Genomic DNA, 72,089 nt, shown 5'->3' with positions numbered 1-72,089 from the left:
GAAATGCTCCAACAGGACGATCGTTCAACATATCTTGTACATTTTAGTATAATTTAAGCATATATCTTGTACTACCTACTATATACATTTTATAAGGATGAATGGATTATTGACATTGGTGTTCCCATTCAGGGAAAGAATAACAATAAAAAAGCAAAAATTAACAAAAAAATTGCGCAGAATGTATGAAGAAATCACAGTTTTTCGTATGCAAGAATAAGCATATAATAGTATAATTCCTGAAAAAGGAAGTTTTCTTATAAGGAATGAATTAGTGGCACTATTTGCCCTTAAAAAGGAAAAAAGAAATATAAACTGAAAAAGTAAAAATAATGAAATTTTCTATGGAACGATGAATTAGTGTTTTTGGTATTACAGTTTAAGAAGAGAGAAAACAAAAAACAATGAAATTTTTTGCATAAAATTTACATAGAAATTGCGCCATTTTTATTATATATAAGAACAAGTGTATAATAGTGCAATTTTATGAAAGGAAGTTTCCTAAGGAAAAATAGACTAATGATATTGTTATTATTGTTAAAGAACAAAGAAAATGAAATAAAAACTAAAAAATCAAAATAACAAAGTTTTTCTAAGAAAAAATGAATCTGTGGAATTGGTATTACCCTTCTAGAAGAAAGAAAAAGAAATAATAAAAAAATAATGAGAAAATTGCACAAATTTTACAAAGAAAATGCTCTTTTCATAATATGCGAGAATAGGCTTATAACATTAAAATTTCCGGGAAAAATCAAAGAAAGAATTAAAGAAGAAAGAAATAAAAATTGAAACTAAAATTAAATAAGAATAGCGAAGTTTTCACATTTTATTGCAATTTACACTCATTTATAAGTAATTTTTTATATACATTTACACTCACCCAACATCCCAAAAATATCCACATAAAAACAAACCGACAAAAAAACAAAAATTAAAAACACATACAAATGTCAAGAATTAATGCGAACTATATATCATATCGGTGGTTTCTCCGTGTCTCACACATACGCGCGCACAAACAAAACACACACAGGCATACAAGAAACTAACACGCACAAAAAGGAAAAAGAGAGGTGCAGCATGGATGCATGGCACCGCATGCACCAAAGCAATTCGCGCATGCATGCATGTTAGGCGTAAAGGAGAATCGACTGAACCAAAAGTAAAAAATCAGTCGACTGTGATATAGCTAAACTGCACAAGAAAGGCGCAAGGATCCAAAGCACCACTACCAAGGCACCCATGCTCCCCGACACCCTCCCTTCTTCCTGCGTTCACAGCTAGCTGTTCACGAGCGTTCACTCCTCTACTCACTCCGTCCGTGAATAAATGTATATTTAGCTTTTGTCCTAAGTCAAAGTTTTGAAACTTTGACCAACTTTATAGAAAAAAATAACAATATTTATGGCACTAAATTAGTATCACTAGATTTGTTTTGAAATGTATTTTTATAATATATCAATCTGATGTCATATATACTACTATTCTTTTCTAAAAAAATTGATCAAAATTATAAAACTTTGACTTAAAATAAATGGTAGAAGTACACTTATTCGCGAACGGAGGGAGTATATCTGACTCACTCCCCTCTTCCTTGTTCCCCACACGCTAGCGTGAGCTCCAAATGGCAGCGTGAGCTCAGCCCAGCTCGCTTCAGTCTCGCCGAGCTTGCCTGGGTGATGGCGTGGTAGGTGGCGAGCGGGCGGGGCTTCTCGTCTCGTCCACCGAGGGCGTGCGCCGGCCGTTGGCAGTTTGTTTGCACGCGCCAATGCCCGCACGGCGGCGGCTTCTCGTGCTCCTGCACCTCCTCTTCCTCCTCCCTGCTTCCTCCGCCTCCCTCCATCGTCGCCGCGAAGGCAGCCATCACCAGTGGCACGGCGGGAGGAGGGCGCTGCACGAGCCATTGTTCCCTCTCAAGAGCGCGCCGGCGCTGCCTCCGCCGCCCCCCACGCCCTTTTTCCCGTTCCTGCCCGACACGGCGCCTCCTCAGCCGCCTACGGTGGCCAACCCCGCGCGCCGCCGGTGTCGGCGATGTGCATGCCGGCGGCGACCCATCGTCCTCCTTGTTGTTGCCGCCGCCCTCCCCCTGCTCGCCGGAGCTCTACCTCTCTACCTCACTCAGCTCTCGCCTCTCGCTCTTGAGGAAGAAGAAGACTAAAGAAAGAGATGGACACACGGACACAGGAGAATTTTCCTGGCGCACGTACGCCACCTCCGCCCGCACGGCGTCCTTCTTTTTTTCTGAGCACGAACTCAAATACCCGGCCATCGATACACAGAGGATCGGCAAGTGTTTATACCCACACACGCACGAACGCATGCCGCGCCCACTCGCCCACACCCCACGCCCCTCGCTGTACCTGGCCCGCGCTCCCGTCGCGCCTGCACACAGACGACGCGGCCACTTCAACAGCCCTGGACTCCATCGCTAGCTAGAAACTATCCACACGCACGCACGCGCGGTCACACACGCACACACACGACTCATCCAGCCTGCGCTCGAACGCACACTGGCTACAGCCGTGGCTTTATTTGGCTAACATTCACCCCCTAAGCCACGGCTCAGAGGAGTCCGCCGTCTTCAACGCCGGTGTCCGCCATCAGCGCGCGCTCTACCGCCGGCTCCCTCCGCGGCTGGGGCAGTCGCGCTTGAAGTGCCCGCGCTCGTCGCACTTGTAGCAGCGCCCGCGCCGGTTCTCGCCACTGCTCGACGCCACGCTCTTGTCGTCATCGTCGTCCCAAGCTCCACCGCGTAGCCGATCCCATGCAGCCCACTGAGCCGCCGTCATGAGCAGCTGCCGGTCCGCCTGCTCACCGCTGTCCTGCCGTCGACGCCGAACTCGCTCGTCGAACGCGCGCAGCCGCCCGAGCGCTTCGTCGAACGCCATCGTCGTCACGTCGTGGAACTGCTCGATGCCGGCAACGACGGGGAAGAGCCGATCCGGCACTGTATCCAGCAGCTTCTTGACGAGTGCCGCGTCGCCCAGCGTCTCCCCGAGGTTGGCATACCTCGCCGCCATCGCCGCTAGCCTCCCGCCGTACACGTCGAGCTCCTCGCCGTTCGCCATCTTTAGGCGGTCGAATTCGCCGCGCAGCGTCGCCAGCCTCGCCGCGCGGACCCGATCGGGACCGACGAACCTCACCTTCAAGGAGTCCCATACCTCCCTAGCGGTGAGCTTCGTCGACACCTGCAACAACACGTCCACCGGTAGCGTCTTGATCGCCCAGACGGTGTAGTTGTCCACCGTGAGCATCGGCATCGCAATCGACGCCGATCCGCCCGCGCCTCCGCCATGAGGGACGAGCGCCATGGTCGCCGGTGATCGCCCGAACCGAAGCTCTGTATACCAATTGTTGTTGCCGCCGGCCTCCCCCTGCTCGCCGGAGCTCTACCTCTCTACCTCACTCAGCTCTCGCCTCTCGCTCTCGAGGAAGAAGAAGACTAGACAAGGAGATGGACAAAGGGACACAGGAGAATTTTCCTGGCGCACGTACGCCACTGCTGCCCGCACGGCGTCCTTCTTCTTTTCTGAGCACGAACTCAAATACCCGGCCATCGATACACAGAGGATCGGTAAGTGTTTATACCCACACACACACGAATGCATGTCGCGCCCACTCGCCCACGCCCCACGCCCCTCGCTGTACCTGGTCCGCGCTCCCGTCGTGCCCGCACGCAGACGACGCCGCCACTTCAACAGCCCTGGGCACGGTCACACCTCCGGCTCCATCGCTAGCTAGAAACTACCCATGCGCACGCACGCGCGGTCACACACGCACACACACGACTCATCCAGCATACGCACTGGCCATGACCGTGGCTTTATTTGCCTAACCCTCCTCGTTGCCGAACCCCACGGCGCCGGCCAACATGACCTTCCTGTCTCTACCGGTGCCCCGAAGCGCACCGGCGCCGCCCCGCCCATTCCTGTCCTCCCACCGCCTCCTCACCATCATCCTCCTCGTCGCCGCCGTGGCCTCCGCCATGCTGGCCGCCGCGCTCGTCTACCTCCTCGCCCGCCACCGCCGCGGCCGACCAGAGCCTGAACCCGAAGTGTATGAAAAGCCTGCCTTGCCTAAGCCTTCGCCGGCCAAGCCCGCAATCCACGACGACGAGCAACACCCCCTACGGGTAAATACAGGAAAATGGTAGGGGCCTAATTGCACACTGACCAACTCGTTCACTTGGCATCCACTTGGCTGCACATGATTGGTCTAGGACTAAACTTGCTCCTGTGGTGCAAGTTCAAGGACTGCCGAGTCCACTTTTGCAAGTATAAGGACTAAACTATCACATGCTATGCAAGTACAAGAACCGGGGGTGCTATTACCTCTTTCATTTCCGGTCCCTCCTAATCCCACGTGACTGACCGGCCAGCCGGTCGTCGTGTGTTGTGATCGATTAGTTGGAAAACAGGTTATGGTGGTTGACACCCCTCAAAATTAGAAGATTATGGTGGTTGACCAATACTAGTTTGCTAGAGAACTGACAAGCCTGAGAGATGGATGGTTTATATCCCTCAATGCATTTTTTTTACAGGAAAAAGGGAAATGTGCTCATGCACACGTACGGTTCATCTTTCCTCTATGCGGACCTCCTTAATAATTAATTAATTAGTTCCACTATGCATTTGGCTGATTGTTTGTTGTCATTATTACTCACATATAGAGATGTTCGATGGATACGTCTAGCTTATTCGCATCAATGCACGCCCGCTAGCTTTATGTCATAATTTACTACTCCCTCCGTTCTTAAATATTTGTCTTTCTACCCATCTCAAATGGACTGCAACATACGGATGTATGTAGACATGTTTTAAATTGTAGGTTCACTCATTTTGCTCCGTATGTAGTCATTTGTTGAAATCTCTAGAAAGACAATTATTTAGGAAAGGAGGGAGTACCTCGGACCTACCTGCGCGCCCACCGCTGTGGAACTGGAACACCTATGTATCGAAACTAGCTAGGCCAGCGTCGTCACTCTGCCTTCTCACCCTGGAACTGCAAGCCACTGCCATACTCTTCCTATCCATTCAGCCACGAAGGACATGCGCGCTTACACAGAGAGAGAACACACACACACACACAGTCTGGCGCCCATCAACGCCGAATGGCTCAGATGTCCAAAGCCCCATGAAAATACCGCGCCAAAATTTTGTTACCGCATGGTATTATTTTTCCTAGGGGTACGAGATATGCGGGTTACAGCAAAATACCGCACAAGTTCCTCTTGAAATTTCAGATATATTTTGAATTTAAACTTTTTGGAACTCGACATAGGTACGTATTTAACTTGTATTTTCACTTTCACCCGCAAAAGCTAATAAAAAGTGCACCGTAGCGATTTGAAATAGTAACCTACTGTTATTCAAGACACGGTCGTTCCACTACAACAAGGGTATTTATGTGTTGACACTAGGAACGATAAAAGTATGTTTTCATACTATTTTGTGGAAGTGGAAATGCGTAAACAAATCATGGAAACAAATATGGAAACATATACTACCTAAAACGAATACGAAGTGAATATGGTTCAGACGCGGATAACAAAACAGTATTTCGCAGGAACTAAAAAAACTCCGGAAACAGTTGAGAACAACACAAACAAAGAAGCAAACTATTTGAATTTATATGACTACAACGACTTCCGATGATCTCCTAAAACAACCGCACCACATCGAGGTGCATGAACAGTACTTCGAGAATGGGCGGGAGGCTAGTGAGCTGGCCTATTTGCGATACATCGGTGTGTACCACAGCCCCGACATTGTAGCTTCGTTGGGGCCTCCGGCTTTAGATGTTAGGCTTGGTGCGAAGTCTATTTGGTATTTGGCTCGAATTTTCAGGACCCCTTCAGCAAGTGGATAGGAGTAGCGACAAATGTTACCGACATGGTGGCTTCAGAATGACTGATGTACTACTTTGCAAGGTCTTTGTGAAATTAATAAAGCGGTTGCATGCATCGCCCAGATGGAGAGGCCGGGGGGAGGGGGGGAGTCATCCTGCCTTTCTAAAAAAGGTATTGTCTTGTATTTTGGGTGTTTTTAATTGAGTGTTGCAGTGAGGCACATAGTAGTCATCAAAAAATGGGAAGTATTGTATTTACGGAAAAAAATGCGTTTCCGTGGTTGTTCCGATGGAGAACGCCTTCCATTTCAGTTTCCATGTAATAGATTTCATTTATCTTTTCATTCCGCAATATTTTATCTCCTCTTTCTGCATTTCCTTCCTGTTTCCATTGTTCCGTGGGAATTCCGAAAAGTTTCTGCTCTATGTCATCGGTAGCAGATACTATGTGTTTAATTATATAATTATTTTGTATTCTCAATTTTCAAACAAAACTTATAACTTTCGGCCTTCTGATAATTTATTGCGTAGCTGCGAGGAACGCATTTAAGATGAGGTAACTAAATTTGTCACCCGGTAACCAAAACATTGGCCCTGACAAGCTTGATATATACAAATTTCCAAGGAAACTGAAAAGCCAAGATTAATTCTATCCGCAACATAGCGACACACTGAATTTCTTTTTGGCAGATATGTAATCGTACACACCAAGAGATCGTACATCTCCGGTGATAGTGGCATGCACTTGCAAGGTTGAAGCAGGAGTCGCACCCGAACAGAACACTAATGCGGCAAAGGGGGGTGAGTGAAGCTAGATGATTGTCCGTTCCCAAGGTAGACAAGGCACTCGACCTCCTATTTTTTGACGATCCCATTCCGGAGCATCAAGTCTCCTTGTGTAGAGGCAAGCATGACCAGAAGGAACTAGATGTGGGTTGACACACATCTGCTGCAGATGAAAATATGTCGAAGGCAACAGTTTCAACTTCAAGCCAAAGCAGTTTGTCAAAATTGGCAGGCTTGAGTCAGTTCTTGATTGTGGAGCAGTGGATGAGGCACCTCGTACGAAGCTGCAAAGTTAGTAAGACTTGTTTCTCTTAGTTTTCTAATCTTCTGATGTCTCCAATTCACATATGTATGTCCTTACACTGTCTCTCTTCTTTTCTCCTCTTCCTCTCTGATTGTGTGGTTGTCACCTATTTGTGTGCTAATATGTACATATAAAAAACAAAAGGTTAATGTATCAACACAGATGAGTTATCAATGTGGGCTTCCTACTTGCTTCAATGAGTTGGACTATATGTATAGGGGCGACATGGACTGCATTATTCACAAATACGTAACATATAGTTGGTGAAGTATATTCATTATCGAAGCGGGCCCCATCTGGGTCCTAGCGGGCCGGCCCCCGGCGTGGCCTCGTTGTCTGCGGCGCGGTGAGGAGGAGGAGCGGCTCGGATTTGGGGCGTCGGCGCCGATGGCGTGCCGGCAGCAGCGCGGAGGCGGGAGCTTTACGGGCCCGCGAGGGCTCGGCCGGGCTTGTGGGCCCACGGGCCAGGTGTGCTTCTGCTATTGCGTCCGGACGGCTACCGTCGCTGGCGGTGGAGGTGGGGCCCTCCCACGTGCCGACGGTGGTGATGCCCTAGTCCCGGCTCTGATCCTTCGCCGCACTGCCCTCATTCCGTGGTGCCGTGGTGAGACGGCGTGGGGGCCTCATGACCGCGTTGGCGCAGGGTGGTGGTTGGTTTGGTGGATGGATCCGGAGCGCCCGAGGTGCGGGTTGGGATCGGGGGAAACCCCTGTCGGCGTGGCCGACACCGGCGCGGTGGCGCTTGAGGGTGCCACCTGACCTTCCGGGAGAGCGTCGGGGGCTACCCTGCCTCTCGTCTCGTCATGTACCGGGGGAAACCCTTGGCAGCAGTGTCGTCATCGTCGCGATCCTTCTTGGAGGTGTTGATAGGTGCCGGCGCTTCGGTGTCTTGGAGCCTAGGGGTAGATTCCGGTGGGCGCAGCGATCGCAAGGCTTCTTTGTTTTTGTTGATCCGCCGTTGTCGGTATTTGTTTCTTTTGCTCTTTCTCTGTCGTTTTTTTGGCGTGTCTGTGCTGCTTCCGCCCCAGCACCTATTCCTGTATGGTTCGGTTGGTTGCTTTGTATACAAAGCGGGCAAACCCTTTTTGGGTATTATCGAAAACGATTCTGATCAGCCGGATGATTACAGCCCGCGCGTCATCTGCCTTCCTCAGTCGCCACGTGGCCCTGGTCCCAGCTCCCACGGCACTCGTCACCGTGCAGTCGTAATTTTTGCCTGAGCGGCCCCTGAGCGCCTGCTGCACAGCGTCCCAGGGCTTTGCGCCCGTGCTCCCCTAGTTCATGGCTTGATTGAACTACTGCATGTACTCCCGGCTTCCATGTACTCGATTCCAGGGTTTCACGAGCATATGTGTATTCTAGTCCAGTACTACCAGCTACAAGAAATACACTTGATATTAAGGCTGGCGTTGACTCAATGCATGAGGGCACAATGTATTTTATTTTATTTTTCATTTTTTTGCTACAACAAAATGGGGTTTACCTGCATAGAAAAATGATTAAAAGCATCCGATTGAACCACATGTAGCGTCGATGTTGCAAGTCAAACATGTTCCGTGGTAAGGCCGGACATCGACAGCTGTATCTTGATGCCATTTTTTATGTTGCAAAGCCGGACGAGGATGCTGTGATGCTAACCGACGGCGCTGCAAACCGGATGCGCAACACTGGAAACCTGGTAGAGGACGCTGCAACTGAAACCGACAATGTTGCAAACCAGATGCGCGGCACTGCAAGCCGGGATGAGGACGTTGCAACACCCACCGACTGCGCTACAAACCGGGTGCGTGACGTTGTAACCCTAGACGAGCGATGCAGCAACATCGGTTGACGACGCTGCAAGCCGAGGCAAGGACGCTGAAACGCCAACCACGCCGGGACAAGCGATGCTGCAATGCCAACGACACTGCAAACCGGACGCGTGGTGCTGCAAGCCGGGACGCGTGAGTGATGCTACAATGTAAGGGGACACCGCTACAAACTAGATGCGCCATGCCACAAAACTAATTGTCGTTTTTTTGATGCAAAACTAGGACCATCATGTATGAAGCACACCGATGCTGCAAACCCGCTGCCGATGTTTTTTTTTATTTGGCTATAAGGTAAACATGTTGAAAAGCCGGCCAGTGATGCTAAAAGCTGGGATGTGCAAAGCTGCAAGGCCAGAAGAAGTCACCGTTTTACCAGACGTGGGAAGATGTAAAGATGGACATGCCTGTTTTATTCTTTGTTGCCTGGAAGCCAGACCACTAGTAGAAAAAAGGTCTAATGTGAAGCACATTAGTCCCGGCTTGTAACTGAACACCAGCCATTAGTGCCGGTTCCAACGGCTAGGCGGGCAGCGCTCATTAGTACTGATTTGTGGCTATTCTTTAGTACCGGTTCATGTCACGAACCGGTACTAAAGAAGTTTTGGCAGGCTGGTGTCAGGCTACGGCCCCACCAGCACCTCTAGTACTAGTTCATGTCACGAACCGGGACTAGAAATGCACCTTTAGTCCCGGTTCGTCTGACAAAACGGTACTAAAGGTCTTCCTATATAAACCCCTTCGTCCACTCCGACCGCTCTGTTTTTCCCCTTTCCTCTCCTCTGTTTTCTTCGTCTACCTCTCTAGCTCACACTCCATTTTTGCCAAAATTTGTGAAGATTTGAAGACACCCCATCCATCCAACTGATCACAAAGGTTAGCAACTTTGTCCTTTCATCTCTTATTGCTAGATTAGCTCTTGCAATGCTCTATAAGTATAGTGATTTGTGGGTTTTATTTTGGGAGGAATTATATGTGGTAATATTTGATTTATATGCAATCCGAGGTCAAAATAACTCTTAGTTTGCATATGTAGGTGTGGTTTTACTTAGTGCCTTTCCGTCTCCATCCTAACCACCGTCGATCGCCCGCACCGTCCCGTCGCCGGCTCCACGTTGTGAGGGAGGGAGTCCTGGATTAGGGGGTATCCGAACAGCCGGACTATATACTTTGGCCGGACTGTTGGACCGTGAAGATACAAGACTCAAGACTTCGTCCCGTGTCCGGATGGGACTCTCCTTTGTGTGGAAGACAAGCTTGGCGATCCGGATGTTATATCTCCTTCTTTGTAACCGACTCTGTGTAAACCCTAGCCCCCTCCGGTGTCTATATAAACCGGAGGGTTTAGTCCGTAGAGGGACAATCATAATCATCACAGGCTAGCTTCTAGGGTTTAGCCTCTACGATCTCGTGGTAGATCAACTCTTGTAATACTCATATCATCAAGATCAATCAAGCAGGAAGTAGGGTTTTACCTCCATCGAGAGGGCCCGAACCTGGGTAAAACATCGTGTCCCCTGCCTCCTGTTACCATTAGCCTTAGACGCACAGATCGGGACCCCCTACCCGAGATCCGCCGGTTTTGACACCGACATTGGTGCTTTCATTGAGAGTTCCTCTGTGTCGTCGCTGCAAGGCTCGATGGCTCCTTCAATCATCAACAACAACGCGGTCCAGGGTGAGACTTTTCTCCCCGAACAGATCTTCGTGTTCGGCGGCTTCGCACTGCGGGCCAATTCGCTTGGCCATCTGGAGCAGATCAACAGCTACGCCCCTGGCCATCAAGTCAGGTTCGGAAACTTGAACTACACGGCCGATATCCGCGGAGACTTGATCTTCGGCAGATTCGGGCCTACGCCAGGAGCGCCAAACAGTCACGACGAGCACGGCTTAGACCTGCTATCGGACAATACTCGGGATATTGCACCTGCAGGAGCTCCGGACCTAAATCCGGGGCAGATCGCGTCGTCTGAGGACCGGTGGATGGACCCCGCCCCGGAGGCCGCGCACTCATCGGCGGTAGAGCCGAACACAGACTCCACCCCCAAGGAAGCCTGTGTCACCGGACTCCCGGACTCGTGTCCGGCTGTAGGTTCCAGACCGCGTGCCCCTGAGCCCGCCGAATCTGGTTGGGCTCCGGTAATGGAGTTAACCGCTGCAGATATCTTCCAGAACTCGCCCTTCGGCGACATGCTGAATTCATTAAGTTCTCTCTCTTTGTCAGGAGACTCTTGGCCGAACTATGTCCGGATCAAGGGGGAAGAAGGCGACGAAGGAATTCGTTGCCCACCCACCACCCACTTCATAGCCACTGTCGATGACGTAACAGACATGCTTGACTTCGACTCCGATGACACCGACGGTATGGACGTCGGCGCAGGGAACGATTCGGAACCACCGCCAACGGGGCGCTGGACAGCCACCTCCTCGTATGATATATATATATATGGTGGACACTCCAAAAGAAACCAATGGCAATGAGGCAATGGAGGATAACCCTTAAGGAAGAAATCAAAGCATGGGTGTCATCAGCGCCGTTCCAAGCCCCGTCACAGGAGTATCGGCACCGGAGACGAAAACAATCCGGATGGTGCCGAAGACGAATACAATCCTGATCAACCTGCCTTCGAGCAGGTCGGACAGGAAGACGGGCAGATTAGCCCAGAAGAAGAGGCGATGAACGGATACTCGAAGGAGGACAATTACATGCCTCCCTCCGAAGACGAGGTGAGCCTCGGCGACGATGAATTCGGCGTGCCTGAGGATCCCATAGAGCAGGTTCGCTTCCAGCGACGGCTTATGGCCACTGCAAGAAGCCTGAAAAAGAAGCAGCAGCAGCTCCAAGTTGACCAAGATTTGCTCACAAACAGATGGACCAAGGTCCTGGTAGCCGATGAATACGGACTCGACCGCCCCACTAAAAGGGTACACAAAGCACAATTTGCAACCTCAACCTGAGAAGGAGGTCCTAAAGCCCACACCCCGACGCCAATACATCACGGTCCGGGGCAATACACAGGAAACGCGAGGCAGCATCCATAAACCTCGACGCAACAGACATAAGCATCACGAAAATAATAATCACGCCCAAGACAAGGCAGTTGGTGCCGGATTCCGCGGCACCCAGTCCGGTCGGTGGAAAGAGAACAACTCAGGCCCATCCGGCCCGGGCAGCATACTCGACCAACCATGTCAAATTCATGGTACCCCTAGAATGGCGGCCAATCATACCAATAGAGAATGCCGGATCTTCAAAACAAAACGGCCGGTCGTGCGCGGGAAACAATGAAAAGAGGTCTCAAACAACGAGGAGCCCAGACCACCAAACATTGCGAGGTCAAAGGAAAATCCTCCGCAAACCAACAAGGGATCGAATGTGTACTCCTCGAGATGCCGACTCAACAATACAAGTCACCCCATGGTACCAAAATACGGCCAATCATCTCCAATCAACCATGGCAATTCAATTGAACTTACCACCGACCCAACAGTTGGTGGGTTCCACCTCACAGGAGCCCCTATGGGCATAAACAGCAGCTCAAATTTGCTGCGCCAAGACACAGTTCACCAGATAGGTATTGATCGCTCGAGGATCAAACCTACTAAAAACATCTTCTCAAAGATGTCGTTCCAGGTGCAAAGGCCAAGTCTTACAGGCCCACCACCCTGGAGGTCATCTTCGGATCACCAAACAAACACCATGCCGAAGAGTAAGTCTTCGGCATCGTCCCCTTATACAGTAACTATTATATACTGCCGGGACGAACCTTGTTGGCTCGACTCAACGTGGTACCATATCATGCCAAACCCACGTGACATGGTCACAATTATGGGCAAGGCCGAACTCCACCCCAAGAATGGAAATTATACCGCCACTAAGATAGCAAGTTGTCCCCTTCTATCGAACTTTGATTCGACAGCCAACCCCCCGGACACCAACAGAGCTACTTTACGGCATGCTAGCCCGGCTCGACCAGGCTCCGACCAGGCACCCGCGGTTCAACCACCCTATAACACGCAAACGCCTCTAAGCATTTTTCTTTTCAGGCTAACTTTTGCGCAGAACAGGACTGGCGACATGGAATCAGCTCGGACGCACAAGGCGGTAATACACAAGTATTCCCCAAGAAGATAGTCCGGATACACTTCGGATCCGCACACAGCTTCCTCCTGTCCGGCCACGACAGGTTCCGCCAGCATGCCTCTTTTCATAGCATAAACCGTACTCATACGCATAGACGTGTCACTTCACTACAACACGTAGAACTAAATGACACTTACCGGCCATCGTTCCTCATTGACGCTTTTTTCGTCATAACGGCACCCGCACATAGTGTCATGCCCCATTATGCCAGGGGCTTCATTGAACTCATAATATGGCAACAAAGTCCAGCCACCTTCTCGGTCGCTCGGCACCTCAAACTTATAGCACTATATGCATCAGCTCTGAATCATGTCTTGGGTCATTAGTTGGGTTTGCCCGGCTCCCATGTTTTGGTACCTTACGTTCCGCTCCATCGGCTAAGGTAGCACTGGGAGAACTACTGCGATTGTGTCCCGGTTCTTCCGGACGAGCACCTCAGTAGAGAAAGCCGAAAACTGACTGTCATGATACGGCGAGAGCTGGTCAGCTGTTCGAGAGGTTGTAAAATCTTTAAGGATTTATTCCGCATAATGCCATAATAAATGCAGAGTGCGAAGGATCGGCCTTTCGATTTGGCGCTGTTAGAGCCCCTCGTACGGTCTTCCGAACACCAGGGGCTGCGCCTACCATACTCGAATTCCTATGGCTAAGTGAGAGTGATAAAGCCCTATAGTCTGATTGCCTGGTTTGATGTGATGAACACCTCCTTCAAGGACCCAAATATGGGATAAAGAGTGTTCAGGTATGTCCCGAACACCCCCGTACTTTCTACGTGCGGGCAGAAGCCGATGACTGGACAACTCTCAGGATTTATATATACTAAACGGCCGCACAGGAAGAAAAAACTTTCATATAACAGGCAATAAATAACAATAGTGCCAGTATCCCGCATTACAAAGGGTAGCATGACTGCCTTCAGGGAAATATAGTGTCTTTGGTACACTGTTCTGCCACAAGGCGGGCTCCTTTCAGGACAGCATCATAATATAATTCGGGCTTGCGATGCTCCTTACCCTCTGGTGGTCCCTCAGTCATCAGCTTTTCAGCATCAAGCTTCCCCAAGTGCACCTTCGCCCAGGCAAATGACATGCGGGCACCTTCTATACAGACCGACCGCTTAATGACTTCGAGCCGAGGGCAAGCACCAACAATCCGTTTCACGAGTCCGAAGTAACTGCTTGGAATTGGCTCAGCGGGCCACATCCGGACAACTAAGTCCTTCATGGCTAGTTCGGCCGCCTGGTGCAGTTCGATCAGCTACTTCAGCTGATCGACAATGGGCACCAGATAATTCAGCGCCAAATACTGCGACCAGAAATGCTTCTCTGCAGAATTCTTCTCTTCAGCCCGGTAGAACTGAGCGGCATCAGATATGCTGCGTGGCAGGTCCGCAAACGCTCCTGGAGAAACAAGAATTCAGTTTGTCACTTAGAGTTTCTCCTATTAGTATACAAAAATCTCTTTGAGTAAAAAAAGACTTACCAGCCGCAATCCTCCTTGCCTCCTGAATGTCCTTCAGAGCACCTCGGGCTTCCTCCCGAGCATCATTTGCGGCTTTGAGAGCTTGGGCGAGTTCGGATTCTTTCCCTGCTAGACTCTGCTCCAAGGTCTCGCTTTTCTTCACACCCTCCGTGAGCTCTCGTTCAGCTTCAATGACCCTGGCCTCGTGCTTCTCGCGAAGAGCCTGCTCCGCGGCGGCCTTCTTGTCGACTTCGGCCACAGCCTTCTTCAGTGCCTCAATTTCGGCATTTTCTCCTAGAGCACACAATACAAATATTTTCATCAGGCACAACTACTCATTTGTGCTTAACTTGTCAAAAGGTTTCGACATACCTTGCTTGTCCTCCAACTGCTTCTTCACTCGGCCAAGTTCTTCTTCGGCCCGCCCCAGGCTCTGCTTTAGTCTGGAAACCTCCACAGTATGAGAGGCAGTCGTCGCTAAAGACGCCTGTTTTCAAACAAAGAGATGCATGTCATCAACCGAGTCCCTTGCGAAGCGGAATTTTGATCCCCTGTCCGGCTCTCTCTCTTTCACCGGACAGTGCATCAGGGGCTACCATTTATACTGTGACGATCTTCAAAGGTTTCTAAAAACATACCTCAAAGCCTTTTATAAGGCTAAGGCAGGATTCATTCAGTCCGCTCTCAGCGGACTGAAGCTTTTCAATCACCGCACCCATGAGGGTGCGATGTTCATCGACGATGAACACATTCTTTAGCGCTGTCGATAGGCCGCCCTGCAGCTCTGCTTGGACGGAGGTTGCTGGCGGAGCGGGCTTGCCTCCCTCCGTCAAGGGAGGCTGCCCGCCCGATCCTGGGGCTTTAAGGGTCTCCAGGACCGTGTCTGGCTGTGGGCCGAATCTAAGATCGCCCCCGCCATCGACGTTCATGGGAACCGTTGCTCCCGTGAATCCGGCCCTAGAGGTGTGCCCTCCCTAGTCTGGGTCCTGCTGGGACGACACCTCGATGTCACATCTAGGCTTCAGGGAAGGGGCCTCTGGAGGCGTCTCGCTCTCCAGGGCATCTGTGCTCAGCGAATCCTCCGATGAGGACTGTTCGGCGTGAGACCTCGCCGGACTGCACAAATTATGGCGACAGTTAAACTACTACACCCTAGTAATCCCGGGCGCGTAGGCGTGTTCGGTTTTCGTGTACTCACGATTTTACCAGGGGCTGGACCCTGGGATCCCACTCCGGGCTGCTATTGGCAGCCGTGGTGGACGCCTCCGGGAGGGAACTTTTTCCCCTCTTTGGCGATTCGGCCTCCAGGGATGAGGAAGCCGTCCTTTTCTTTTCTCCCCCCGTGGAGGACTCGTCTTCTTCCTCCTCCTCTTCGTCTTTGGAGGAAGGATGGGCGCTGGAGTCTTCGGATTTTGTGTCCGAAGCACCGCGGCGACGGAGGCCGCTCCGGGTCTCCTTGGCCTTCTTGGAGGCCTCTTTCTTCTGCGCCTCGTAAGGCGCTGGGACCAGCATCTTCGTCAGAAGAGGTCCTGCCGGTTCCTCCGGCAGCGGGGCCGGACAGTGTATCCGCCCCACCTTCTTCGTCCATTCCTGGGATAATTGCAGAAAGCATGATAAACCGTCTCCCTCAGGATATGCCAGCTAAACATGGATAGACAGAACTTAGCGATGACTTACCGGACTTGCGGAGCGGGCAAGTTGATACCCGCGGTCCTCGGCGGAGCTCGGCCACGGTTTACCAGACTTGAAGAGCACCTTCCAGATGTCCTTGTGTGAGGAGTCGTAGAGCTCCCGTAGGGTCTGTTGCTCGGCTGGGTCGTATTCCCACAGATTGCAGCCTCGGTGCTGGCAAGGGAGAACCAGGCGAACTAACATCACCTGGACCACATTGACGAGTTTGACATCCTTGTCTACCACGCTCTGGACGCGTGTTTGAAGCACCGATAGCTCGTCGGAGGAAGATCAGTTCAGGTCCTTCTTGGGCTAGGACTTAAGCCGCAGGGGGGGCTCCGGATCTGAATTCAGGAGCAGCGGCCCACTTTTTATCGCGCGGCTCGGTGATATAGAACCACTACTACTGCCACTCCTTGACGGAATCATTGAAGGTGCCCGTCGGCCATGTGACCTTGGGCATCTTGCTCACCATGGCGCCGCCGCACTCAGCATGCTCGCCGTTCACCACCTTGGGCTTCACATTGAAGATCTTCAGCCATAAGCCGAAGTGGGGCGAAATACGGAGAAAGGCCTCACACACGACGATAAACGTCGAGATGTTAAGGAAAGAATTAGGGGATAGATCATGAAAATCAATCCCGTAATAATACATGATGCCGCGAACAAATGGGTGAAGGGGAAACCCGAGCCTGCGGACAAAATGAGGAAGAAACACGAGCCTCTCGTGGGGCTCTAGATTCGCGACGATCTGTCCTGCCGTCGGAAGACGGTGGCCGATTTTCTTGGCCAGGTACCCGGCCTCTCGAAGCTTTTTGATATCCTTCTCCTGGACGGTAGAGGCCATCCATTTGCCTCTTGTTCTAGATCCGGACATCTTCGGAGAACCTCTCTCCGGTGGAGGAGACGAGTGCTTGGGTGCTAGGGCTCGAGCGAAGGGGAATGGACGAGCGGAAGGGAAAGGCGTGGGTAAAGAAGAAGAGACCTTATATCTTTATAGAGGCAGTGAAAACTTTTGCGCCTCCCTGCTTGCCTAGTGGAACCTGCTCGTTCCCCACTCGCTACGATTGGCGGTACGATTGGGCTACCCACGCCCGTATTGATGAAAGCCCCACGATAAGGGGAACACGATCTCTGCTTCGACAGGACATGCCCAGGAAACCACCTCGCAATTTGTGCGGTGGTTGGTTGTGGGAAGACGGTTCAATAATGACTCAACCATGGTGTCATGTCAAGTTATCTATAGATGTCAGCAGATTATATTTGTGGAATATCATTCTCTCCATGATGGCATGTGAAAATCGTCTTGCAGATTTGGACACGATTTAAGTGTTCGGTACTTACTTTGGAGTATTCGGAGATGGAACCCGCCTTGCAATGCCGAAGACAATCTACGCGTCGGACTCATCGTCATTGAAGCCTAGTTCAGGGGCTACTGAGGGAGTCCTAGATTAGTGGGTATCCGCACAGTCGGACTATATACTTTGGCCGAACTGTTGGACCGTGAAGATACAAGACTCAAGAATTCGTCCCGTGTCCGGATGGGACTCTCCTTTGCGTGGAAGACAAGCTTGGCTATCCGGATGTTAGATCTCCTTCTTTGTAACTGACTCTGTGTAAACCCTAGCCCCCTCCGGTGTCTATATAGACCGGAGGGTTTAGTCCGTAGAGGGACAATCATAATCATCACAGGCTAGCTTCTAGGGTTTAGCCTCTACGATCTCATGGTAGATCAACTCTTGTAATACTCATATCATCAAGATCAATCAAGCAGGAAGTAGGGTTTTACCTCCATCGAGAGGGCCCGAACCTGGGTAAAACATCGTGTCCCCTGCCTCCTGTTACCATTAGCCTTAGACGCACAGATCGGGACACCCTACCCGAGATCCGCGGTTTTGACACCGACAGTGAGCCTGTTGTTCTTATCTTTTTAATATCAAAAAATCACGTTTGTACGATTTAGATATAGTTACTTGTATAATTATCTAACCCGTACGTTGTTTGTTATACATAGTGCCATGGTTTTGATATCCGTCCCCGTCGGCCCTCATCCGGGTTATGATTCGGATGTGGTATATTTTATTTTATAACTATTTGTTGCATTTCGTGTTTATGACAAATTATGCCCATCAAGTTGACATAGACATTTTTATCTAGGATGTATGTGAACCGGAAATTCCAACCGACCCTATTGTCGAGAGGTTAAATTTAGTTGAAAAGGAAAACGAGTATTTGAAAGAAAAATTGAAAAGAATTGAGGGGGAGAAGATGGAATTGGAGTTGCAGGTTGCCGATGTCGTCGATGATCACAAGATCAAGATCGAGAAAATGCGCTCGAAGATTAGAAAGATTAGAAAATATGCCATCGATAGTGAGGCTTGGTATCATTATGCTGTTGGATCGATTGTTACCTTAGTTGCGATCTTGATCGCATTTGTTGTCACAGCTAAATGCTTTAGCTAGAGAGTTATTTGTATGTTGTTCTATGAGAATAAGTGTTGTATGCCTCTAATAAAGTTGGAGGGCACGTAAACAGCACATTTAATGCGTTTGTCCTACAACGTCAGTGATAAGCATATACACTGTAACTACTTTGCACCTCCTGTGTGCCATTATGGCAACCCCTTGGATATATAAAAGGAGGCCCAAGGTATACTGGAGGAGGATTTCAAACTTTTGGATCGGACACGCATAGCAGCTAGTCAAGGTTCAAGAACACTAAATATACACTCAAAGCAGGACTAGGGTTTTACGCTTCCTTGAGGCCCGAACCTGGGTAAAAATCCTTCGTGTTGATTGTTGGACCTGCTCTTTGTGCATTCCTCTTCCCCGCTAACCGTAGAAGGGATCCTCGTGATCCCATAGGTGTCATTTCCCCAACATAAACACCATAGATGCATGCTGGATAGTGGTCGATTGGTAGAGTAATAGTAGAAGATGCAGTTAGGAGTTGGTCTACTTGTCTCGGACATGATGCCTATATACATGAACGCTGCCTTGAATATCGTCATAACTATCTTCTTTTCAATCAATTGCCCAATAGTAATTTATACACCCATCGTATGCCATGTGCTTGAGAGAGAGACATCTAGTGAAAACTATGCGCCCCCCCCCCCCCCCGGTTCTACTTTAATCATATATATAAACCATACCTCGCAGCAATTTTATTTCTTCTATTTTGGTTTGCAATTTATTTTACTATATATTAGTATCAGAATTATCCTTGCAAATAACGAGTTCAAGGGGATTGACAATCCTCTTGCCCACGTTGGGTGCAAGTATTTTGCTTTTGTGTGTGCAGATGATGTTCACGAGGCTTTGTGTGATTTTCCTACTGTACTGATACATTGGTTCTCATTGAGGGAAAAACTTATCTCTATTGTGTTGCATCTCCTCTCCACTTCGGGGAAAATCTCAGTGCAGCTCACAAGTACCACGGAAACAGAATCTCAGTTTTGATGCTTGTTCCGCCTGGAAGACGACGTTCCATTTCGGTTTCCTTGTAATAAATTTCATTTCCATTTTCATTACACAAGATTATATTTCCTCTTCCCTATTTCCTCTCTATTTCCTTTTTCTTGCGGAAAATCCGAAAAGTTTCTGCTCTATTTTCATCGCGGAGAAACTTTTCTCCATGTGAGAATTTATTGTGGAGGGGCGAGAAACACGTTTACCGTGAGGTAACTAATTTAGCACCTGGCAATGAAAACATTGGCCTTGACAATCATGATATAAAAAAAATTCTAAGGAAACTGAGAAGCCATGATTAACACTATTGGCGAAATGGTGACACGCTGAAAATTTTGGCTGATGAGTAATCATACACAATAAAGATCGTACATCTCTAGTGATGGTGCTTTGCAATTGCAGGGTGAAAAGCAAGAGTATCACCAAAACAGAATGCTAAAGTGGTGAACGGTGGTGGGTGGAGCTAGCTGATTTTCTGTTCCCTAGGTATAGAAGGCACCCGACCTCTTCTTTTTTGACAATCGCCATCCACCGCATCAAGCCTCCTTGTGTAGGCAGCTAATTGAGTAATTTGATGCTGGTTGACACACAGCTGCTCCAGGTAACAGTGTGGCAATGGGGTCGTTTTCACCGCCAAGCCCGTGCAGTTTGTACAACTTGGTAGTCTTGAGTGCAGTTTGTACAACTTGGTAGTCTTGAGTGAATTCTCTATCATCAAGCAGTGGAAGAGGCACCTCCAATGAAGGGCCACAGTGAGTATGACCGGTTTCTGGCAGTTTTCTAATCATCTGATGCCTCCAATTCCCATATGTCTGTCTTTACATCTCATCTCTCTTCTTTTCTGGTCTTCCTCTATTATTATGTGGTTGTCACCTAGGTTAATGTATCAGGCCAGATGAGTGATCTATATGGGCTTCATACTTGCTCCGATGAAGATGGATTATATGTATATATATGGGAGAGGTGGACTGCGTTATTCACAAAAAAGTAACAGACGGTTGGTGAAGTATATTTATTATGTGTTGCTATAAGGGGGGCCTTAAAGGATTTGAAAATATGTACGTGAGGCTTGGCCAACAGCCGCTGAGACATTTTGGTGCGTGTGACATCCGGGAGCTCCTTTTTTTTAGCTAAACATCTGGGAGCTCCGAGGCAGCGCCTTTGGAGATCCTGCCGCTCACACTGGCACACTATTGGGTCTGCCCAATAACTCTCATGTTCGCTGGCTGGCACGTCGCTTCAGTTTTGATTCTCCCCTGCGTTAACTGCTGACTGGTCGTGGTTGACAGGCCAACAGTTCACTTAGGGAAAAAACCGAAAAAAAGAATAAAAAACGCAATAAAAATTGAATTCAAAAATGTACATGAAATTTCCAAAAAAGTAAGTAACAAAATTTGAAAATAAAGTTCATTGGATTTGAAAAAAAGTTCATAAAATTTGAAAAACGTTAATCGCATTTGAAAAAAAGTTCATCAGATTTGAAAAAATTTCATTGAATTTAAAAATAAATTTATCAGTTTTCAAAAAGTTCACCGAATTTGAAAGAATGTTCATTGATTTGAAAAAAGGTTTACAAATTTGAAAAAAAGTTCCTTGAATTTCAAAAAAGTGCATCAAATTTAAAAAACATCAATTTAAAAGAATAGATCACGTATTCGCAAACAATTCACTGAACCAGGATGAAGAAAAAAGGAAAGGAAAAAAGATAAAGGGAAAAAGAAAGAATAAAAGAAGGAGAAAGTTCATTTTTAGCAGATCCCGCTGGGGTGGCAGGGTTGTTGCACCATCGTAACTTGGTCTTGGTGGTCGCATTTTCGAATCAGGACGAACACGCTTTGTTTTATGCAGTTTGTAAAAGCAAGATGGACCGGGCGCATTTAGAAGCGCCTCCAGGCGCCCTTGCTGGCAAAGGGAGCTGAAGCGCCAAATAGGATCGCCCGCAAAATCGAACCTCACGAGGGCGCAACACCGATGAAATTGTAGCTGTCGAGGTGGGTGGTTCACATTCCAATGTATTTTCATGAGTCTATTTAGATCATATAACTTTATTAGCGCGTATGTTCTATTTTGGCTCTGCATCACAGTACTTCTTTTATGCTTCACGTTTCACCTCATCCTCCGCCACTGCCCATATGCCAAGGAATCCCGTGCATCGGAACCCTGCGGTAAGGACCACACATACAGAGCCGATGTGTAGCCGAGTAGCTGGTAATCTGTTGTAAGGAATTTGGTCGAAAAACTATCAGAAATCTTGGGTGGTAGACCACGAAATTTGAACATATAACTATTTGGAAAATGAACGCCTCCCATATGAGGATTAGTAAGATGGTTCGGCTTGACTCGATCAGAACCAAACAAAGCCAAGCCAAGCCGACTTGAGCATATGTTCTTCCAGCCTGTCATCTGTGACACAGAAGCCCCCCGTATTATTCTGCTCACAAGGTAGGTATTTGTTCTTTTCCTTCCGATCTAAGAACCAAACCCTCGAACGAAGCAAGCTCTGAAGGCTGCTGCGCTACGGCAAGGAGTGCCAGTCCATTAAGCTGAGCGTACTGTCGGCGTTATGCGTCTGCATGACTGCAACTTGACGTAATGGCCAAGTTCCTGATTCCTCCCAGTCCCTTCACCTCGTGACTTGTGAGTGGAATACAAGCTCCAAGAACAAAACCTCATCAAAAGACGAAGAATCAAATTAAAGCATGTCCCTCGCCGGATTTTTTGTTGGTTCGAAAAAGAATCAAAGATGGAGAGAAAGAGTGACATTGTCTGCTAAACTAGGACCAGTCTGGCTTACTACTTTTTCTTTAACAAAGACCCAGGCTTCCCTACCTCATGTGTCCTTCACAGTTAGTGTAAAATATGTTCTTATATTATGGGACGGAGGGAGTACTTATATTGTAGTGGATATGAAGCTTAGCTCAGTTCACTGAATAGCTCGAGCTAGCTCTTTTGGCTGGACCGTGAGCTCAGCATGTCCTTAACTTTATGAGTATGATGGATGAGTTCAGATATCAAAATGCAACAGAAATATTAGATCAAAAGTTACCAACATGTATCCATAAATACATCATAAATACGTAAAACATAACTTCAATGACCCTTCGGTCTGGCGTAATATACCACAAGCCATTATTTTTTTATTAAAGGCCGGCATGTGGTAGTCTCCCCATCTCCTTCATCCAGATACCTATGATGCTTTTTGTTTGTCCTAAGCAATGGCGTTGGTGCTCTCTTCCTCTCTTGTCGGTGTTCCCTTCGCCAAAAATTTTATTACTAGACAATAGTGTTTATTATAGTCTATTATTGGACCGTCATCCATACTGCTTGAATATAGCTCAAGGGCTGATCCCCAATTGATTGCACCCATAGACCAAGGAATCATGTGGATACGCACTCAGCTGCAAGGACTAAGGACACGTACAGAGCCGGTGTGTAACCTTGTTTTTCCACCCTCACCTAAGGAATTAGTAGAAACACTAATAGAACCTTTAGTGGTACACAACGAAATTTGAAGGAAACTACTTGAAATTTGAACGAGCTCCCCATATGAGGCTTGCTAAGAAAACAAGCTGAAACCTACTACTCCCTCTGTTCCAAATTACTCGTCGCTAAAATGGATGTATCTTGATCCAAAATACATCTAGATACATCCATACATGCGACAAGTAATTCGGAACGGAGGAAGTACAAAGGAAGTTCTTTCAAACTCGATCGATAAAAACAAAACCAAGCTACCAAGCCAATCCGGCTTGATCGAGCATCTGTCTTTCCAGCCTGTAAATGTGTGACATACCAACCACGTCATGTGCAGATCACAAGGTAGGTATTTGTTTTTCTTTCGAAGGTAGAGATACTTGCCTTGAGCATGTGAAGTGGGATAAGTTCCTCCTTAGTCCTTACCACGCACACAGATTGCATACAGAAACATTGCGCCGCCAGTTGGCCTACAGCCCTTGCAAAACCGATTTCAGTTGAGCTACTAGACACGAAGCAGCCGGCCGGCGGAGGGAGGAGCTAGCAATGGCGGAGCTGGCCGCAGGCGCGGTGAGCTCGCTACTGGGCGTCATCCGCAACGAGGCGCAACTGCTGGGCCGCGTCGGGCACGATGTGCAGTTCATCCGGGAGGAGATGGAGAGCATGCAGAGCTTCTTGACGCACCTGTCAAGGAAGGAGCCCACCGACGGCGAGCACGACGAGCAGATCCGCACCTGGATGAACCAGGTCAGGCTGCTCGCCCAGGACAGCAACAACTGCATCGACATGTACCTGTACCGCGGTAACCCCGAGCTCCATCTTGCGAGGGGCGGCCTCCGGCGCTACGTCGCGTGGCTTCCCTGGTTCCTGCACAAAATGGTGGCGCAGCATCGCGCGGCCATCCAGCTACGTGTGCTCAGGGAACGAGCACGCGACATTGGGGAGCGGCGTTTGAGGTACGGTGACACCATCTGGATTTTACCCTAGATTCGTAATGCACTGGCCCTATTTGAATGTAAATTGTTTTTAAAGCGTTCTTAGAATACCACAGTTTCTGCACTTGCATACCATTGTCTAAAATACTCTAAGGTGTTTGAATATAAGAAATAATTTAGTGTTCTAATTTGTTAGATTCCCGAAATTGAAGTTTTTGTCATTATTTAAAAAATCAACTCTTCTGCATTATTTGCAACATCTTTTTTTTTTCGAAAAGGAGCTTATCACCGGCCTATGCAACATTGTGATGCACACAACTACTCCCTCCATTCCAAAATATAGTGCGCCCATCCTTCCCGAGGTTCAACTTTGACCATAAATTTAACCAACGAGACCAACTGCAGCGGGAGAAAAAAATTATATAATTGAAAACTTCTTTTGAATACAAATTCATTGGTATAACTTTTGCTCCCGCCGCAATCGGTCTTGCTGGTTAAATTCATGGTCAAAGTTGAAGCACGGGAATAGAGGAAGCACTATATTTTAAAACGGAGGGAGTATTATAAAACTAATTATAAATTAGAGTGCATAACAAATTTAACCACTATTGGACCATTATTAGATATGAAAAGCAAAACATCTAGGATTGTGTCGACTTCTTACATAGCAACACCTTTAAGAAGAGATAAAGGTCCTTGCGCCATCATCGCGACATAGAGACGGCATGGACAAGGATTCTTCATCATGCTTGCCAAGACCAGTCACTGAAGACGTTCACCATAGCAACTAGATAACGTCATCAACAAGGCAATGGCACAAGTTCGCTGCAGCTGAGCTCGAACAATATAGGCTAGGACCATTTTCACGCTAGATATGCAATGGTGTTCCACCCGGCATCTTGAAGTGATCGTTTGATAGTTGCATCCGTTAGTGCTATATATGACAGGCCAAAAGGCACTAGCAGATTGGCTGGATCTCTTCCCACCTTTGACCACCACCACGGCTAACACTGGGCGCACATGTCTCGGCGCGGAACCTGCCACTATCACTTCACATCGCTGCGGGTCACACTGTAGCATCCACCTTACAATCGGGGATGTTGCCCCGGTGCTAGATCCCGAGGCAACACCACTGGTGTGCCCATTACTCTTCGGTGCAAGACACTACCGCCTGCGCCACCAACCTTCAAGTGCGATGGGCCATTGCACTCCCACGAAACAAAATTTTTGTTTTCACCATAAGCGAGGGCCCGCAGCACTAGAGATGACTATCACCAGTGTACGCGCAGATATGCCAATGCGTTGCATGCTCCTTGATTTACTTCTTGTCATCATTGAGGGGCGACACTCCAGCTTCGATGAGCAGCTGAGGCCGCCACGCTCCTTGATTTTCTTATTGTCATCATTGGGGGGGGGGGGGGGGGGGGGGCGCCCTGGCCGCGATGTCCAGAGGAGGCCACCACCATGTGAAGTCCTCATAAGATCTAGTCATCACCGCTCATGCTGTTGTGATGAATGGAGGCCATCGTCGCTGCTAGTTTTGCCGCCTCTCGCAGAGACTAACATGGACACTATGCCGCAGCGCCCACCAGCGTGTGGCCATACGCCGCCGCCGGCACATCTATGGTGTTTCATATCTCTAGTATGGGTGCCGCGGACATGACCATGTGTGTCCGCCTGTGTGGCATCATGGCGTGAATGCTCGCTATCGTCTCCATAGCTTCTGCATGCTACATGTTCCCTACAGTGCTGCAGCTGGATGGGCTGACTCGTGGCAAGGAGGGGAAAGCTTTCCATCCAGATAGGATGTGTTCGTGGCCATCAAATCTTGAAGGATGGAGGAAGGGCGCTTAAGATCATCGATCTGGATATTCCGGATCGGGAGCTTTCTCTTGGGGTTTTCCGAACCAACCTTGATGTTGGGGTATCGCAAACACAACTTTAGCTCAGTGACTAGCAATGTGGTTGTGTAGGCTAACGACCGGGTTCAATTCCTAAAATTGACGTGTGATGAACAGGGGTTTCCCCCCTTTTACTAGGGATCGCGCTTGGTGCGTGATGAGACCAGTCATTGTACTCACTTTAAAAATCTTTGAGGGCCATGTTGGTGTGTGGTGAACATACACGTCAAGATAAAAATCTTGCTAGCCATACTAAAAAGGTATGTGCATCCCTAGTTGTGTGGAGGCAGGGGCAAGAGGAATTCTCTCCCATTTTTTTTGCTAAAATATTTGGCTACCAAGCTGTTTTTTTTACTGTGGGTGTCAAAATTAAGTTTATTGAACAGGGAATTACCAGATCGTCTCTAGACGAATGTAACAACTGGAATTTGAATTAGAAAATTATTTTTGAAGATAATATAAGTACGAACCGACATATTGACACACTGGTAGTTAGCGTAGGCTTGCTTTAACTATTCCATGGGATTCAGGGATTTGATTCCCAACCTGAAGGCTTTCCATTTTTTTCACTTACTAAGAAGCAGTGAAAATAAGAAAAGAAAAAGAAATTGCAATTTTTCAAAAAAGGACTCCATCCCACGATCTGACTGAGAATTTTGTACTCAAGAAAAATCACACTACAAGGTGTTATACATACAGTAAGTAACTTCATATGGTCCATACATGAAAATAATGATACCAACGCAAGCTCATGCTAAAAGAAACACCAACAAAGTCTAAGCTCTAACAAGAAATACTACTCTTGTGTAACGCCCGCACAAATAGTACATAGTTAAATATGCCAGTGCAACAAATATGTTAGTGTACTCTATGACAGATTGTGAAAATTTTGTTTCAGTTTTCCCAATCAAAAATATTATGTCCAAAAAATATAGTATGTTAAATGCTGCATGTAGCAAACACTCCTCGATTTTGCAAATACAAAAATTCATTGACTATAGTATATCATAGCGGAAACCCGCAGGGGCACACACCTGCCCAGCCGTGTCGGCCACCATATTGCCTCGTGATCCACAAAGTCATTGGATCCCGCACGAGGGCCCAACAAATTTTAAGTTTTAGTTTCTGAAACTTACGGTTCTGTCTATCACATGTAAGATTTTGTTGGCAGCTCGTACTAAGTTTTAGAAGTTGAAACTTAACAGAATTTGAAAAGCTCTTCAAAACATATTCAAAATGGATCTCATATGAAAGCCCTCGTCATCAAAAACAAGAATATGCAAAAGAAACTTAATTCGGACTTTTGGTTGGAAAGATATGAAAGATTGAAAATCGAAACATAAAGAAAAAGAGGCTGGGTAGCCCCACCACGGCGTCATAATATTCCCTCCCTATATCTAAAGCATTTTCTTCGCATGGATTTTTTTGGTCACACCTTTCACGAATGTGATCTCATGATGAAAATTTGCATACTCTTACAACATTTATCAAAGTTACCACAAACAAATGCAGAATTGTTTGAATTTGTTTCCAAAACTATTCACTTTTACTATTCATCCGAGCTCATTTGAGCTCGAGCTCAGAAGGATACTTTCATTTTAGATACTGTTATTTATAGAAACTATGAATACAAAGGGGTGTATTGAACCCGGGTTTAACAACACATTTCCTTGTGAAGAACATGTTACATATTTAACAGTATAGAGTTGTACCATGAGTCTGCAAGTCTACAATGATTACTAATAAGAAAGAACAGAGGAGCAGTTGGTAATGGTTGTGCAATTCCAGCCCACTTTCTCCTCATCCAGATTCTCGACAAAATAAACTGCCACAACATTTTCATAGTTTTGATGAGATAAATCAAACAAAAAGTCTCCAGATTGCCTACAGTTTTTTATTCCACATATGACAAAACTTTTCCTTCTGTTCGTAAGTAACTATATACTGCATGTTACAGGTATGGCGTTGAGGTCCCAACGAAAGGGGCGGGAGCGGAGCAGTCACCTACAGGGGCTGGGCTCATGCCGGTGGCAACATCATCATCATTGGCACATTTGACCCCATCATCTGCTGCTTCCGGAGATGAAGAAGAAGACAACGACAATCAGCTTATGATGGGAATGGCAGCGACTAAGCATTCTGCTCCAATAGGGGCAATTTACCAGCCTCGTACACCGGAGGACAATGTTAGGGTGAAGTTGGCCGAATGGATAAAATATGTTGCACAAGGCAACACTTCTAAGGAGAAATCAATAGCATCTGTTGCCATTGTGGCACCGGATAAGGAAGAAACCCTCGCTCTTGCAATGGAAGCTTCGGCTATCTGGGATAAACATGCCACTGGCAGGCGGTGTGTCTTGGTGGACATCCCAGGAGTGCACTTTTTTCGTGATTGGCTTCAATCCCGGGACATTCTCTACTACATCCTGCGTGTGCTGCGCCAGCAAGGTCAAGGCCGGGGAGAGGAGGAGCAAGATCTTGACAAAAGGAAAATAGCTATTGGCTCAGAAAAAAGGAGGTTGTTTGATGAAATAACAAAAAATATCAAGAGGATGAAGCTTGACAACAAGATTTCAGAGATCAAGGGTACTATTACACAAATGAAGGGCGGCCAGCGGCAGCTCAACCTGGAAGAAATGAATGGTGACCAACTGGACCTGTTGAAATCATCTAAAGATGAACCCTTGGGCGTACTCCTCCGAGCCATGTTGTTGCTGAAGCAAAAGCCAGATGATGGTTCGTCTGCTACCAAACCCCTAAACCAAGAAACAAAGGAAGCAACACTTTTAGAGAGGAAAGAAGCAAAACCACTCTCGCATGAAGATATCATCAAGGAAACAGCCAAGAACCTTAAAAATCATATGGAACAAAATGCAGATGAGAATCAGAAGCCTAAAGATCTTACTGAAGAATCAAGAACGGGACCAATTCATCTCGAGAGAGCCCATTATGAACATATCCTACGGGTGGTGTTCCCAGTGAAGCCCCTGCAAATCCGAGAGCAAGACTCCAACCAAGCTACCATCACTAGAACTACTATATTGGCTGATGACCCATTTAAAGAAGTAATCCGCAAGGTCTTAATGGAGTTGCAGGGTGATACATCCATGAAAAAACTAGATAAAGCTGAGATTCATAAAGACAAATCCAAGCAACCTGACACACCTGAGGTGAAGGAATACAACCAGTCCATAAAGAAACAAGATGCAACTGCTAGTAAATCCAATCTGGATTGTATCCCAGTCCCAGATGCTCTTATTGAAGAAACCACAAAGAAGATTGGACAAATTGAGTGGAGGTTGAAAGAGCAGCTCAAGATCAAAGGAATTATAGACAAAATTAATGATTGTTTGAAGATACCAGATAGTCCCATCTTGGTTATCCTCAAACTGGATAATGACTTCATATCCGGATGGGAAGACACCAAAAATGCTTTCAACATGTTTGGTCGCATAGCAGGTGCACTGATGTTGAAAACCACAGAATATGCTACACGAGCCAAGGAATATTGTTTTCCGCCACGGGAGCCTATAGACTATTCTCTTCTTGGCCTCTACCGTGATACTACACTCGAGCTTACAAAAAAGCAGATTACTGAAGATAGCGCCAAGATTCTGCTTGACATCTTGGACAAGTGCAAGTCACATGAATTATGTATGAAGATCTTCGTTCATGCTTTGTATGCCAACCCCAAAAGGAGCAATGAGGAGCTACGTAAGTTGCATGGAACCTTGCAACAGGTTTCAGACAACTCATTGGACAACATTGCTAAGAAGATGTTAAAGTTCTCTTATGGTGATCTGCCTAAGGAATACAAGTCTTGCTTGATGTACCTGGCTATTTTCCCTCGACAACAAGCCATCAAGCGGTCAACCTTGATAGGACGGTGGGTTGTAGAAGGCCTCATAGCAAAGGAAGACTGGGCCAGTTCTGTGCGTCATGCCAATCGATGTTTTGATGCACTTGTGAACCGGTGGCTTGTTTATCCTGCTGATATTGGAGCTACAGGTCATGCAAAGAGTTGTGTGATAGGTGATCTAGTTCATGGATTCATTACCAAGATTGCCAGAAAACAGCGCATCGTGGAAACACGCCTATCACATCACTTGGCTCGCCACTTCTCCATTTTCAATGATCTCCGACTTCGTGGCTCTGACAGAATCGATAGATTCTTCCAAAAGCTCTATGAAGAATCATCTCGAGTATCTCTGATCAAGGTGTTAGATCTTGATGGTTGCCAATGCTTTGGAGGGAAGAACAAAAGCTACCTTAAGGACATATGCAACACAATGTTACTGCTCAAGTATCTGAGCCTAAGGGGAACAAATGTTACCCATCTGCCAAGTGAAATCAACAACCTCCGTGAACTGGAAGTACTGGATATCCGAGAGACCAAGGTGCATCCATCTGCAACGGTAAATGTCTTACTCCTGAAGCTCAAGCGTTTGCTAGCTGGTCGAGTTGTTCAGAGTTTAGGGTCAAGCAGTACTGCACTATCTAGTGTTGAAGTTCCTGACAAAGTAGAAAAAATGTTAAGCATGGAGGTATTGTCCAATGTCAAGGCACGGAATAGACAAGATTTGAAAGATATTGGAAAACTATGGCAGCTGAGGAAGCTTGGTGTGGTTATTGAACACAAGGACTCACACTTCAGGAATTTGCTTCGAGCTATTAGTGATCTGCATGAGTGCCTCAAGTCTCTGTCAATCACTCTTCCCATGGTAGATGAAGACCCTTCCAACCAAGAGTTCACAGAATGGGTTCTTGAACGCTATAAAGACTCTCCCAAGCTTCTTGAGAGCCTAAGCATTGTTGGAACCCCACAGACGGTGCAGCTTCTTCGGTTGTTGACCAAAGATAGTGGCCAACTCCATCTTGCCAAGGTAACTTTATCTGGTACCCATCTGACGCAGGATGATCTTGAGGTCCTTGCCAAGCTACCCAAGTTAATTTGTGTCAGGCTCCGACACAAGGCATACATCGATAGGAAGCTCACTTTCAAGAACGAGGAATTTAAGAATCTCAAGTGCTTTCTTGTTGAGGATTCCAACATTACTGACATCAACTTTGAAGGTGGAGCTCCTAAGCTTGAGAAGATCATCCTTTCATCCATTGATAGCCTACAGTATATTTATGGAGTTGAAGGACTTTTAGAACTGAAGGAAGTCGAGTTGAAGAACAACACCAAGCTTTCATTATTTGACAAGGCCAGAAACATATCCAAGGTGACTCTTTGTCGTACCATTCTGAGTCAAGATGAGGTACAAATTCTGGCCAAGATATCTAGCATGCGCACCCTAGTACTCAAGGAGACATCTTATGTACAAAACCAACTTATCTTCTACAAAGACGACTTCCCAAGGCTCAACCTTCTTATTGTCGACTTTTCTGCCATTCCCAATATTAGCTTTACCGGCGGATCTGCTACTAGGCTCGAGAAAATCATCTGGTCCTTCACGATGGGTACTATCTCCGGCATTGACAACCTTCCAAAACTGAAGGAGTTCGAGTTCAATGGTGATTTTGTCCCCAATCAGGTGAAAGAAGCAATTAACAAACATAAAAACATTCCCAAGCTTATACACAACAAACCAGAAAACCAATACAAAGAAGCGGGAAACATACAGGAAAAGAGAGATGTTACAAGATTCCCATTCTGCTGGAAGATACAGGATTGATGTTGGGGAAGCAATACATATTATCCATTCATCATTGACTCCCATACCATGGTTGGTTTGTGTGTGCTTTTGGTTTGCCTTACTTGTGTGTTTCTATGTATGTAAAATAACTGAGTGTATGTCCCTGCTACTTACTTTGCATGTGTGCCCTGTAACTACGATTGAGCATATGTAATGGTGTGTACATGTGTGCCATGTAACTACGATTGAGCATATGTAATGGTGTGTACATGTGTGCCCTTTAAACTACGATCGAGCAAATGTAATCGTATCTAGTTTGTGTCCATGGATTTGGAGGTCTATGTTGGCTTAGGCCAACTATAGCCGATCCCCTAAGAACAGAGTAGTAAAATGGCGAAGTAAAGTTAGTAGAGTATATTTACTCAACTAAAATTTGGTTGGTTCTAGCCGATCCCCTAAATTTAACTGAGTAAAAACAAATTTGAATGTAATGAACAAAGATTCGATTTTAAATAAACTTCCACTGAAATATAGTTTAGTTTAAACCGAAATGCGACGCATAATTTACATTAACAACCACCGAAGCATAGTCTAATTTAAATACAACTAATCGGACTTTGCAACTGCGAGCTACTCCGCCCTAGAAATCCCACACCCCATGGGGTCAGGCCCTGTGCCGTAGTCGCCGTAGTCGGGGAAGATCCTCCGCCATTCTTCAACATTGAAGTCGTCATCGATGCCGCCTCCACTGCCGCCGCCATCCTCACCTCTAGAGGATGATGATCTCCCTCCCCTGCCCCCCCCCCCCCCTACCACCCGCTGCGTGCTCCGCCTCCACCAGCTCGGGGTACAGGAGGCAGATGTCCAACATGTGCTCCTCGGCGGAGGCCTCTACCGTGAGCCGTTCCCTCGCCTCCCGGTCCTCCCAGTCCACCGCCGCAGTCACCACCCCCGGCGGTGGCGGGTCGAGAAGCGGCGCCTCGCCCCATGGGAAGTTGAGGCCGGCATCGGCACCTTGTAGCCGGACCTGCCACCTGGTGTACTTGCGGGTGACGGGCTCGGCGGTGTGGAACAACCCAAGCCAATGCTTCCTATGGGTGTCTCGATCGGTGATTTCGACAACCCACGTCCCCCACACCGGCTGCCAGATGCCGGGATACTTCCTCTGTGGATGTGGTGGCGCAGGGAGATAGGGGGAGCTGGCGAGGCAACCAGATGGGGCCACATCTTCCCGGCGGCAGCTTGAGGACCCGCGCTGCGGATGGGGGGATGAGCGGCCACAGGATCCGGCCAATGATGGGTACGGTGGGGGTGCGGGACCAGCGGTGGATATTGGGAGAAGGAGAGGCAGAGGAGGCAAGTGGATTTTTACTCCGACGCCGAGCGGTGATGTAAATATACACGCTGGATACGCGGCGGAGTAATTTTTTACTCCTCTATGGGATCGGCTAGAGTTAGCCTTAGGAATGCCTAGATCCGATGGTGTGAGAATTAAACATCTCCTCTCCAAGTTCTTGAGTGGCCATCAAGGAGACAAAGTGTCGAGTGGATCTCCAAGGAGACAAACTGTCCAGTGGATCTCCAGTTTGTGATCCCACACCAAATTCCCTCTCATCGACATCCGCTTTCTGTTTCCAGGCTCCCGCGACCTGTGCGAGAAAATCTTGCCATCTCTTATTGAAAGGCGTCTCGAACGGATTGAGGACTTCATCCGTTCTCTAAACACTTCAATCTATGGGATCAGCCGTTGACAGAATCCTTCCTAACACAAACGTATTCCCCCAAGCACAAGAATCCATACCTTAGACAGCCGGAATCCTGCAAATCCGATCCGGCTTATCAAGTCGAGATCAGCCGGCACGGGAGCTCCGCCGACCGCATCGCCCTTTCTTTCGGTCAACTCAGCCGAACCCTGTGAGTTTTACAGTGAGCAAGATACCCCTTCCATTAAAATATCAAATGTTTGCAGACATGGATTTTTTATCCTGAGCTGATATGCACCCAAACAGTAGAATTTTAAAGCCTAATAAAACAATTCGAAAATATCTGATTTTTTTATAAACATTAATGAGTGTTTCACCTGTGTGCAAAATTTCATAATGGGATGACATTCGTGGAGGTCTGAGAAGAAAAAATCGACGCTCAAAAAGACTATTTTTGGGAGCATTGATCCTTTCCATCACGAAAATTTGCACACAAGTGAAACACCCATCAATGTTTGTTGCCAAGAAAAATTCAGAACTGTTTAAATGCTTAACTTGTTTTTGGATTTACTATTCATCAAGGTACATGTGAGTTCGGGGTCAGAAGAGTACTTTCGATATGTTTGACACATTTTCATGGTTGTTTGGTTTTTGGGCTTCTTAAACCACTTCACGGCATTATAAGTCGGGCCCCACCTTCCTTCTTTATATGTCAAGGCAGACAGCCTGAACACATTTTGAACAAAAAAACACTTGCCCCTGTACCCAACACATTTTTCCGATCTATAGGGCACCCCTCATAGACATCCCATATGTGGGGTGGATATGTGGCCATCTGACCGAGCTACGTCGGGGCAGTCCCTGCTGGGCCATCCTGATTCCACAAAACCCACCATGCACAAAACCTAGCCTACTCTCCCCACCGCTCAGAGCCCTTCCTGTCCACTCCCGTCGCTGCCCTCCATCGATACAAAGTCTGGGTCCAACAATAGATCCTCCTCTGAAGCCGACCCCATTGAATTGGATGCCCTCACAGAGGACTCGGACGAGGAGCTCGCCATCCACATTACCCTCCACTGGTCATGAATGAATATGGGCTAAGCTCCAGCTGCGCACCCTCCCCATTGGCCTGACTGGAATCCTGCGGCTGATTGCGCCCGCGATGGTGGCCCACCGGGGCTCTTGCATCTCCTAGTCTTCACCTATCACTCATCACTCCTAGCCTACGCTGGGAGCTCCTTCGAACCCGCGGCGCCTCTCAGATTCAAAGGTGTGCGCAACTTATTGCGTAAAACAGGCGCCCAGGGAGCTTCCCGCTGCTCCAGTTGAGAGGCTTGTAGATCTATGCCAATAACCTTGCCCTTCGACTCCGACGACAAGGACCGTCTTAGTTTCATGGCATCGAGTGAACGTCGTTAACGACTGCCGCGTCGGATGTCTAGCGCCACTGCCACAATAATGTGAAAGAGCTCGACTTCTCGCTGACCTCCCCTATTCGCCTGAGTCCTTTGGGTCCTCCAGTGACTTTGACGCGCACCTGGATGCCGACACCTACGCCGACTTCAAGATGTGCTACCCCGATAAATCTGAGGGGATTTGGTGATCCCCTCCCCTTCAGCAATCCTCTCAAATCCCCATCACACCTCCTTATTATTTGGTACAAAATGATTTGTAGGCAAGGTTTGGAAAATAAACATATTATGATTAAGAATGCAATCTTTATGACTTCAAAAGGTCATAGAATAAATGTACTTACAAGAAAGGAGCAAACCAGATTAGACAAAGTAACAAACAGGCTTGTATATTCAGTTTCAAGTATCATTATTCCAAGATGAAAAATACAATACATAGGCCACAGCCCAGATGAAAAATACAAGGTGTTTGATTAGTGAATATCAACAACCATATACACAAATTTGATTGGTGAATGCTCTGGCTGAATTGCAAGCGCGCTGACCACGTCCACGATTTTGGGATGTACTCGAGACGGAGAGCAGCAAGCAAATGGAGAACATGTCATAACAGCCATAACACACCATCCAACTACGTAAAACGCCATCCATCCAGTGTTGCGAACAACCCGCATGGCTAGGTAAGAGCCTCCTACAACGCCATAGCAAGGTACACTGCCATCGCAAGGTACAAAAGCATTGTGTGTCTATACGCCTCATTATTGTCCGAACAAATGGTGAAAGCTGCAAGCCCCTCTCAGCGTGCCCTCTCAGCGTACCCATGTCATACGGAGCACCGCCTGTGGGATGTCTAATGTTCTCATGTGACGGTTTATATATATACATCCATATATATCCTGCAGCATTGGCAGTCATCGGGGCGCACCGAGAGGGGCACCACGAGGACGGGCGTCCACTGGAACGCGAGAACGGAGGCCACCTCCTTGGCGCAGCGTACGTCCATGAGAACATTGGACATCCCGCAGGCGGTGCTCCGTATGACATGGGCGAGCAGAGAGGCATCAAACCAAGCAAGTGGCGGTGAAGATATCCTCGGTTCATCAGAATGCAGCACGGGCGACTGATGGTCAGATCATGCGACTGTTGGATTTGGCGGTGGAGGCGACTCTCGATGACCTCAACAAGAAGATGAATCGGCGCGGCAACACATCTGCGAGCGCATCAGCATTCGACGATAACAGCCGCGTGAGGCACTAGAATCAGGTTCCTAACACTACTATGGTAGCGGCGCGCGTGTTAGAATTTTTGCTAGCACAACGACGATGATCATGTGAGGTGCCAGCATCTGGCATCTAGCACTCGGGTAGCAACTTCGGCAGTATGGTCAATGCTACATAGTGACTCTATGTGTGGAATGGTAGCGGCCAGTTCCGCACCGACACATGGGCGGCCACCTAATTGTCGTGGCGATGGTATAAGATGGGAAATCATCTCACATAGATGTTGGTGCTTTTTTGGCCTGGCTTGGAGTACTGGCCGATGCAGCTTTCGAATGAGTCGTTCATTTGAAGAGGTGACAAGGATACCTAACAAACGGGCTTCAAGAACTTGCGTAACAAGGATACAAGGAATACCGAATGCGCTCCACGTCTATCCATCTGCACTAACGGTGAGCAACTTCTCCAATAGGATAATGTTCCAATATTTTAATGTTCTGATGTCTTTAATTCTAATCTGCATGTCATCGCATCAGATCTCTCCATTCTGCTCTCATCTTCCCCTTCATCCATGTGTGCTTCTTGCCTATATGAATGAACAACTTGGCTAGATATCTAGTTCGGTGAAGATACGTAGGGTGGTATATGTACACGGGAGAGGAGAGAGGACGGAGACCACTATTCACACAATTGTAGCATGTTAGTTTAATATTGATTATGCATCCATGGTATGAATGATCATGGATACTGTAGCGTTGATGTACATAGGAGCCCCGGCGTACTTGTTGGTAAGCATGTAGTCTTCATGAAAAGCACACCTTAACCCCATATAAATGTGATCAAAAGTTCATCATATACTATTGATGAGCCATATGGTTCTATGCCTCCTATTTCATAGGTTACTTGGTTCTTTTTTTAGAGACGGTTACTTTGTGCTAGTAGGTCATGTAAGCGAGTGAAATATGTAGAGAAAGCAGCCCAGGTCCAGCCCATATGGTCCACCTATCGTTGCGGGATAGGACATGCAACGGGACCTCCTATTCGGTGTTGTAAGCACCGATTGGAGGTGCTAGCGCTCGCAGGGGGCGTGTACCGGGCCGGCCTGGTACCTGCTAAAGAAAGCAACACGAAGAAAGAAAACAAGAGAAAATTTTGTATCGTCAATGGGAGAACTAGGACTCAAACTCCTCTCGTCGACAACAAAATGCAGGCATAATAACCACTAGACCGAGCTCACCTTGACGACCAATATCGGGAAAGAGCACTATTCGAGCCTTCTTCTAGTACAACATTAACATATACTATTATATACCTAAGGAATGTAAAATTTGGAAAGGAATTCAAGATTTTTTTTCTAAAACAAGGAATTTTGAAAAAGAAATGCAAGGTTCGTACAAATTGAAAAAGTTCTTGAAATTGAGAAAACTTCATGAATTTGAAAAAAAATCATGAAAATCCGAAATAAATTCACAAATTTGAAAAAAGTACATAGAATATAAAAACATCTAATTTGCAAAAAGTTAATCAAATTTGAAAACAAATTTCATCAAATATGAAAATACTTCATAAAAATTGCAACACAAGTTCATCAAAATTGAAAAAAGTACATCAAAAATGACAACAAAGTTCTAAAAAGTATTCATCAAATTGAAAAAAGAACATCCTAAATGAAAAAGGTTTCTCGCATTTGAAAAAAATCATTAATTCTGAGAAAAAAATCATTAACATTAGAAAAAGTTCATCAAAATCAGAAAAAAAATCATTGAATTTGAAAAATACTTCATAGATTTTGAAAAAAGTTCATCAAAATTGAAAAAAGCAAATCAATTTTTAAAAAATTCATCAGAATTTGAAAAAAGTTTATCCATTCTAGAAAAAGTTCGTGAATGATAAAAAAATATAGAAAAGTACAAAAAACAGAAAATTTGCAGAAATTTGAAGAAAGCTAATGAGATTCAAAAGAAGTTCATGAATTAGAAAAATTCAAAAATTTAATAAATGTTCACGATTTTTTTAAAATGAAAGAGAAAATAAAAGGAGAAAGAGAAAAGCAAAAGAAAACCAGCCAAAAGCAGACCGAAAAAAGAAAACAAAAACAGAAAACAACTACTATTGTTTAGCAGTAAAGGTAAGTAGAAAAACAAAGGGTGATGATTTGCACCGGCGTGCCGGCCCAATAGTTGGGCCGGTCAGCCTGCAGCCGTCCAATTCATGGATCGTAACCGTTCGATGCAGTACGTCTTCTTTGCGCCTTTGTATGAGGGGTCCTTCGCATCTCGTCGATCCCTTCGTCTCGCTGGGGCTGATAGGATGCCACCCTGGTCGGCCATCCTCATCGCCGGTAGCCGCCCTCACCGATTGTCCTCATCACCGATCACCACCCTCGTCGGCCGCCTCGCCATCGGCTCCATCCATGCGACAGTTGCACCCCACAGTTGCAGCTCCGCGCAGCGACGGTTGCCCCATGGTTGCAGCTCCGCATGATGATGATTGTTGCTCCAGTGTCGATGGCAGCAGCTCGCCGGTGCGCTCGGCGCCGCCGCAGCAAAACAAGACGACGGTTGTAGCCAGATAGGAAGCCGGTAGTAGCAATTTGCAACTCCGGTTGTAACATGTAACAAAACATCGGTGACGCCGACTGTTTCTTGGAGCAGCGCCGCCCGTCCTCGCCTTACTCGATTGCAGCAAAAACGAAAGCTGGTTCCAGCTCTGACTTTGATAGTTGCAACAAAATCATGCACTCCACCGTCGTAACCGCAGAATACACTCCGATGATGCAACACAAATGGATACTGGTTCTAGCCTCCGGCTTTGTTGGTTGTAGCAATTTCTGATGCTGGTGGAGGCACCACGCGTGACGCCGATTTGTAGCAAAAAAAATGCGACGGTCGTGTGATGTAGCAAAACGCGGCGCAGGTTGTAGCCGGATGAGACACTGGTTGTAACAATGCATGACAGCCATTGTAGCATGTAGAAAGAAAAAGGATAGTTCATGCGATGTAGCAAAATGCGATGCCGGTTGTAGCTGAGTGGTATGCCAGTTGTAGAAAATCGTGACACCGTTGTAGCATGAAACAAAAACGGTGACGTCCGCAGTGTTGCTCTAAACAGCGTTGCTGTCCTCGCAGCTCGCGGTCACCATGCTCTCCGTCCTCGCAGTTGCGTGGTCACCCGTCTTCGATTTTCACAGTGGTGTGTGCGCAAGGACCAGCGAGGGGGGGTGGAGGCAGCAGAAAAGGTCGTCGATGCCGTCGACGCTCTGCCGCATGTCGCCGACGATGAGAACTTGTGGGAGTTGTCAGCTGCGTGGGGGGGGGGGGGGCTGTGGAGGAGCAGAGCCGCGGCGACTGGAGGTGGAAGAAAGGGGCTGAGGAGAATTAAGGAGAAAGGGATAAGTTATGAGATTTGATTCGCATGTGGGTGGGTCCACTGTCCTTACGTGTCGCGAACAGAAACGACGGAGCGCTGCGCGCGTGGACGCGTCCGGCGGAAAGTTCGGTCGGCGCGCCGCACACAAGGGTTTACCAAAAACAAACTAGGTATGAACATGACGCTAGTCCACTTGGTAAATGCCTTTGCTCTTGAAATTGTAGCTTTGCGGTTCGAATCCCATCATTCACAATTTCATTTTCGTGATTTAGCAACTCAGAAAAAAAAAGATATGTAGGCCGGCCGGCTAACGAGAGGAGGTGCGCGCTTCACGGGCCGCTAGCGAAATAGCCGAATAGGGATTGCCACATGCAACTACAACCGCTCCAAAAAAATGCAATCACATGGATCCAAACCACACACTGCACATAGCCGTGTTGACATTCGCAAAAATATACTTCCTCCGTCCGGAAATACTTGTCATCAAAATGGATAAAAGAGGATGTATCTAGACGTATTTTAGTTTTAGATACATTTCTTTTTATCCATTTTGATGACAAGTATTTTCGGACGGAGGGAGTAACACCCATGTTGACAGGTGTAGTCATGGCTCCTTCGTAGTGCCAAGCTGCCATACTGTCTGGAACTGAATAATTCTATGTGTATCCTCAACTATGTAGAAGAAGCACCAGCGCTCGATCCAAGGGCACCTAGCTCAAAATCTAGTGGTATATGTATAGGGTAGAGAAGTGGTCACAGAGGCCATTATTCATATAAGTGTAGCATGTTTTGTTTTGTGACTAATATAAGTGTAGCAATATTAGTTGAATATTTTACGTGTCCATGATATGAAGCTCCAAAAATATTGTCTAGGTTATTCCCGACTAGACTAGACGTGACGATGATGGCGCGATGACGTTTATCCCTTCTTGAAGGCGTTGTTCTGGAAGAAATTGACTTAGGCGTTTTATATCTTTAATGGCTCAGGTGGGATTGCATTTGTTATGTACTGTGTTAAATAATAAATAAAAATGGTTGTATACATCATGATAATTTAGATGCAGGGGCTAACCTCTTAAGTAGGAGCAATGCTACATCTGCAGAGGATTTACAGGATGAGATGGGGTGGACGATTTTGATTAGGGATTAGAATGAAGCGGGGCCACACTGAAATTCAGGAGGTGAGAGATTAGTGAGGGCAGAGGGATCAATCTGGTTTTTTTTAAGAGGTAGAGGGATCAGTATGTTAACTCGGTAACTCCTCGTATGTCTAGCATTTTTTTTGCTTAAGTAGTTAGTTGGCTCCATTCTAGGCCTCCAAGACGATCCGAGTTTCAAACCTCTGCATCATGGCCTTGTGACCTATTCAACCCTTGCTTCCCGGGCCGGGTTGCTACTTTTGCCACTGATGAAAAATCCTTGTTGCTCATCTTCAAACCAACTTGCCGGCACGCTTGCACGCACGAGAACAACTAATTCAAGGAATCACGATCTCCCCATGTAGCTAGCATGACAGAGCCAGCGTGCCATTGCACCAACACCTCGACGATACACACTCGTTGCTTCTACGTCACATCTTCAAGAGCCTACAAGTGTGCGTCGGGTGAAGGTAGCTATGGTAATACCTAACAACCGGGCTACAAAACCTTGCGTAACAAGAACACAAGGAACACTGAATGAGCTTCAGTCTTGTCTATCTGCACTAAGTGGTAAGCAACTTCCCCAATATGTTAATGTTCTGACATGCTAATGTTCTGATGTCTCTAATTCCCATGTGCATGTAATTGCATCTGATATGTCTGTTCCTCTCTCATTTTTCCTGTCGTCCATGTGTGTTGTTGCCTATATGAATGAATAACTTGGTTAACTATCTAATTTGGTGAAAGATACATAGGGTGTTATATATGTATAGGGTAGAGGAGAGAGGACCGAAACCATTACACACAAGTGTAGCATGGTAGCTGAATATTCATTATACATCCATAGTATGAATAATCATAGGTACTATATAGGATTGATGTACATAGGAGCCCCCATCGTACTCTTCGGTAAGCGTGTAGTATTCATGAAAGGCGCACCTTAACCCAATATAATTGTGATGCAAAGTTCATCATATACTACTGATGGGTCATATGGCTCTATGCGTCCTATGTTACTTGGTTCTTTTTTTATGGCCGGTTACTTGGTGCTAGTAGGTCATGTAAGTAGAATGAAAGATACTGAGAAAGCAACCCAGGTCCAGCCTGGTCCCCCTATCGGAGGAGCAGCACATGCAACTACTACCACTCAAAAAAAGAACATGCAACTACATGGATCAAAACAACACACTTCACATGGCGTGTTGACAGGGATGATAGTCATGCCTCCTTCATAGTGCCAAGCTACCATTACTGTTTGGAGCTCAATAATTCTATGTGTATCCTCGACTACATAGCAGAAGCACCAGCGTTGGATCCAAGGACACCTAGCTCAAAGTCAAGTGGTATACGTATAGGGGAGAGAAGAGACGACGAAGGCCATTATTCACATAAGTGTAGGGTCTTAGTTGAATATTTTACGTGTCCATGCTAAGAAACTACTCCCTCTGTTCCCTAATATTTGTCTTCTTGATATTTTAAATGGACTACAACATAAGAATATATGTAGACATAATTTAGAATGTAGATTCACTCGTTTTGCTTCATCTGTAATCACTTTTTGAAATCTCTAGAAAGACAAATATTTGGGAACGGTTGGAGTATTAATGATCAGAGGTAGTTTTATAAAGTAGCATGTCAATTTTCACATTTTAGAAGCATGGCATTTATAAATTTATGTTTTCTCTGTTTTTTATAAGAAAATGTCTATTATTTTGTTCTTTTTGCTGTTTTTTATGTATAAGGTGGCAGTTTTAAAGTTTAGCATTATTACACTTTTAAATTTTAGCTGGGCATTTTTGGTCAATCGGGGGTCACCCTGGCCCGCGCCCGCCCTCTAGCGAACGATCAGAAACGATCGCCGGGAGCTGCTCCCCCGGCGGAACGAGAATGAATAGAATTGTAGTCTGGCTGTGCTCTGGTCCCCAAGAGATCGTTGAACTTTGTAAGAAGGGTTGTAGGGTTGATCCTGAGTAATACAAGTCTTCTATCCTCCAAAACAACTTGGTTTATAAGTAGCTCCGTAGTGTGTACAACATGCGGCTTCAGTTAGAAGCAAAGTTAACAATGAATGAACACGCTGGTCGTAGGAAGAAAGAATTAGTAGTCACGCACCGCAGGACCAGGAGTAGCTCGTGATTCACAGATCAATGGCTCACGATGGTCTCGAAGCAGTCGATTCCGTCGAACTCCGGCACGAACCGCGGACGCAACGTCGACGATCACTGCGATTTCCCTTTCTCGGGCCGTTGCTCTGCCTCCCGCGGCAGACCGCCCTACTTCCCCTGTTTCCTGCTGATCCAGCTTGGTCATCCTCCTGCAGCTTCCTTTCCCGCCAGGAGAGTCGGGCCCAGCTGCCGCCGGCGCCGGTGCCGGGGGCGATGTCGGCCGGCGAGGCGCTCAGGATGGAGAAGGCCAGCACCTTGTCCATGCTCGAATGGAGATGGCGATGATTCCTGCAGCAGCTCAGGTCAGGTGGCCGATGCTTTCCTGCACGCACACGCCCTGACTTTTCTTCAATCAATCAATTGGTTTTGCTTGCTTGGCCTTGCTCGGGTTGGTGAAGGGATAGAGGGGACGCGGCCCGACTTATATACGGCGGAGCCTCGAGGAAGCTTTGGGCATGGCGGTTTACTGCGCTCCAGAATATATATGTACACGGCCGCGAGAGAGAAGTAGCGAGCGAGCTGGTGATCATCTCGCGGTTTCGTGGCTTGGCGCGTGTTTATCTTCTTTTTCTCGTGTTCTTGCCTTCTCTACCGTGTGGCGTGTCCATTAACAGTTGGACACATGAGCCTTGCGACCTCTGTAAAACTTACGTGAGAGTGGCTAAATACCCAATGCTGCTCATGTTCTGATGTCTCCCATTCCCGTTTGCATTGGTTATTTTTCTCACATTCCCCTTTGTTCATGTGTGTTCATTGCCTGTATGAATGAAACAACTGGGTTTGCTATCTACTTTGGCGACGATGGGGCGGTATATATATAAGGGAGAGGACGGAGGCCATCATTCACCCCAAGTGTAACATGTTGGTTGAATATTCATTGTGTATCCGTGATGATATGAATGACCATGGGTGTTGGGTTGCTATACGTATGAGGAAAAATTAAATCACATACGCCCCATAGAAAATTATCCGGCGCTTGGCCACTTGCAGAGTGAACTGCAGCTCTTCCACTACAACACGACAGATATTACAACACATTCTAAAATGCCTCTAGATGACACATAAATGCCTTTACATGTTTTTGGAGTCGTTCCTCCAAAACGCTAGAAATAACCCCGAAGGGAAAGATCAAGGAAGGCGTATTCCAGTCTCGCCTCCAAAGACTGACAATCGGCAGCGTTCTTCAAAGTGCCTCCAAAGCTCCCACATTCGGCGGCGTTCTTAAAAGTGCCTCCAAAGCTCCCACGTTTCGGTGGCGTTTTTGGTAGACGCTGCTAATCAGGTTTAGACAAAAATTAGTCATACACCGGTCGGTATCCTGTCACTCTCTCGTCCTCACCCGAGGCTACACACAGCTCTTCATATATTACTGCGTCTAGCCACTTACTCCCTCCGTTCCAAAATAGTATAAAAACGCTCTTATATTTTGGGATGGGGGGAGTAGCTATTTAGCATTAACCTTGGGCTGGGGGCCCACCAAGGTGAAAGTGAATTCTAAATTTAATTAGTACATTTGCAACAACAAAAGATATTCAAGCAGCAAATGGAAACCACTCTATTAAGTACACATGTAGTCTACCAAGGAAAAATGCAGTGGGAACTAAAAAATAAAAAATGAAGTAAATTCTCCACCAACCTTCGCTTGTGTGAGTAATGCTTTCCCTATATATACTAGTATAACGCCCGTGCGTTGCCACGGGCTCTTCAAAATTTATAATCAGTATTTTTCATTTATCATCCCCTCATATTGGGTGATTATGGGGTGCTCTAATTAGAAACACAACAATCAAATATTAGGAAATTTCACCGAACGAACAACAACGAATAATACGATATCTATCAAACGAATAAAATGAGGTCATATTTTTGGTCCGTCATGCACTTCTGTTGAAAAGTGCCTATCCCTTTTAGAATCAACCCATTGTTTGCTCGCACGCAAAAAAATACATCTCTAAAGTGGGGAACCGATCGGTGCCAAAAAGAACTCAAACTCCTATCCAATCTCGACTTCGTGCTCTTCCACTTCCATTGATAAAGATGGGACGTCAAGGGTTTCATCATGATGACCTCGAGCAGCCGCCGACATCCCTCCCCACATCTACCCCTACCCCCTGCTGCCGCTTGCACTGTCCTTGCTCCTCGAGGGAGCTAGGGACACAATGTTCTCTAGGATGGGCATGACCAGATCCACGAGGAGGCCACATTCTTCCATGGGAACCCAACCAAGCACACCACCCTCCGCAACCATCCAATCCCAGCCTAACAAAGTCAAGACCCGCCATCGATCCACAAATCAGGCTCGCCGCATCCGGGTTCACTGCAAGTCTGCGACGAGTCTGTAGTCGACATCTTGACTTTGGCTATCCCCACGGAAGAATCATCGGATCCTGCTTACTTTTACCATCACTTCGTCTCTTCCCAAGGCAGCGACACCACCCAGCCAATCACCACCACCGCTTGCGGCTTGCCTACATAAAATCATATGAGAAATCCCCACGGCAGTGCTGTAAGATCACCTTGGCGACCTCGATAGTGACCGACTGGTCTAAGATATAAGCTAGCCGCTCTTTGTAGAAACCAATAAAAGTAGGCATGTGACTCAGATTTGTTCTTCGGTGTGCATGCGTTTCTTGCTGCCCACCAGCTCTTGTCTACAACTCACCTATATCTGTACCAGCTCTTGGTCTACAACTCGCCTATCTCCATGCTCGAGAATCTGGAGTGTAGTAGTTAAAAAAAAGATCAACTTTATACTCATTTGATAATTCAATGTGCATGGGCATGCACGGGATGGAATTCACGCTCTATGTAAAATCTGGAGTGTAATGACCGTGGTTGATGAATGAAAGTCTTATTTCCGCAAAAAAAGAAGTTAAAGGTGAATATATTCCTCATGTGTAGAGTACAAACAAAGCATATAGTGATTGAGGTGAATACATGCCAGTACTAAAATCTTCTAATTTCTTTTGATTGAATCCAAGTTGTCTCTTTTCTTTCGATTCAGCAAAGCTAGTTCGAATAAATAGGATTGTCTATATCTTAACTCCTTTGCCAATTGAGCTTCAAAATTGCAGTCTGATTCAGAAACAATCGAACGATTGTGTCGTTAACTCCAGGAGATTCTCGTTAGATCTTAGGAACGCTGCAAGCCATCATATCATATAACATTAAGATCGACAATTGATATGGACAGATCTTACTACAATCATATTACTACTACTCGCACACTGATATCGACAGATCATACAAGATCGAAGGTACGTAAGACAAGGTCCTCTAGATTACGAAAAACTGTTTGCTTCGCCTCATGTGAGACGGACCCCGAGCTATTCTTCAATGGCGCACCGCGCGCACATATTTGGCGGCGAAGTAACTCGTTATCCTAAGGACGTCCCCGTCAAGCCCGTCGACAGTGTCACCCTTTTCCATCTCCCCGGCTGGACCTCGCCGAGTTTCCACCGTCGACGGCCTGCCGCCGCCGCATTCTGCTGCACGAAGGAGATCAACGACGGTTTAGACGTGCACGGGTGCAGCAGAGCAGATCGACCGACGGATCGGTTGACAACACGTACCATCGCAGGCCGCGTGGCCGTGGTGGGGGGCGGCGGCGCTCGAGGTGCCCTGTGCCTCGCATTCGCAGGGCGAGACGGCGCTCGTGGCGCTGGTGCCGATCTCCTCCTCCGGACGAACGAGGAGCCAGTCGTCCAAGCTGGGCGAGGGAGCCAACGGCGGCCTGCAGCGCTGCCGGCTCGACTCCTTGCAGTAGGCGATCGCGCTCGCGACGGCCTCCTTCCTCGCCCGGGCGGTGCCGTCCTCGCCGGCGGCGACCCTCCCGTCCGGCTTCATCGCCCGGCCCTTCCGTCTCCCGCGCCCGTCTGACCGCTCGTCCGCAGCACCGGCGCGCTGCAGATTTCTGGCGAACCTGTGAAGGCACCGCCTTAGCGCGTGGCCCTTCCGTGCGGCCGTGTCACCGCCCTCCCTCACCGGTGAGCGCGCGCTATTCGACGAGCTGCTTCGGGCGCCGAGCAAGGAGGAGGAGGTGGACGACCTCGACGCCGGGGAGGAGCCCGGGTCGGAGGCCACCTTAGCGTCGCCAGGGCCGAACGCCGGCGACGAGGAGCTGCCCTGCTCAACGCTCGAAGCGCCGTCCGTGGTCGCTGTCGTCGCCACGGCCGGCGCCATCGCCGCCCACACGGCGCACGGGAACATCCACGCCATGACGACCTGGAAGAAATGCATGGTGATCAGGAGCACTGGGGTTTGCTTGCAGGCCCTTGTGCACGTAATACGTCCTTGTATATATATACACGTCGCGATTGCGATCGCGTTCGCCTCCGACTCCGGCGGTGGTTGCAGGGGGGGGCACGGCGGCGTCTGCGGGCGCGTGATTTCCGAAATCCGAGATGCCACAGCGAGATTGCCAAAATCCTGTGGCTAATCTATGGAATACTCCGGCGGTTCCTTCCATATACGGAGGGAGTACTAATTACTGCACGGTTTAATTACTCGATCGCTGATTTATCGGATGAGCTAGTAATGCGGACGGATCGCTGATTTATTACCATATTCGATATTTTCTGAGTTATGGCCTTACCATACCTGGATTGATTTATTACTATACGTGGATTAATTATGATTTATTACTATATGATTTATTACTATGCGTGGATAGCCTTACCATACCTAGTGGTAATTTAAATTTATTACCATATTCGATATTCCCGAGTTATGGCCTTACCATACCTGGATTGGTAGCCTTTGGGGTAATTTAAATTTATTACCATATTCGATATTTCCCGATTTTTGGCCTTACCATACCTGGATTGATAGCCTTTGGGGTAATTTAAATTTATTACCATATTCAAAATTTCCTGAGTTATGACCTTACCATACCTGAATTGATTTATTGCTATTACGTGGATTAATTATGATTTATTACTATATGATTTATTACTATACGTGGATAGCCTTACCATACCTGGTGGTAATTTAAATTTATTACCATATTCGATATTTCCCGAGTTATGGCCTTACCATATCTGGATTGATAACCTTTGGGGTAATTTAAATTTATTACCATATAATTGCCATATTCAAAATTTCTTGAGTTATGACCTTACCATACCTGGATTGATAATTAATATACATGGATTAATTATGATTGATTACCATAAATACATTGGGTATTACCGGTCAGACGAGAAAAGAGAAAAACCGGTGGGAGGGGCTGGTGGGAGGTGGGACGAAGAAAAACCGGTTGAAAATAAACCGGTTGAAAGTGGGGGGGACTATTCAACCAATTCGTTCATTAGGAGTAGAGATTATGACCTTACCATACCTGGATTGATAATTAATATACATGGATTAATTATGATTGATTACCATAAATACGTTGGGTATTGCCGGTCAGACGAGAAAAGAGAAAAACCGGTGGGAGGGGCTGGTGGGAGGTGGGACGAAGAAAAACCGGTTGAAAATAAACCGGTTGAAAATAAACCGGTTGAAAGTGGGGGGACTATTCAACCAATCCGTCCATTAGGAGTAGAGATGTAAGTCCACATCTTCATGATAAGAAGCAAGTTTCAGTAATTCATCCACACACTTTGTATTTACTTCTCCATTTATTTCACCTGTTAATTCATGAACAGATGTGAGCAGACACAAAAAGAAACTGACGTGAGAAGAACCAAGTAGATGTCAAAATCAGAGGGCTGGCTAGTTCCACTATCAGCAAAGTTGTGCTCTCCGTTCAATTCTAGATTAGTCTGACTAAACATCTCTACTCCGTCATGACATCAAGACTTCAAAGCCAAAGCTTATCCAAATAATCCCGGCGAAATGGGTTTCTTTGTACCATATGAAAGAACTTGGTTTACTGGCAACTCTGTATTCTGTACAACATCCGGCTTCAGTTAAAAGCACAAGTTAACAACGAATGAACACGCCGATCGTACGGTGTGATCGAATGAAGAAAGAATTAGTAGTTACACGCGCGGCGGGAACAGGGGCAGTTCGTGATTTACCGATCAATGGCACACTATGGTCTCGAAGCAGTCGATTCCATCGAACTCCGGCGCGAACCGCGGCCGCGTTGACTGCGATTTCCCCTTGCCCGGCTGCTTCTCTGCTTCCACCGGCAGACCGCCCTGCTTCCCATGTTTCCCTTCTGCTCGAGCCTGGTCGCCCTCCTGTAGCTTCCTTCCCCGCCAGGACAGCCGAGCCCAGCTGCCGCCGTTACTGGCGCCGGGGGCGATGTCGGCCGGCGAGGCGCTCAGGATGGAGAAGGCCAGCACCTTGTCCATACTCGATTGGAGACGCTCCGGTGGCCGACGCTTTCTGGGACGCACGTTCTCTGACTCTGCTTCAATCAATCGGTGGCTTTGCTTGGTTCTTTCTTGCTCGGGCTGGTGAATGGCAAGAGACGAAGCGACCCGGCTTATATACGACGGGCGGGGGGGAGGAAGGAGCAAGGAGGGTGGCGTGGTGGAGGAGGTTGCAACCTTCTCGCTGTTTCGCGCGTGTTTATCTTCTTTTCCTCCTCCTGCTGCTGCTGGTCCCACGCGGGCCGCGGCCGTGGCATGATGGAGGGCTGACCGACTGGGCCGAGTATATACTTCGTGTTTTTTAAATGTTTTCTACCCCCGAGGCCAAGAGCTTCCAGTTTGGGCAACTTGAGACTTCCTGTGGCCTGTCAAACTTTTTTTTTCCGGGCTAAAGGGAGTTTTTATTTTTTTTGTGGGTGAAAGGGGAGTTTTTATTGCAAAGTAATAGTGAGTGTTATAGTCGAGATGCCACAAATCCTCAATACAAGGTGGAACCAAGTTTAACCACACGGCAGTGATTCTCTCGGAGCGGCTGTAATTGGCTGAGAATTTTGTACTCAAGAAAAATCACACTACAAGGTGTTATACATACAGTAAGTAACTTCATATGGTCCATACATGAAAATAATGATACCAACGCAAGCTCAGGCTAAAAGAAACACCAACAAAGTCTAAGCTCTAACAAGAAATACTACTCTTGTGTAACCCCCGCACAAACAGTACATAGTTAAATATGCCAGTGCAACAAATATGTTAGTGTACTCTATGACAGATTGTGAAAATTTTGTTTCAGTTTTCCCAATCAAAAATATTATGTCCAAAAAATGTAGTATGTTAAATGCTGCATGTAGCAAACACTCCTCGATTTTGTTTCAGTTCTCTCGGAGCTACGTAAGTTGCATGAACCCTGCAACAGGTTTCAGACAACTCATTGGACAACATTGCTAAGAAGATTTTAAAGTTCTCTTATGGTGATCTGCCTAAGGAATACAAGTCTTGCTTGATGTACCTGGATATTTTCCCTCGACAACAAGCCATCAAGCGGTCAACCTTGATAGGACGGTGGGTTGTAGAAGGCCTCATAGCAAAAGAAGACTGGGCCAGTTCTATGCGTCATGCCAATCGATGTTTTGATGCACTTGTCAACTGGTGGCTTGTTTATCCTGCTGGCATTGGAGCTACAGGTCATGCAAAGAGTTGTGTGATAGGTGATCTAGTTCATGGATTCATTACCAAGATTGCCAGAAAATAGTGCATCGTGGAAACACGCCTATCACATCACTTGGCTCGCCACTTCTCCATTTTCAATGATCTCTGACTCCGTGGCTCTGACAGAATCGATAGATTCTTCCAAAAGCTCTATACTGAATCATCTCGAGTATCTTTGATCAAGGTGTTAGATCTTGATGGTTGCCAATGCTTTGGAGGGAAGAACCAAAGCTACCTTAAGGACATATGCAACACAATGTTACTGCTCAAGTATCTGAGCGTAAGGGGATCAAATGTTACCCATCTGCCAAGTGAAATCAACAACCTCCATGAATTGGAAGTACTGGATATCCGAGAGACCAAGGTGCACCCATCTGCAACGGTAAATGTTTTACTCCTGAAGCTCAAGCGTTTGCTAGCTGGTCGAGTTGTTCAGAGTTTAGGGTCAAGCAGTACTACACTATCTAGTGTTGAAGTTCCTGACAAAGTAGAAAAAATGTTAAGCATGGAGGTATTGTCCAATGTCAAGGCACGGAATAGACAAGATTTGAAAGATATTGGAAAACTGTGGCAGTTGAGGAAGCTTGGTGTGCTTATTGAACACAAGGACTCACACTTCAAGAATTTGCTTCGAGCTATTAGTGATCTGCATGAGTGCCTCAAGTCTCTGTCAAACACTCTTCCCATGGTAGATGAAGACCCTTCCAACCAAGAGTTCACAGAATGGGTTCTTGAACGCTATAAAGACTCTCCCAAGCTTCTTGAGAGCCTAAGCATTGTTGGAACCCCACAAACGGTGCAACTTCTTCAGTTGTTGACCAAAGATAGTGGCCAACTCCATCTTGCCAAGGTAACTTTATCTGGTACCCATCTGACACAGGATGATCTTGAGGTCCTTGCCAAGCTACCCAAGTTAATTTGTGTCAGGCTCCGACACAAGGCATACATCGATAGGAAGGTCACTTTCAAGGAGGAGGAATTTAAGAATCTCAAGTGCTTTCTTGTTGAGGATTGTAACATTACTGACATCAACTTTGAAGGTGGAGCTCCTAAGCTTGAGAAGATCATCCTTTCCTCCATTGATAGCCTACAGTGTATTTATGGAGTTGAAGGACTTTTAGAACTGAAGGAAGTCGATTTGAAGAACAACACCAAGCTTTCATTATTTGACAAGGCCAGAAACATATCCAAGGTGACTCTTTGTCGTACCATTCTGAGTCAAGATGAGGTACAAATTCTGGCCAAGATATCTAGCATGCGCACCCTAGTACTCAAGGAGACATCTTATGTACAAAACCAACTTATCTTCTACAAAGACGACTTCCCAAGGCTCAACCTTCTTATTGTCGACTTTTCTGCCATTCCCAATGTTAGCTTTACTGACGGATCTGCTACTAGGCTCGAGAAAATCATCTGGTCCTTCACGATGGGTACTATCTCCGGCATTGACAACCTTCCAAAACTGAAGGAGTTTGAGTTCAATGGTGATTTTACCCCCAATCAGGTGAACGAAGCAATTAACAAACATAAAAACATTCCCAAGCTTATACACAACAAACCAGAAAACCAATACAGAGAAACGGGAAACATACAGGAAAAGAGAGATGTTACAAGATTCCCATTCTGCTGGAAGAGACAGGATTGATGTTGGGGAAGCAATACATAGTATCCATTCATCATTGACTCCCATACCATGGTTGGTTTGTCTGTGCTTTTGGTTTGTCTTATTTGTATGTTTCTATGTATGTAAAATGACTGAGTGTATGTCCCTGCTACTTACTTTGCATGTGTGCCCTGTAACTACGATTGAGCATATGTAATGGTGTGTACATGTGTGCCCTGTAACTGCGATTGAGCATATGTAATGGTGTGTACATGTGTGCCCTTTAAACTACGATGGAGCAAATGTAATCGTATCTAGTTTGTGTCCATGGATTTGGAGGTCTCTGTTGGCTTAGGCCAACTATAGTCGATCCCCTAAGAATAGAGTAGTAAAATGGCGAAGTAAAGTTAGTAGAGTATATTTACTCAACTAAAATTTGCTACATAGTGACTCTATGTGTGGAATGGCCCAAATAAGGGGCGACCCAAATCATCTTGACTAGGTTCTGCTTCCCTTTTTTTAAGAATACTGAGTCAGGTTCATCTGTTTCATCCGGATTTTGTCTGTTTGATGCAGAAAAATGGACCCGAGCAACAGCAAGTGGTCGTCTAGCCGTCAATCGGCCCAAAATGTATAAGGCTTTGTCTGTTTTAGATATTTCATCGAACAGAATATGGATGGCCATCGCCGACTTCGACGATGATCACAAGCGCTCGCCTCGCCGCAACCCAGGGTCGCACGCCGCCCTACCGCACCCACGCCCTGGCGGCTCGCACCCGCACTTGCGGTGCCTCGCCCCGCCTCGCCCGCAGCAGCACACCGCGTTATCAGCCGCCTGCGCCACCACACCTGCGCGTTCCACCATGCACGTGCCCGCCCGCCTACACGCGCGCTCTACCACGCTCTCGCCCGTCCTGCCGCCGCGCAGCGCTCCACCGCGCTCTCACCCATACCGCCGCGGCCCAGCGCTGAACCGCGCTCACGTCCGCTGCCGCTCACTAGCCTCGGAACACACGCTGCCTCGTCGCAACTCGCACCGCGCTCTCGCCCTTCCCCGCGCCGCAGCTCGCCAGCCATGTGTCGTATGCTGCCTCGTCACAGCTCGCAGCCTATCCGCATGCTCGCCCGCCCTCGCGACGCATCTCGCCAGCCCTAGGCCGCATGCCGCCTCACTGCAGCTCGCAGCTCGTCCGCACGCTTGCCCGCCCCCATGCTGCACGTCGCCAGTCCACCCCCGTGCACGCTCACCCGCGCCGCTCCTAGCCCGCCAACCCCACGCGGGACGACGTGTTGCACGCTTGAGAGCTCCTCGGCCACCCCTCTCTTGCGAAACCGCATACAGATTACCGGCGGCGCAGCGGAGCTAGTCGACCCTCGGCGGCAGCAGCGCCTGCCATGCGCGGGCATGGGGCGAGACCCGCGGCTGCATAACCGTGGCGGCGAGGTGCCCCGCACGGCATCCTTGTCGGAGAGAGAGAAGAATAGAGAGGTGTGATGGGTGGGTCGATAACAAGAGGATCAGGGCGTACATGTAGCGGACACAGCCGGACAATGGGGGATGAAAAGCGTCCGGTTTTTGTCCGCTTTGGATGCAAAAGCGAACCAAATTTGGTCTAGAAATGGGGCGAACTGGACAAGAAACATACAAATTTTGCCGATGGGGTCGCATGTTGGGTCGTTGCATGTGTTCATTTCGGCCTAAACAGACGTCCGCAAATGATTTGGGGTCATGCATTGGAGTTGTCCACAACATGGCCCGACGACTATCAACAACAGAGGTGGTGGAGATAGATCGCGCGGCCGCGTCGCTCAACCCTTCTCTATCTGGCAGGTGTCCAGTGCGTGGAGGCAAGAACTCGGCGTGGCGTGCTGCGGTGGCTGCATCATGGCCATGCAATGTGTCCTTCGTACCATGGATGACGACCTTGAACAGGATGGTGGCACCGCGAAGTTGCTCCCGGTTGACGATTTGCAAAAGCAGCAAATGGCGTGTTCGGCCGTGGGAGATGTTGCGGTGCCAACTGGGAGCACGTGACAGTACTGCAACCCAACTGTGGCGCGATCATGCGGAAGTCACCCGAGAACATTGGTCATCCGAAGGCGGTGCTCCAGATGACAAAGACGAGCAGAAAGGGGTCGAACCATGCACGGGCAGCGATGGTCGGATCATAAGACTATTGGATTTGGTGGTGGCAGCGACTCTCAATGAACTCAACAAGGAGATCAATCGGCGCGGCAGCGCATCTGCTTGCACACCAGCATTCGACGATGGAGGCTACATGAGGTGCCAGCATCAGGCACCTAACACCGTGACAGCGGTGCGAGTCCAATTTTTTTTGGCACAACGATGACGATCATGTGAGGTGCCAGCATCAGGCACCTAGCACTGGGGCAGCGCCTTCGGCAGTATGGTGGATGCTACATAGTGACTCTATGTGTGGAATGGCAGCGGTCAGGTTGGCACCGACACATGGGCGGCCACCTAATTGTCGTGGCGATGGTATAAGATGGGAAATCGTCACACAAATCTGCTCGTGCTTTTTTGGCCTGGCTTGGAGTATTGGCCGGTGCAACTATCAAATGAGTCGTCCTCAAGATGCTGATTGGGACACCACTTCATTTTTGGGTGAAAACTCGTGTCCTCATTTGTTGGTTGTGCTCACCAACGACAAACTTACGTTGTTATATTATTGAATGTTGTTGTTGTACCGATATTGGCAATCAGAATGAAAAATCTTTGTCAAGGTCATTCCTGACTGGACATGAGGATGCTTGGCGTGATGATATTTACCTCTTCTACGTAGTTGTAGTTATTTCATTTCTTGTAATGGCTTGGGCGTGGTTGCCTTTGCTATGTACTCTGTTTAATAATTAATAAAAAAAAGTTATATGCATCCTCATAATAAAGAGGCAACGGGTTTAACTTTCTTTTTGAGAAATAAAAAAAGCTCAGAGGGCTACATTTACAGAGGATTTACATGAGATTTAAAAGATGGGATGACGTGGGCGGTTTTGATTGGTATTTAGAATGAAGCGGGCCCACCATAAATTCAGGAGGGGGCGAGAGATTATGGAGGGGAGAGGGATTAGTCTCTTAACTGCATAACTCCTCCTTGGTATATTTCTTTGCTTAACTAGTTACAACACAAAGTTGGTCCCATTCTGGGCCTCCAAGACGAGCAGAGTCGCAGCTTGCATCACGGCCTTGAGACTTGTTCAACTGTTGCTTGAAAATCCCTCCCCACCTTTCAATCAACTTGTTGTCATGCCGACATGCACGAGAACAGCTAATTGAGGGGATCATGATATGCCCACTAGCGAGCTCAACAGAGCCAACGTGCCACTGCACCAACACCTGGACAATTGACTCGTCGCCGCTACATCACCTTTCAAGAACCTGTAGCTGTGCGTCATGTGAAGGTAGCTAAGTTAATACCTAACAACCGGGCTTCAATACCTTGCCTAAAAAGGATACAAGGAGCACCAAATGTGCTCCAGTTCTGTGCATCTGCTCTAAGCGGTGAGCAATTTCCCCAATAGGATAATGTTCTAATATTTTATTGTTCTAATGCCTCTAATTCCCATGTGCATGTCATCGCATCAGATGTCTCCTTTCTGCTCTCATCTCGCCCTTCATCCATGTGTCCTTCTTGCATATATGAATGAACAACTTGCCTAGATATCTAGTTAGGTGAATATACATAGGGTGGTATATGTATAGGGGAGAGGAGAGAGGATGGAGATCATTATCCGCACAATTGTAGCATGTTAGTTGAATATTGATTATACTTCCATGGTATGAATGATCATGGGCACTATAGCGTTGATGTGCATAGGAGCCCAAGCGTACTTGTTGGTAAGGGTGTAGTCTTCATGAAAGGCACGCCTTAACCCCTTGTAACTTTGATGAAAAGTTCATTGTATACTATTGATGCGCCATATGGCTCTATGCATCCTATTTCATAGGTTACTTGGTTCTTTTTTTAGAGACCGTTACTTTGTGCTAGTAGGTCATGGAACCAAAGTGAAAGTTATAGAGAAAGCAGCCTAGGTCCAGCCCATATGGTCTGCCTATCGTTGTGGGGGAGCAGGACATGCAACGGGAGCTCCTATTTTTGGTGTTGTAAGCGCCGATTCGAGGTCCTGACGCTCGCAGGGGGCGTGTAGCAGGCCGGCCCTGTACCTGCTAAAGAAAGCAACATGGAGAAAAATAACTGGAGAAAAAATTGTATCGTCAATGGGAGAACCAGGACTCAAACTCCTCTCGTCAACAACAACAGTCAAGCATAATAACCACTAGACAACGAATATCAGGAAAGCGCACTATTTGACCCTTCTTCTAGTACAACATTAACATATAGGGCCAGTTCTTTTGGGCGGCTTAAAAAATAAGCTGTCTCTCCCCAGCTTAAAAAATAAGCAGCCCAGAAAATTTGTTGAGACTTCTAAATTAGTTATTCCATAACTCATCCAGAAGCCCCAATGAATAAGAGATGTGGCTTATGCAAAAAGCTGGGGAGGAGGCGGCTTATTTTTTAAGCTGCCAAAAGAACTGGCCCATAATATTATATACATAATATAAATTATAAGCAAAGGAACATAAAATTAGAAAAGGAATTGAAAATAATTATTTAAAACAATTTTTGAAAAAAATGAAAGGTTCGTACAAATTGAAAAAAGTTGCTGAATTTGAGAAAACTTCACGAATTTGAAAAAAAATCATGAAATTCTGAAATAAGTACCCAAACTTGGAAAAGTTCATCGAATTTTAAAAATATATTTATCAAAATTGAAAAGGTGTTCATCAAAAATGAAAAAAGTTCTTCGAATTTGAAAAATAGTTCATCAAATTTCAAAAAAAAATTCATCATAACTGAAAAAAGTTCATCGGTTTTGAAAAACAAATTCATCGAAATTTTAAAAAAATCATCCAATTCTAAAAGAGTTCATTGATTTTGGAAAAGTTCATGAAAATTGAAAAAAAATCATTGATTTTGGAAAAAGTTCATCAAAATTGAAAAAATTAATGATTATGAAAAAGTTCATAAGAATTTGAAACAAGTTCATAAAAACGAAAAAAGTTCATCCATTTTGGAAAAAGTTCGTGAACTATAGGAAATTAAAAATAATAAAAAATAGATAAAAAAGAAAAAATTCAGAAATTTGAAGAAAGTTGATGAGATTCAAAAGAAGTTCGTGAATTTGAAAAGTACACAAATTTAAGAAAGAAGTTCACGATTTTTTTAAAAAGGAAAGAGAAAATCCGAAGAAGAAAAAAACAGAAGAAAACCGGCCAAAAGCAAACCAAAAATAAAAACAGAAAGAAGCTGCGGTTGTTTAGCTTTAAAGATAAATATAGAAACAAACTATGTACAAATATGTTGCTAGTCCACTTGATAACTACCTTTGCTACTGAAATTCTAGCTTTGCGGTTCGAATCCCATCACTCGCAATTTCAGTTTGGCAATTTAGAAACCCGGGAAAAAAAGATATGCAGGCCGGCCCAGCTCGTGAGAGGGGGTGTGCCATTCAGGGGGCGCTAGCAAAATAGCCAAATAGGGATTGCCACATGCAACTAGAACCGCCCGAGAAAAAAAAACATGCAATCACATGGACCCAAACCACACACTGCACACAGCCGTCTTGACATTCTCAAAAAAAAAAAATAACGCCCTTGTTGACAGGGGTCGTCATGTGATGAGTCAAGCGGCCATTACAGTTTGGAGCTGAATAATTCTATGTGTATCCCCGACTACGTAGAAGAAGCACCAGCGCTCTATTCAATCATCCAAGGACATGTAGCTCAAAATCTAGTGGTATATGTATAGGTCAGAGAAGAGGTGACAGAGGCTATTATTCATACAAGTGTATTCCTCTTTGCGACTAATATAAGTGTAGCATGTTAATTGAATATTTTATGTGTTCATGGTATGAAGCTATTAATGATCAGAGTTGGTTTTATGAAGTAGCATGGCAATTTTCACATTTTACGAGCATGACGTTAATAAATTTATGTTTTCTTTGTTTCTTACAAGAAAATATCTATTATTTTGTTGTTTGTGGTGTTTTTTATGTATACGATGGCAATTTAAAGTTCAGCGTTGCGGTTTTAAAGTTTAGGTGGGCATTTTTTTTGTCAATCAGGGGTCACAGTGGCCCGCCCCTAGGGAACGATCAGACACGATCGATAGGAGCTGCTCCGCCGGCGGAACGAGAACAGAATTGTAGTCTAGCTGTGTGCTCAGTCCCCCAGAGATCGTTGAACTTTATAAGGAGGATTGTAGGGTCGATCCTGAGTAATAAAAGTCTTTTACGCCCAAAGAAAACTTGGTTTATAAGTAGCTATGTAGTCAGAAGCAAAGTTAACGACGAATGAACACGCCGATCATACGAAGAAAGGATTAGTCGTCACGCGCGGCTAAACCAGGAGCAGCTCGTGATTCACAGATCAATGGCACACGATGGTCTCGAAGCAGACGATCCCATCGAACTCCAGCGCAAACCGCAGCCGCGACGACGGCGCAGGCGGCTGCGATTTCCCTTTCTCGGGCCGCTGCTCTGCCTCCCGAGGCAGACTGCCCTGCTCCAGCCCGGTCGTCCTCCCGCAGCTTCTTTCCCCGCCAGGAGAGCCGAGCCCAGCTGCCGCCGTTGCCGGCGCCGGGGGCGATGTCGGGCCGGCGAGGCGCTCACGATGGACAAGGCCAGCACCTTGTCCATACTCGAATGTAGACGGGGATAATTCCTGCAGCAGCTCTGGTGGCCGACGCTTTCTTGCACGCAGGCTCTGTGAGTTTTCTTCAACCAATCGATGGCTTTACTTGGTTCTGTCTTGCTCCGGTTGGTGAAGGGGGAGAGACCAGGCGACCCGACTTATATACAGCGAGGCATGGAGGAAGCTTTGGGCAGGGCGGTTTCCTGCACTGGACGAGTCCAGAATATTCGTGGACTGTAATAGACACAAATACGAATTCGCTTATTTGGATGTCATGAAATTGGCTCATTGAATCTCAGGGAGGTTTCAGTAGCAAACCGTGTTTGGATGGCAAACTCTGGAAATTGCATAGTTCTTTCTTCTTTGTGCATCAAATCAAAATTTCTACAATGTGTGAGCATAACTGAATGATTATCTCGCAATACAATTTAACAAATATTCTAAAAATTGACGACACCAAAATCCACAATCGGTCCTTTTCTTGTAATGGCAGACCGCAAATCCAACATGTTAGCACCCCTCACAGCAAAATCAGCCTTTCTTAGATCCAGGGAAGAAGAAGAACAAAGGGAAACTCGAAAAGCAAAAAGAAAGAAAAAACACATCTAAAAACCCGGAAAAATGTAAAGAAAAATAAAAAATATCCTGACGGAGCACCAACACGTGATACGTGGCGGCGATTGTACGCACCACTTGGCAACCCTTATGGGGCTCTCGCAAGTGGCACCCCTTCGACTAGTTGCTCTTTATTATTTACTATCGTTTGTTCTAGTTATATGCAACCATGGGACCCGCTATATGACATATTTTGCATCATATAGGAGCGCGATGCAGAGGGGTCCATGGGACCCGCTATATGATATATTTTGCATCATATAGGAGCGCGATGCAGAGGGGTCCATGGGACCCGCTATATGACATATTTTGCATTATATAGGAGCGCGATGCAGAGGGGTCGATGCGACTGGGACGACACACCGATCATGAAGCGAGCTATTTTTTCTTTTAAATGCGCGACATGAAAATTCCAATAATAAACTGAAGTGGCCATGCGTGAATCAGACTCCCCACCTCGAGTTGCTGAAACATGCAGCTAGCCCATGAACTGATGGCTCATGGTGACGATTGGAAGTGTGAAATGGTTAAGAACCACTGCAACGTCGAGAATAAAATATTTTAATTTTTTTTGAAACATTTCTTTCAAATTGTGAGTAATTTTGAAATAGAAATTATTTTCTAAAAATAATTATTTTTTATCATTTCTATTTTTTCCTGAAAATGTCAACAATTTTTTTAGTTCTAAACTTTTTTATATACATGAGCAACTTTTGCAAACGTGAATAGTTTTTCAAAAGGAAAACATGTATTAAAAAATCTTTCAATTTATTTTGAAAGCACATATTTTTTGAAACTCTGAATAACATTTGCAAAAAAGCAAACAGTTTGTGTATTTGTGAACAAAATTTTAAAACTGGAATATGTTTTTGACACCTCAAAAGAAATATAAAATGCAAATATTGTTTTCAAATTTGCGAAAATTTCTAGAAGACATATTTTTTAAGAACTTTTTTATGAAACAAGGGAAATTTTGAAATTTCGATTTTTTTGTAAACACAAAAAAAATTGTGGCAAATTTTCAAATCGAATGATTTTTCTGATTTTTTATTTTATTTTTGTAAATTTTTTAATATTTCCTGAATTCTATGATTAAAACAGAAACAGGAAAAAACTAAAAAAATGAAACTGATAGAAAACAAAACCCGAAATACAAGCAAAAAAACAACAGGAAAAATACCGCCAAAGAAAGGAACCAGAAAAAGACCTACTGAACTAGAATGATTGTAGAAGCGGATTAGTAGAAACTGCTAAATGGAATCGTCGTTGCCTCCTGTGTAAATGGCCACCTATTTGAAACAAAATGCGTCAAATAGGGACTTAGTGCAACCAATGCTCAGAATGTGGTTATCTATCAGTCTTTAGCGCGACATGTGTTCTATGTCCTAGACCAAAAACACCCGAGGTCGGCGTATGGACTCGGGATGATGGCCGACCTGCTTTGGGGCGACCAAACGCTACTCCATAACTGAGTAGTTATAAAGGTCGGTTTCGGGCTTGGATTCCTAACATAATCTCATATAACCGAAATATAAATTCTAACTGGTCGAGAAGGAACAGGTTTTTTCACTTGGAAACTACCTCAAAACATCTATGGGTACAAAGCGATTTCAAGTTGCTGAACTCAAACGTCTATGGAGAGTAACCGAACGGGCCAGACATTCTCACGATGCAGCCAAAGACCGAAGGTCAAGGCAGCAACTTTCATTCTAGGTATCCCATTTGCACTACAAGGTTCACACATCTTGATGCAGAAGACTACACGCGCACAGCCTTCAGCACCGCGGTCGGTATCCACCCAATTGTCAATATCCCCAGTCAGGTGGTAACTGCTGACGTCTGGGCACAAGAATTCAGAGACACATATGCACGTAGCAGAGGAACTGCAAAACGAGGCCGTACACCCCCAGAATGCAACTGGCAGAGGCCGTATCACTGAGGATTGGGATGGGGCCTCTATTGCCAATAATAGTCCATTAACGACGCTTGGACACGTGGATCATGCGACCTATGGAGAAGTTACAAGATGGGATGGCTAAATACTCAGTGCTGCTGATGTTCTGATGTCTCCAATTCCTGTTTGTGTAGGTTATTTTTCTCACCTTCCCTTTTGTTCATGTGTGGTCAATGCGTGTACGAATGAAACAACTAGGCTTGCTATCTACTTTGGCGAAGTTGGGGCGGTATATGTATAAGGGAGAGGTCGGAGGACATCGCCCACACAAGTTGCTGGTTGAATTTCATTGTGTACCCATAATATGAACGGCCATGGGTATTGAATTTCCATACCTAGAAGGCAAAATTGCATCACATACGCCCAATATGACCATAATACCATAGGGTACTTGGTGTTAGTGTACTGTAAGCAGAGTGAATGAAACAATACGTTGAAAACAGCCCATATGGTCCAGCTATCATGATCCTGCGGCTGTGCAGCCATGGCTCCTTCGCGGTGACAATCTATCATTAGGGCATCTCCAACGGCAACCCGCGGAAAACCTCCCGCATCCGTCTAGGACAGGGGGATCAGTACGCAAACACAGATGTGGGACGTTGACATCCAACGCTAGTCGCATACATTTTCATAACAATTTGAACCAACCGAACGAAATTTGATCAAACAAGACGAATTTTGATATAAACATGACGGATTTCATTTAAAGTATGATAATTTGTACATAAAATCGGAAGATATTTCATCTGGTCAACTAAATACCGAAAACTAAAACCCTAAACTAGCATGTACTTCATGGTGACCTCGTAGGCCCTGCCGGGCTGGCCCGCTCCTCCTCCTCTGACATCGTTGCCGACCCGCCGTCGGAGTCATTGTCGTTGGCTTGGGGTGGCGGTAGGTGGTGGCGCCGCGGCAAGGCTTCCCGCCAGCCGCCTGATGCTTGCGGATGAGCCTCTACACCTCATCCTACACCGTGCGCAGTGCGGCCGCGGCCACCAAGGACATGGGCTGGGGAAAGGGCGGTGGCGGCGATCACGGCGAGGGACCATTCATCGCTGTACCTGGCCATCTTCCCATCGACGCAGCGGAGACGGTGCTTGGCCGTCTCCGACGTCATCACGGAGCGGTCCAAGGCCCAGGTGTGAGCCAGGTCTGGGTCCGCCGCGATGTGTGGTGGCGGGAAGTCAGAGTCCGCGAACTAGGATCGGCGCACGGCGTTGCGCCTGTCCCACCGGCGCTGCTCCTGATTGGCATATCCCTGTGTCGTCATGGCGCTCCGCGGTGACGACAATGAGTCACCGCGAGGGTAGTGCAGAATTCGCCCCCGCACCTTGGGTAGGGGCGGCAGGGGCCAGCGGCGCTTATCCTTCACGATACGCCGGGGCAGCTGCTAGAGATGCTCCTCCTTCATGACGTATTGGGGCAGCGGTGAGAGCCGCTCTTCCTTAACGCGGCGTCCAATTTGGATGTCACGGCTGCGGGGCGGCGGAGAACGTGGAGGGTATGTCGGCCCCGGCTTCATGGGAGGAGCGCCCTCGGTGGCGGAGCCAGGCCGTTGGTGTGGACGACAGAGCGATGGAGCATCAGCTCTATCTGCTCCTCGTACTCCACGTCGGTGTCGGCGTAGACCTAACCCGGCACTGCTGGCGCAAACTGCTGCTGCGGCGGCTGCTGGTCCTCCTCATCGCCACAGGAGATGACGATCTCCGCCCACATCGAGTCGCTGCCAGCCGGTGAGGATGACGGCCCCGCAGTTCGAGGGCGGTGTCTCCACGAGACGCCAGATCCCGCCCCAGAACTGCTTCGCAACGCCGATGCCAGGACTTGCCCGTCGCCAGAGATGTTGAGGGAGACAGGCGAGGAGGAGGATGATGCGATGTAGGCGGCACCGGAGCACAACTTAAATAGCCGCACACATGCCATGTGAAGGGCGCCAGCCGCTACAATGCGGCGCAGGGGACGGGGTTGGTTCCTCGGGAACCTGCGTCCGCATTGAAGCGGCGGCTGCCGAGAGGTCGCATCGGTCAGCGCCGCCCTCCCTCCCTTCGGTCTCATTGCAGCATCAATGCCGGCCTCCGCCTGCTCTAGTTCGGCACAAATACCATGTCCATTTTTGGGGTCTGCGTTGAAGATCTCCTTATATGGCCAAAAAATAATTCGCGAGAGGATTATAGAAGATGCCACATAGCTGTTTGCAAAAGTAATCTAGGGTATTCAAAAAATCTCCAAATTTTGGGGAGCCATGGCCCCTCCAATTCTCCCCTGGCTCGGCAGTTGTTATTGATTTGTAGATAAATGCTCAACCATGTGGCACCAGCCCACTACTACTACCCAGGTACTATAAATGTCATTTCTCCAACCACACATTCCATCTTACAAATGCCACTAAAAATACTTGCAAGTATCACCATTTCTCATTCCTCTCTCTATAACTTCCACAATGTGTGCGCTAGATTGTGAGTGTCTTGATGAATACCTTGTGGGATTGGAAGATGTTAGGAAAATTGTGTTAGGCGCAAATCCTCAAGTCTTCATGAACTTGAGGTTACCTCACACTGGAGATTCATTTCCCGGGTGGTTGTGCGGCCAAACTCTCTTTCCCTTCTCTAGAGCGTTTGTGTTACCACTCTATCCAGAGACATAGTTATATGACTGTTCTGCGTAATTGGTAAGCTGGTATTGAGTTAATTTAAAACGTGTACAAACTAGGCATGATGGGTTTTAGCTACAATCTATTGCCGCCACATGTCTCTTCTCTGAGGCAGGGAATACTTTCTTCAGACAACAGAAAAGAGATAATGAAGGAAGCTACTTACAGAAAATGAGCTGTTTTTATTCGTGTGAGAAAAAACAATTTGAAATAGACAAGTGTGTAATGAAATTGTCAACATGTAACCTCCTTTAAAAAATCAATATAAAACATATAATCATGCAATAGAACCGTCTCAAACTAGATGTATATTTTGTACGTATGATGCCCATTGAATAGAAATTATGAAGATTGTTCCATTTCCATTCCAGAAACAAATCTTGTTTGGTTCAATTGGGTTTGGTCATGACATGATGTACCGGTTGGGGGCTTGTCGACAGGTGGGCTACGTCAATCCACATTTGACGCTAAATATGTCGAATAGGTGGGAAAATGTGCATCCCTCACGCATCTTTGTCCGGCCCACTTATCTTGCTGTTCTTTCTTTCTTCCTGTCTCCTTTCTTTTACCTTTTACATTTCTTTTTCTTTCACTTTCACCTCTCTTTTTTTCCTTTTTCACTTTATGTGGTTTTTCCTATTTTTAAAATTTTGTTGTGTGTGGGGCTGGGGTGGGGCAAATGCATTGAACATGTTTAGAAAAGCATATGAACACATAATTACACAGGATATTTTCCTTGAAATACATGTTTAGAAAAGTGCATAAACTTTAAAATGTGAATATTTTTTATGCATAAAACTATATAGAGATGAGATGAGCATTATATACACAAAATATTTTATTTACTTATTTGGAAATTTATGCTGTGGTACATGGACAAATTCTCAATTTAATTGCAGCAGAGTCTTAAAAATAAGAACACTTTTGACACTCCAAAAACAAGTAAACACATTTCTCATAAAAAAATTGACGACTTTTCCTAAATTATATATAAGAAAATAAAAAATCTGAATTTATTGATCGTGTCAGTGGCTAGCCTTTTTTTTTGCATGATAATACGTGTCTCATTAATAAAATAAAGATTCAGTTACAAGCCACGTGAACACCGACATTGCAGGACTAAAAAGATAGGATAATCCTATGCAAAAAACTAGTGCATGTTCTCCACTAAGAAAAAGGAGACAGATCACCTCTTCACACGAGCTCGACGCGGCTCCATCACTGGTCAGCAGCTTTACAGATCTCAAAAGTAGTTTGCTTGAAGCAAAACCATTGCCTTTGAAAGACTCAGACCGGGGTAACATGTCCCCGGACACGCCATCGAACTCCAGAACTAACACCCCCACACGACTATGACGCCGGAGGAGGAAACCAGAACTATCAGCCTTCAACCACAAAACCCAACACAAGATGCACCATCTTCCAGCTGTCACTTGCGTAGACAATCGTCTGCACGTACTCCTGGACGATAAAACCTCCCTGCTCCACCATGATGTCGGAGATAACACCGTAGCAACGGGGACAGAGCAGAAGGAGAGACACACTTGATGGAGCCACCGCCGCCGCCTCGCCGACACCACCCATGAACCCTAACGCCGCCGATCTAAAGGATCGTCAAACACACGATGCCATCAACTCTGAGACGCTGCCATGATGAGCACCGCTAGTGTGGGAGTGGAGTTGAGGCAGGTTTATTCGTCCGGGTGCTGCTCCCACTACCTCAACAACGCACCACAACCTAGAAATCCAAACCCTGACTACAGAGCGGAGAAACGGGGTCCCCCCTCCCTCCTGCTGTCGGAGTAGCAGCTGGAGGGAGAGGGGGCCAACGTCCTGACCGGTGAAGATCGGTGAAAGAAGATCCGCCTCCCTAGTCGCCTGGTTGTGGCGGCGGCTAGGGTAGGGAAAAAACGCCTTGCGTGTGGGTGAACCGCGAGGGTCAGTGGCTAGCCTAAGGCCTCGCCTTAAGGCTTTCGCTTTAGTATTCAGTGTGTCACATACGCACCTTTTTTTATTGAGAACGCACGTACCTGCTTCTGCTGGCGCGAGGAGACTGTTTCCAAGGCTGGGACCCCATCCTAGATGAAATAGGAGAGCTAGCTTTTAATTTTACTTCTTTTACTGTTCAACATGTAATGAGATCAGCGAACGGTCCAGCACATTTGAGTGTGAAGCGTGCTTGTACGCTTTCTGTGACTGAGAGCTGGTTAGACTCTACTCCCCGTTCCTGATCAGAAGCCTACTGGCCGACTGCTCAGCGAGCACTTTTGTTGAATAAAGCTCTCTAAGGTTTCCCTGGAAAAAAAAAGGCTGCGAACCCTTGCCTCTGTTTTCGCCCGTTGCTCCGCTCGGCTGGTATCGTGGTTTGGCTCGAGATCGTAGACATTTGTTTGTACGAGCTTGCTATTTTCTGTTGTGTCTTACGCCCTTTGGTATGCGATCTCCCATTTCTAAATAACGAGAATATGAGTAGTACAGCCATTTTTTCAGTTTTGTCAAGTCGGTTCTTACGTGATTTTTATTTTATTTTTAATGATATGAATGAGACACGTATTACTATAAAAAAGATATAACGAGAATGCGAGCAATATGGAGTTTGAAGCGTTCCTAGGAAATTTCTATAATAACTTGGCAAAAAAGCCCGATCATCTAAGATGCTGGCGGTTCGCGAGCCCGTTTCGTACGTGCCGCATAAAAGGCCTGAACGGAGTAGTGAACGGGCCTCACAAACCTTCACGTAATTTTCCTGCCAAGCTTCCCAACCCACTCAAAAAAAAACTTCCGAGGCCCACGGTAGCCTGCTCCACACAAGAAACAGGATAGGGCACGCCGCCGTTCGCCACGGGCAGGGCGGCGTCCTGCTCGTCGCCGCCCCGGCGTCCCGCTCGTGCCCGGGTGCGCGGCCACCCTGCTTCCCACTTGTCCCCACGTGGGCCGCCTTTTTGCCTCTGCCGGCGCCACCACCGCTCCCTGCCCGTCGCCGCCCGTGGAGCAAGATGAAGGGTGCTCCGATGGACGAGCACAAGAAGCCGGCAGATGAAGGTACCGGTCTGAATTCTAATTCTACTGTGATTTATTAGCTGTGCACTCTGTGTTAGACTGTATTTACATATAGCTTCTATATATGTCTTGTATATTGTATCGTACACCTTGGTGTACCCCTTATATATATGAGATAGCCACACCCTTAACGGGTGTCGTGCAGTTCGATGCAAAAAAAAAAACGGGTGTCGTGCAGTTTCCCAAACCCTAAGTCTTACATGGTATCAACCCTAACCGGTCCTATGTCTTCCGCTGCCGCCGCCGCCGCGATCGCACCGAACTCCGTCGCCGCCGTCGCGCCGTCCCCTGTCACGGCGCCTGCCTCGCCGTTCCTCTCCTCGCGCCCCCTGGTCTCGGTCTACACCGGCCAGTCCTCGATGGTGGGCGCCTCCTCGGATCAGCCACCGCCGCCGTCACAGGCCGCGCCTCCGCCGGTCCCGGGAGACCCTTCGTACGCTGGTCCCTGGCTGGGATCGGCGACCTACGTGCCCTATGGGGCTGCTCCCCCGCTGCCAGCAGGCCCCTACGGGGCGGCGCCTGTCCCTGCCGGATCGCTGCCCTACGGCCCCTACGGGGCGGCTCCTCCGTCGACGGGCCACTTCGGGGCGACGCCTGCACCTGGTGCCGCATATAACGTGGTGTATGGCGCCTCGCCCTACGCGGCCGCTGCGGCTGCACCTCCTGTCGCCGTCACAGCGGCGCCCTACGCGTCTTCAAACCTGCAACCCTATGCGGCTGCACCTGGCGCCGCGAACGCCGGGTCGGACAGTGCCCCGCCACCACCATTGGCCTACGGCGGCTGCTACCCTCCGGCCATGGCTGCACCTGGTAGTTCATCTCACATGAGCTACTACACGTCGCCTCCTCCTGCTGATCATGCCGTGGCCAGTGCGTCATTCTACTTCGCGCATCTAATCCCAGTGAAGCTGACGACGGACAATTATCTGTAGTGGCGTGCACAGGTGCTGCCACTTCTCCGCAGTCGCTACCTGGAAGGCTACGTCGATGGTTCCTTGCCGTGTCCTCCACCACATCACCCGGCATACCATGCGTGGGTGGCTCAGGATCAGGCCATCCTCTCGGCGATCCAGTCGTCACTCACCGAGGCGGTGTCCTCCTTGGTCCTCTTCACTGCCACGTCCCAGGAGGCATGGTCTGCCCTTCACACCAGCTTCGCATCTCAGCAGCAGGCCCGTGCTCACACTCTTCGTACGGAGCTGGGGGAGACCAAGCTTCTTGACCTCAGCATTACCGACTACTTTGGCAAGATGACGCGTCTTGTAGATACTTTGGCCTCCATTGGTCAACCGCTTCGCAAAGAGGATTTCACCACCTTCATCATGAACGGCCTGGACGACGACTATGATAACCTTGCTGAGAACATCAATGGTCGTGATACTCCACTTGAACCCCGTGAGCTCTACGCCCGCCTCCTTGCCACGGAACAGCGTGTCAAGTCCCGCCGTACCAACCCGAGTTTCATTGCTGCCAACGCTGCCACTCGTGGAAAAGGGAAGCCCTTCAAGTCATCTGCAGCAGGCAAATCAGTACCACTGACTTCACAAGCTCCGCGGTCGCATGCCGCTGCCCCCTTCCCCACGACCGGGGGTGGGCGTTCCTGTGCTTGCTGCCCTTCATGTGGCGTTCAGCTCCCCTGCCAACTGTGCAACATTCCAGGTCACGTTGCGTCCCGCTGTCATCACCGCTTTAAGCAGGACTTCCTCCGCGTCGGCAACAATGGCAAAGGCAACGAGAAACAAGCTTCCTTGGCCACTCATGAACCTGCTCGTCAAGCAGGCCACACTCCATCATATCCCATTGATCCGACGTGGTATATGGACACGGGCTCTACGAATCATCTGACGGACGAGATGGGCAAACTTTCGGTTCAGGAGCCATACCGTGGTCATGATCAGGTTCACACCGCCAGTGGAGCAGGTATGCACATATCACATGTTGGTCAGGCCTCTCTTTTAACTCATAAACAAAAATCTCTCCATCTTCGTAATGTCCTTAGAGTTCCTTCTGCTACTCGTAGCCTATTGTCTGTTCCTCAGCTTACTCGTGATTACAATGTTTTCACTGAGTTTCATCCTTTTTATTTTTTTATCAAGGATTGGGCCACGAGGGACGTTCTGCTTAGAGGTCGCCTGCGCGATGGATTATATGCACTTGATCTGCCTTCTGCCCCTCGAGCACTCACTGGTGTCTGTGTGTCGCCTACCCATTGGCATGCACGCCTCGGCCATCCTGCCACTCCCATAGTTCGTAGTGTTCTTCATCGTCATAGTCTTCCCGTTGTGTCCAATAAAGATGTTGCCACAGTCTGTGATGCCTGTCAGCAAGGCAAGAGTCATCAGCTTTCGTTTTCAGATTCGAGTCGTGTTGTCAAAACTCCACTTGAGATTATTTATTCTGATGTATGGGGGCATGCCCAAACTTCTATGAGCGGTCATAATTATTATGTCAGTTTTATTGATGCTTATAGTCGGTTTACTTGGCTTTATCTTATCAAGCGTAAATCTGATGTGTTTGAAGTGTTCCTACAATTTCAAGCTCACGTTGAGCGTCTTCTTAAGCATAAGATCATTCATGTTCAGTTAGATTGGGGGGGGGGTGAATATCACAACCTCAATTCCTTTTTTAATAAGCTTGAGATTTCACATCGCGTGTCTTGTCCTCATACACATCAGCAGAATGGCATGGCTGAATGTAAGCATCGTCACATTGTCGAAACCGGTCTCACTTTACTTGCTCATGCATCGGCACCTTTTCGGTTTTGGAGTGATGCATTTTCCACTGCCTGTTTTCTCATAAATAGGCTTCCTACACGACTCCTTGGGATGAAAACACCACTTGAATTGTTGCTTAATGAGGTTCCAGATTATACTTTTCTCAAAGTTTTTGGTTGTGCATGCTGGCCTCATCTTCGTCCTTATAATAAGCGTAAGATCAAGTTTCGGTCAAAACTTTGTGTTTTTCTTGGGTATAGCTCTCTTCACAAAGGGTACAAGTGTCTTCATATTCCATCCAACCGTGTCTACATCTCGCGAGATGTTGTGTTTGACGAGAGTGTATTCTCGTTCTCGTCTTTGTCCACAACTCTCACACCTCCAGTCTCTTCCTCGCAATCCACCTCTCCACTGCCTGCTCAATTTGTTGATATTGCATATTCTCCTGCGTTGTTGCCTAATCATGCTGCAGGAACGGGTCGTGGAGCTCGCCTTGAGTTGCTGGAGGAGCCGGAGCCATCAACTGCACCTGACGTGGGGAGTGGCCTCGTGCATGCGCCATGCACGCCTGGACCGGGCTCTTCAGCACCGGCTCTGCCCGTGCCGGCCTCTTCTGAGGCTGGGCCGGTCTCGCCTGGGTCGGCCTTGCCTGGGCTGGTCTCCCCTGCGCCGGCCTCCCCTGAGCCGGTGATCTCACCTGGGCTTGCTTCTCCCGAGCCGGCGATCTCGCCTGGGCCGGGCTGCCGTGCCTTGGTTGGCCTCGAGCCGACTGGTTCGCCCACCCAGTCGATTGTCTCGCCCGGATCTGCCTCGCCTGGGTCGGCCTCGTCCTCGCCTGTCGCCACTACATCGTCACCGGCTACTTCGCCGGATATTTCTTCATCGCCGGTGCCGTCGCCACTTGCTGCACTACCTGCGGCTGTTTCTCTTCGACCACATACTCGCAGTCGATCCGGTATTGTGTGTCCCAAGCAATGCAAAGATGGGACGGTGGCCTGGCTTGCGGCATGTGTTGCTCATGTTAAGGAAGATCCTTTGGCTGAACTGCGTCACTTTCAGGTTGCTCTCGGGATTCCTCATTGGCGCCAAGCTATGGAGCAAGAGTATCAGGCATTGTTGACAAATGATACTTGGCAGCTTGTTCCCCCGGTCTCTGGTGTCAATATTATTGATTCCAAGTGGGTCTTCAAAGTTAAGAAGCATGCCGATGGTTCTATTGAACGCTATAAGGTACGGTTAGTGGCGAAAGGGTTCAAGCAAAGATATGGTCTTGACTACGAGGATACGTTCAGTCCGGTGATCAAACCAACGACTATACGACTTCTGTTGTCCTTGGCTGTTACTCGGGGCTGGTTTCTTCGTCAGCTGGATGTTCAGAATGCTTTTCTTCATGGTGTTCTGGATGAGGAGGTTTACATGCGTCAGCCCCCGGGGTTCGTTGATCCTGCTCGCCCTCATCATCTGTGTCGCCTGGTCAAGGCGTTCTATGGGCTGAAGCAGGCTCCTCGTGCCTGGCATGCCAGATTGGGCTCTGTTCTTCGGTCACTTGGTTTTGTTCCCTCTACTGCTGACACCTCGCTCTTCCTTCTGCATCGGCCTCAGGTGACGATGTATCTTCTGGTATACGTTGATGACATTATCCTCATTAGCTCTTCGGATGCTGCTGCTGATCGTCTGATATCTTCCTTGAGTGGTGACTTTGCGGTGAAGGATTTAGGAACGTTGCATTATTTCCTTGGCCTCGAAGTTTCACGTTCTTCTATTGGCTTGACACTCACGCATCATAAGTATTCGATGGACCTGTTGCGACGGGCAGGTATGCTGAAATGCAAACATGCCATGACTCCTATGTCTGCTACTGACCGTCTGTCTGCTTTTGATGGAGATCCTCTCACCTCTGATGATGCCACTGAGTATCGAAGCGTTGTTGGTGGCCTGCAGTACTTAACTATCACTCGGCCAGATATCTCATATGCAGTCAATCGTGTCTGCCAATTTCTTCATGCTCCTCGGACTTCTCATTGGACAGCGGTGAAGCGCATTCTTCGCTATGTTTGCTTTACTGCCTCATATGGTCTACTTCTTCAGCCAACACCGTCTCCTACGCTTTCTGCTTTTTCAGATGCAGACTGGGCTGGTAATCCAGATGACAGGCGATCCACGGGGGGACATGATGTCTTCTTTGGTCCTAACTTGATCGCCTGGGCTGCTCGCAAACAAGCTACAGTGTCCAGGAGTAGCACTGAAGCTGAATACAAAGCAGTTGCAAATGCTACAGCTGAGATCATATGGGTACAATCCTTATTGAGAGAGTTGGGAGTTTCTCAAACTCAGCCACATGTTCTTTGGTGTGACAACATTGGAGCTACATATCTCTCATCTAATCCAGTGTTTCATGCTCGGACAAAACACATTGAAGTTGACTATCACTTTGTACGGGAACGTGTTGCACAGAAGCTACTCCACATCAAGTTCATCTCCTCCAAAGATCAACTTGCTGACATCTTCACGAAGCCTCTTCCACAACCTCAGTTTGTAGGCTGCAGGCGCAATCTTAACATGCTTTGTACTTCAGGGCATAGTTAAGATTGAGGGGGGGTGTTAGACTGTATTTACATATAGCTTCTGTATATGTCTTGTATATTGTATCGTACACCTTGGTGTACCCCTTATATATATAAGATAGCCACACCCTTAACGGGTGTCGTGCAGTTTTCCAAAACCCTAAGTCTTACACTCTGTAATTTATAAGCAGCAAATGCCACCAGCACCAGGGATATAAAATTGGATGAGTGGTTTATAAGCA

At 47.3% G+C, this 72,089-nt stretch overlaps 2 protein-coding genes and 1 pseudogene across 2 annotated transcripts; 2 read left to right on the top strand and 1 right to left on the bottom strand.

The window, feature by feature from the left end:
• The first annotated feature begins 23,436 nt into the window (after positions 1–23,436).
• Positions 23,437–31,712, top strand: LOC123088163 (uncharacterized). Its single transcript, XM_044510336.1, has 2 exons — positions 23,437–23,919; positions 27,757–31,712. Exons 1-2 carry the CDS (start codon positions 23,510–23,512, stop codon positions 31,475–31,477), a joined length of 4,131 nt encoding a protein of 1,376 aa, XP_044366271.1. The 5' UTR covers positions 23,437–23,509; the 3' UTR covers positions 31,478–31,712.
• A 16,352-nt stretch (positions 31,713–48,064) lies between these two features.
• On the bottom strand, positions 48,065–48,842 carry LOC123088164 (uncharacterized). Its single transcript, XM_044510337.1, has one exon. The coding sequence runs from the start codon at positions 48,743–48,745 to the stop codon at positions 48,470–48,472; it is 276 nt and encodes a 91-aa protein (XP_044366272.1). The 5' UTR covers positions 48,746–48,842; the 3' UTR covers positions 48,065–48,469.
• An 828-nt stretch (positions 48,843–49,670) lies between these two features.
• LOC123084282 (disease resistance protein PIK6-NP-like) lies at positions 49,671–51,620 on the top strand (annotated as a pseudogene).
• The last annotated feature ends 20,469 nt before the right edge of the window (positions 51,621–72,089 follow it).

This window comes from Triticum aestivum, chromosome 4A, assembly GCF_018294505.1.
Source record: "Triticum aestivum cultivar Chinese Spring chromosome 4A, IWGSC CS RefSeq v2.1, whole genome shotgun sequence".
NCBI classification, from domain to species: domain Eukaryota; kingdom Viridiplantae; phylum Streptophyta; class Magnoliopsida; order Poales; family Poaceae; genus Triticum; species Triticum aestivum.
Note: the sequence above shows the minus strand (reverse complement) of the source record. Positions and strands in the feature narration are given on the sequence as shown.

Bases quoted from the DNA above. Each gene is read 5' to 3' on its own strand.
- LOC123088164 (XM_044510337.1), bottom strand. From the start codon at position 48,745: ATGGACAAGGTGCTGGCCTTCTCCATCCTGAGCGCCTCGCCGGCCGAC.
- LOC123088163 (XM_044510336.1), top strand. From the start codon at position 23,510: ATGGCGGAGCTGGCCGCAGGCGCGGTGAGCTCGCTACTGGGCGTCATC. The intron at 23,920-27,756 runs GTACGGTGACAC...TGCATGTTACAG, and splicing joins ATTGGGGAGCGGCGTTTGAG to GTATGGCGTTGAGGTCCCAA.